Raw genomic sequence first — 72089 nt, forward strand, 5'->3', positions numbered from 1 at the left:
CTGGGTGAATTAGCATGGGATGCCCTTTGCTTGCTGTGTGATTTATCGTTGGAAGACGCATTATGCGTGATGGAATTGATGAAAACTTGCTGAATGCATTGAGACTACATGTAACTAATATGTAGAATGATTTTGTGATGCGTGTCATGAATTATATAGAATAAGTTTATACGTGTTATGAGCCTTGATGCATGATTTAAAAGGAAATGATTTCCATATGATTTAGAAATCTTTTGATGATGAGATTTGAATTATGTTAATCGCCTAACGCATTAAACTGATTTGTCTAAACTCAAATGTTTCACTATTGGAATACATATTATTTGCGTCACATGATTTGGCAAAATTATTTACGGCATTATGGCAAACTTTTTGTTAGTGGCCACTGATAACCCGTATAACATATAGAAGCTAGGCGAGAAGAGTCAAATTTTTGTTTTGAGTTTGCATTTAGTTTCTTTAGAAGGAATTTTGTACCAAGTGTTGAATGTACATTGTTACTGGACATCAATGAAGTCTTGTTATTTTAATTGAGTTCTCATTTCGCATTTAAGCTTGTTGGTTATGTTTATTCTGTTTACTAGGCGGTCACATCTCCACTTGGTCGCATAGGGTGACTTTTGGGGCAGAGCATGACAAGTAGTTCATAATAAGTGGGTGAAAGGTATGTGACAACAAATCTCATGGTCTCTGTTACACCCCTCCTTGAGTTCCTTCTCTGTAAACCTAACCTGACCCCAAAAAGAGTGCGAGTGCTAGCAAGAATTGTCATACCATGACAACACTCACTAACCATCTAACATATCTAACTCAACTAGCAATCACAACTCATATGCATGCTTACAAGAAATAAACAATAGCAGCTAAATGCTTTTGCTAACAACTTGGACAACTAGCTGCAGCCTTTAAGGTACATCTATGGAAACATAGACTTGATTATGACTCACTAATTAGGCCTAAAACTTGATAAGCAAATAATTGGTATTGATTAGCTAAAGCATAAAACAAGTAACTTTCAAGCTAAATTTTTAGCTTTAATGATGAGTTAGAACTTCAAGAGTAATTGGACACTCACGGGTCATAATGAATCTAGAAATTCGTATTCATTCACATCTTTAATGCATTTCTAGATTCATTTACATCTTTGATATGTACTATTTAATGTTATGTATTTTCATTTATTAGAGTAGTTGAAAGGGCAGAAAATTCAATGTTATGTCTTTTCGTATAACATTTTTAATTAGTATAAATAAGATTGTAGTTTCCACATTTTAAAAGACAACTTAATTTGAATGAAATTTCTCATAGAGTATTATCTCTCAAGCTTTATGCTTTTCTTTGTATTCTTGTGTTAGAATGCATGTTTAGGACTTTCAATCTAGTTTGATCAATTAGATTGTGGAGAGTTTGAAATTTTGAAGTTAGGAACAAATTCTCCTTTCTTCTTGATCTTTGATAAACCTTTCCAAGCTAAAATCTGTTTAGCTTTCTTGGGGTTGTTTAACTATTTGTCTAATCAGGGTTATCCTTATTACTATTGTAGGGGTGCACCTAGAATATGGAAAGTTCTCAAACGTGATTGAAGTAGTTACATTTATCATTGAATCAGAATTTCTAGATTCATTATGACCTTTGGGTGTCCAAATGACTCTTGAAGTTCCAACTTGTCATTAAAGGCTGAAAATTTAGCTTAAAAGTTACTTGTTCTATGCTTTAGCTAATCAATGACAATTATTTGCTTATCATGACCTCATACTAAATCATAGACATGTTGACTACGGAAATATAATGACCTCAACTCACAAGTAGTAACTAACAGTTGTAGAGCAGGCTTGGCACGATGATCACTATCTGGAAAGTGAGAAAACATTTGAAAGAATAAGTCGAAAGATTTAGTGAGCAACAATTTTATAAAACGCATTTTTTGAAACAATTATGCATAAATCCTTGGCTTATAGAAACATTCAAGCAGTTGGAAACCATTTCATAAACATGATATTTGAGCTTATAGACTTTTGGAAAACATTTCATAAACTTTACTTGATCATCAATTCATAACTCATTCTTAACATGGAACATAGGTGTTGGTACACCACGCCGTCAAAGAATTGCACCTTCATGATACGAAGAATATAAGCTCGTCAGCCTTCACATCAGTAATGAAAAACCACTATGTACACATAAGGTCATAGAGAGCAACATAGGACATACTAGCCTAGATTCATGAAAATAAATTTGAAAGCATAGCTTAAAACACATGCTTGTTTTAAATCTCTCTAAGAAAACATACTTGGAATAGTTTTAAATCATGCTTTAAACATATAGTTTTCAACTTAAACTTAAACTCATGCTTTACTAAACATTATACTTACAAAATATATAAGGTAATATCATTTTGTCACTCACAAACTCATGGATCAACTCCTTAGCTTGAAAATTTTTCGAACTCTTCTTGTCTTGAAATATCTATATTTAAGCCTTAATTAACGACTTGATCGTAGAAAATATCCAAATTTTACTCAAAATTGGTAAAAATATCACAAAACAGCTAAAAAAATGCCCATTTGGCATGGCTGACACAAAGCACGAGTGGTAGGGAGTTGTTGTGGGCACAGGGCTCTGGGAAGCCTTGTACATGCTAACCTCACACTTGGCACGTCGTGTGCCTTGTGTATTACGTGTGTCCTTGCATGTAGGGCATGTCATTTGGCCTAGGCGCATATCTCATATTGCCTAGTTGTTGGCTGGACCTATCGCTTGCATGCTTAAATGCCCAGCTAACCTCTTTTTTCCTGACTTGCATGCATAGCTCACCTCGCTCTCCTTGTCACTCGCCCAAGCCTCAACTTTGCCCAGAATTTTCTTTCTTACCTAGAACCTGAGTCCATATTTGGATGTCAATAACTCAAAATTCATAACTTAAATGAGAAAACTTCCTTCTACAAAGTTATTTAGAATTGTCTTACGTCTTACCTTCAAATTTTAGCTTACAATTCCAAGGGATTTATTTTATAGTCCTCCAAAACTCAATACTACTCCAATTCATTTAAGAAATAATCTTTAAGGATTTTCTTTAATGGTTGAAGATCTTCCTTGCATTCCCTTGGTCGAACAACCTAACCTCTCAAACTAGACTCATATAGAGAGTCTTTGCAACTAGAATTAGTCAAAATGCAAGATGAATTGTGAGAACTTCCCTCTCAAAGTGCCTTAATTATTAACTCTTGCATGGAAGCCTTAAGCCACCTCTTCCTTGCCATTTTCCTAAACTCTTGGATACCTAGATACCTGGAATTCACCTTAAAGAGCACTACCAAAATGCCTAACGCTCACTTGGTCACATGACATCCAACCTTAAAATGCATAGCCTTCGACATAGCTCACTTGGTCTACTAGAATCATGTCGCCTAGCCTTGCACACATATTGTCTTGCCTTGGTCGCTTGGGGGTAGTTCGCCTAGCACATCCTTCTCACCTAACCACACTTATCTAAACACCTTGTTAAACCTTGTCCTTAGAGGTTCCTTTTACAATTTGCCGCCTAGCAACTTCAAGCGCCTAGCAAGCCTTGACATCCATCCTTACTCTTGCCTAGCAATTACAATAGATACTTAATCTTGTCCTTTTAGAGGTTATCCTTAATACCTTTCCGCCACACAATGCTTAACCTTTGGTTGCCCAATTCCTTATTCTTAGAGGTTCACATAACCCTCTTGGATGCCCAAGAGTATGCCAAACACCTAGCCAACACTTAGCAACATTTTGAACTTTTTTAACAACCTTGGCTACAACCCTTCCTTACACAATTTCTTACCCTCTTAAGAAATTTTATCCTCAAAATTTAAACAAATCTTCCTCACACAAAAATTCACACTTTAATTCAAACACATGCAATAAAGAATACACCACTTCGAACTTATATTACTTAGAACAAAAGATTACATACTTATAACTTTTGTGAGACACATATATGAATAGAAGGGTCATTTTAGAAATAAGCGTGAGTAAAAGATTTTGGAGTTAGGTGTCCTGAGTTGAAGATTGCATTGAAGTAAGGCAATGCGAGGAAGGCAAGCTGCAAGTAAGATATAGTAGGCATTTTAATGTTCAACGCAAGATGAGACTAGGCATGAAGAGTTAGGGAAAATTCTGGGAAGTTTTCTAATTGAGCTTAATTAATGGGCTATATGTAAGAACTTATGCTAAGCACGGTCATGAGAAATATTAAACTTACACATGTGTTACTTTAAGAAGGAACTAATGAGTTTATGAGAACTTAAGGATGACTAATCCAAATTAGGATTAGTATAAATAGAGGAAGAGGTCAATAGAAAAGGAGGTTATGCTAAGTTCTTAGAGATTTTCTACAGAAAAGAAGATTCACTACATGAGAAGAAGAGATCTAACGTTAAACGTTTTGAAGAAGGGAGTTTAGTCTATAAGTGATTTTCCAAAATGTTTAAAGACTTTAGAGCTTTCTTCTAAGTTTCTTGTTGCTTTGTAATGTTGTTCATACGTTAATATTATGAAAAGAATGATTTCCAAAGAAAGCTTGTGTTATGCTTTAAGTAAAGTTTATGTTTGATGAATGTATGTTATGCTTGCAAGTAAACCATTAGTCTTAATTTAATCATGAAGCTAACTATTATGTGCACATAAAGAGTAAAGGCAGCCATGTAGAAAATGACTACATGGTAGAGTGAAGCTAGCCAATGCATAAAAGGAGCATATTGAGCTTAGCAGCCTGAACAACTGGAAATGAACCAGGAAATTCTCCAAGGGATGCTATTGATGAAAATGACATCACAATAGTCTATGTGTAGGAATGGTTCATGTTCTCGGAGGAAAGGAATGAAGGGCTAATGTGTGTTTCTGTTTTCATGAAATGAGGCGATGAAAACCATGTTTATGAAAATGATTTTATATATTGTGCCCATAAAGGTTTTCAAAAAACTACCACTCACTAAGCTTTGACTTACGTTTTAAGTTCTTCCCTCCCCTAGGACACCAGGAGTTAAGGCCAAGCTAGGCTAAGTAATGCGAGCCACCAAGCATTGAAACTGAACTAGACGTACAAAGCTTTGTATTATAATTCATGTACTTAAGAAATCATGTGAGTTGTATTGTAAAATGCATTATGTTAAGTTAATAAAAGAGAAGTTTTTTGTTATTATTTCGCTATATTGTATCATTCTTATCGCTTAGTAGTTAAAGAAGTTATGTTGAACTAGGCGATAAAGCCAAGTTTTGAGGACTTAAGTTACGCGTTCTGGAATTTCACTTTGAAGCGTTAGAGCTGCTTAAGTCGCGTCATGTGTCGCATTAAGAGGTTAGGATGCATGCGGGACGGGGCATGACAACTTTAGAACTTAAAACTTAACTTTACTTAGTCACTTCCTTACTCCTTTTTGCTTGATATCACAAGGGTCCACTTGCCTAAGCAACCTTAGGTTGATTAATTGATCGAGACACCATTCTTTGCTCTTCTTGTTGTCTTGAACTTAAAATTGGACAATCCTTCACAAAATGTCCTAGCTTCTTACATCGAAAAAAAATGTCTACCTATTTTAAGACATTGTCGTTGATGAAACTTCTGACACTCATTACAAAGCACATCATTGGATATAGATTCCTGAAAATCACTTCGTGGATTCTTCGCTCGAAACGAATTTTCTTTAGACTTGTCCTTCAAATTCTTTTCTTTGGACACACATAGAGTAAAACTACTTCTATCACGCTCTGTCCCAAATGTAACTCCATGTGACCAGATGGGGGCCTAGACATCCCTCACGTGCCTCTTTGCGAGATGACACGTCGAACACCTAGTGAGCAAAACAACTCTTTTCACTTTTCTCTTCGCAAAGTTGTTTACTTGAACCTTATAGACCTTCACAACTCTTTGCTACATAAAACAACTCTTAAACTAGCTCTGTTGCCCTAGTACTTAACACTCAGTTCTAATTGACCTTTAACTTCTAGGTGATAAGCACAAAAGATAATACAGTGGAATAAATAAATTTGTTCTCTTTATTAACTTAACATTTTACACAGAGTTCATAAATTACAAAAACATTCCTATTTTTGCAAGAATAAAAATAAAACCAAGTTTTGATCTACACACTTTCTTCCACCAAGGTGCTGCTCTTCGTGCCAAGATACTTAGGAGTATAAGACTCCTTTTCTTTCTTCTTCGCTTAATGTTGCTTCTTGAGGTGGATACCTAGAGGTGTAAATACTTCATTTCTTCTTTCACACTACAAGAAAAAATGGGTATATCGGCCAGAACTGTGTCGAGGGAGGCTACGCTGATGCAGAAACGGACGTCGGTAAGAACATCATGAGAAAAGTGTCATGAAAGGCACTCCCGACGCACGAATGAGACAGCGTCGACAAAAGGTTACTACCGACGCAATGTTTGTCGACATGGTCAACGCGTCGACATTGAAGAACTATCGACGTTTGGTAGCGACGTCGCAAATAGGTTACTGTCGACGTCGTCAAGTACGTCGACGTACATAAACCACCGACGTAGCATCGGTAGACCTTCTGACGATGATGCATCCTTAGAAGGACCATTTACGACGCATAATGTGCTCATGAAATCCTTATTATAATATATTTTAAATTTTAATTTTTCTTTTTTTTTGTAAATTGGAATCGAATTCGATTTAAATTCATTCAAATACTAAACAATAAACATAAATATAATAGAATACCCAATGAAATTTATATTAAAAATAATTAAAAAAATACACGTTCGTAGTTTAAAAATTACATACATAATGAAAACAAAAAACAAAAAATTAAACACATAATCTAAGTGTCAGCGTCCCATGAAAGTTTCCCATGCCTTCGAACCTATAATGTCACGAAATTAAGTTTAAATATCTGTCACCAATAATATGAAATTAAAAAATGTAAAAGTTGAAAAATACGTACCTCAATGAAATCAATGATCTCTCAAAGAGAGATCTTTAATCATTTCCCCATTTCTTTCATCTATTGAGTTTTTGCTTCCATCAAGAAAATACTTTCTTCGCGCTTTGTGTTACTGTCTTCTTCTACTACCTCAAAACGAGTTTTTAGCTCGTTAACCTTTCTGGCGGGCCAGCTCGTGCTTGACAGATGTAGATGAAGAACGGCCAGCAGCGTATTGGGACTTTGGCTTGAGACCCTAACCAGACCTTTTTTAGTTGCTCGGTCGTCTATCCAAAACGGTCTTGCATACCTCTTCCATAGAGAGTGGTTGAGAACCCTCTAGGTTAGGCTAGGACATGAGTTCTAGCATTTGATTCTACAAACAAAATTTTTGTTAATTAAGTAAAACGTGTAAATTAACTGTTGTGTGAAAGAAGACAAATGACAGCTTATAAACTTACATCTACATTCGCAGCCGCCTGTGAAACAAACTGACCAACCCGAGCGTGTGTTTTCCTAAATAACTTCACACTGTCGATCAAATGACCTTACTGTTCAGCAAGCTCGTGTAGTCGTTGTAGAAACGACTTGACGCAATTGTTGTGCTTATAGGGCTGCTTCGCTTTAGCACCCTTGTTCATCGACAATTGCTCCTACATGCAAACAATCAAAACGTTACATAAGAAACAAATGAAATACCATTTTATAACATTAAAAGTTATAAATGACTTGAAATTGTCAAGTGAGGTAGTGGTCGTAGAGGAAGTGTCAATCTTGCACTTGATTGCTTAATCTGAGGGGTAGGTTGGCATGAGCCTGTTTAGGATCATCGAACTTCTTGAAATGGTGGTGGTTCTATCCCTTAAACTCCTTCCATACAGTGAGCATTTGATGCTTAACAAACCGAGTAAGTGCTAGATCAGTGGAATCCAGCACGAACCATTGCTGTACACATGAATTAGGATTGAGTCTATGTATATTCGTATAGGTAACATATATGTATGGGTGATTTAAAAACTTACCTGTAAACTGCCTTTAATGACCTCATGTACTCTAGTGTCTCATCAACCCACTTAAGAAATCAAACTGGAAAAGTGTCTTGCCTTAACACGCCAATGTTATTGCTAAAGCGAACGACGTGTAGCGAGATAGGCTTATCCTTGCCTGAAGAGATAGATATAGGGATCTTCCCATTTTATTCAACATATTTATCCAACTCTAGGTTGCTAAACTATTGTCGTCTTTTGGGAGTGGGAGCAGCAGGTTTAGAGGCATTTAGAAGAATAGAATAACTTCATAAACATAACAAAAAGACTTATGCATAAATAGTTATTTATGTAACAGTGACCAACCAGATGTATCATTGACCGATGACATGCCTGGAACAGTACTGAACTCAACGGCATTAAAATCAAATAGATCATTGCTCTCATCCAAATTGACAAAGAATTGAGACATAGTACATAGGGACATATAAACCAAAATTAATTAAACATATGAGAGTACGTGAAACTGAATATGCAAAAAAAAACAAAAAACTATGAATACATGATTCGTCAGTTATTGTTCTTCATTATTGATTGATCCGCTTTGAACGGATAATTATTCATCATCATCATTTGTAAAGTCATCAACAACATGACACACAATCGATCTTTCCACCATTATATGATTAACGTCGACTCTGTATGAGGTGTCGTCCTTAATATGATAAGCAAAACGATGACCGACAACAATTTTGGGTACATTTAGTTGTTGATCCTTAACATCATCCACTTTAGGTATGTTCCATATACGTTTATTTTGAACCACCTAAACAACTTTCCAATTGGCACCATTTTTTTTATCGTCGATGTAAAAAACTTATACGTAGATTGCAAGAATGACTCGTTATTCTTGGACTAGGAGGAGGTAGTTTGGGAGGAAATGTGACCCTTGTTGAATTACTTCAACAAGTCTACATGTAAGATATCCAACGTCCAATGTTGAATATCCACAAATCCTTTCCGCACTCCGTAGCAAACTTAAATATTTTCAACCATTTTTAGTTAAAAATAATTTTCCTGATAACTAGTATTAGCTATGATAAGTTAAATGGCACATTGCAATAGTGACAACACTTGTGAAAATAACGTTACTTTAAGAAAATTAAGCCCGTAGCCAAACAATCCTAAATTTGCCATGTGACAATTAACAAACTCACCCCAATTTTAAAAAAATTTAAAAAAAAATCGTTCCCAAAATTAAATTGGAGAATACGGAAAAGAAAAAAAAAATCCCAAAGAATCTTTTACAACTAATACATTTAAATTCAGTTGATATAGTACAATAACTTATACACTAGTCGAACATTTTTCTCAAATTGCTTTTGAACAATGACCTACCATCATTATATTTTTAAAATAAAATATCCAAAAAAAAAAAGATACAATTCGAAGATTAAAAAAACCATTTAAACCTCAATATTAAACAAATGGACAACTTAAAAACAAAATCCAGAACTAAACTAAAAAACAAATTCCCTGATCTCCACTTTTGAACACAAATTAAAATAATCTACTCCCAAACACACAAACTATTTGATTCACATCTATACAACCCATAGATCACAGTAACTGAATAGAAACATAATCACTTCCACACTTCCTTTTATATGACAATCCACAATCAGGAAGCGGTGGAATTGGCCAGCAATAAAATACCAAAAATTGCCTCCAAACAATCTTCTGATGGTTTTCTTTTAGCCTCCTCATGATCATAAGATACCATTATCAGCAGTAATAGTACATTTAATAAAATCTAGCCAAAGATATGACATATAGTAAAATCCTAAGTAATCCTTAGACATTTATGAAACCACGTACGGCATAATAATTGAGGACATTGTATTCTATACTGATACTAACAGATACAAAGTGGTGGTAAACTAAAATCCAACAAAATATAATAACACACTAAATTTCTCTGCAAATCAAACGGTTTTGGTAATTCAAATTACTCACAATTCTTGAAAGAAGACGAAATTACCCCCTTTTCTTACTCGAAGAACGCCGTTCGACCTCTTTTTCTGCTGTGAGAACACAGAACTCTGAGCCAAGCATTTCGTGCACATCAATGTTTAGAGAAATACTTAGATTCACTATCTCCATGATGACTTCTACTGTCATTATGAAACCTAAGGTAGACAATACTCGAATAGCGTTTGCAGTTCTGCAGATATTCTGTCGTGTCTTTAATGGAGTATATACTTCTTGCACTTGGTTACCCAAAGTTCCTTCAAATTTCAAACCCTTTTGTTCAGGTTTATCAACGTGATCCTCTATCATCGCATCCTCTTTGGGATCAACATGCTCCCCAATCCAGATAAAACCATTGCATCCAAGTATTAGGTCAATACCATATTGATCCAAATGATGGAAGTGTTGTTTGCGTCTCTTTATTAGATATGGTGAAACTATGAGCAGCTGACCACGTTCAAGCTGGATATACATATGCACATATCTTAATCACAACAGTCATGAAGAAACAATATGAGAAGATGCCATAAAAGTTTTTAGGAATTTAATAACAATTGCATCGAAAGATATCATATTCAAATATAGCTATCCTTCAAGATCTTGAACTTATAATAGATTGGTAATCATTTGTTTTTTTTTTGTTTTTAATTTTTGAAATCCTATAAACACATATTCCATCTTTAAATTTCTAACTTTAGTATATACTTCCCACTAATGTTATAGAAAATCAAGTATATGTTTTGAAAACTAGAAAAAGTAGTTTTTAAAAACTTGTTTTTGTTTTTTAAATTTGACTTAGAATACAACTCTTTTTACTAAGATCGATGAAATTTATTGTAAAAGATTGGATGGAGATAGGCTTGCTTTTCAAAAAAGAATTAAAAAACAACAGGGTTGAAACAATTAGACATAACTTCTATCGCTCTATTTGGTATAACCATTCACGTGTTAGAAAAGATTTTTTTTTCCTTTTTTCCATTCTCTAAAATCACTTTTCTGCGACCATCTTTCGTAATTTTTTTCTGCCCACCCATCCGCTATCTCCTCCTATCCCTCTTTTCACTTTTATGGCATCCCTTCATGGCTTCCTCCCTCATTCCTGTGCACCAACTTTATAATCATCTCCATAATCCATTTTAACTGCTAGAATTCCTCAGAAGATTTGTCTATTCGACTATAAATCAGTATTCGCATGATACCAAGAATCTTTCTGTGGGGTCTCTCCTAAGAAACCAATGAAGAGATGGAATACGTACAAAATTTGATTTTAAACATATTTTGTTTACGCCAACATCCAGGAGCTTAAGAAAGACTCCTTTTTACCTTGCCATACTTCTGGCTTCTTGCTTGAAGGTGTAGCCCATCATGCTGAAGACCACGTACTTCGGCCTGAGAAAGGATGTGGTATGGTCATTGTTCCTTAAATGGAAAATTAAGCATGAACATAGTAATGTTTATATATTGATGGCCAGCCACAAATATTTTAAACCTACCATATACTCGGCTAGCTAAGAATTAACACCACCAACCCCCCCCCCCCCCCAAAAAAAAATAAATAAATAAATAATGTAAATATCTAGAAGAAAACCTTATGCGAATAACACAGGACAAACTTGGTAGAAGATACCTTGATTGGTGAAAGTAAAGGCTATCAAACTTACACAAATGACGTCATTTTCTTCAAAAATGCTCCGCATGTTCAGTTCATCAACAGCAGTTCGCCTCCTCTAGAAATAAAATAATACAATTAACCCGGGGTTACAACAAACACAACCATTCTTAGACAAAGAGAGAATCAGTTGCAGCAAATTTTTTTCAGAAAGCATAGCTAATTCACAGTCTGGTGCAGCAGTAAGCACCATTATTTCCATAACAAAAGGGAATACTCCAATACCTGAATACCATCAGGCAAGTTCATGGAAGAAAGCATCAAAACTGCATCTTGGCTATAATTTATATCCAATCTCCAACGTTTTGGAGCAACCTGAATAAGATCACATCAGATGGTATGAAAAAATGGAGTGGTGGAGGGGCATTGTAACACGTTTTTCCTATCTAAAGCGTAGTAATCAAGACACCAGAATAAGTTTTTCTTGTCTGTTTTACTCCAGAATAAGTTTTTCTTGTCTGTTTTACTCACCAATATCTTTATGTTACCTTTATGTAAAACCAAAAAGATAAATAGTAAATGTTTGGTTTTACCTCTGTAACACGTCCCACTACGATATCACCAACCTCCGGTTTATATCTAATAACCAGTACAGACAATTAGATCATAAAAGATATCATAACAATAGACCAAAAAACGAGGCTAAGAAAAACCAAATTACAAAGTTCATGGCCAACCTGGCACGCAAGGCACGTACATAGATAAGCTTATTGACTCGTTCAACCACTCCACAAATAGAGGCAACTACTTCTCCATTCAAGTCAAGAGTCCCATGTCCCCTGTATACAATTTTCAATTATAGCGCAATGCATATAATCTCCTGGCAAGTACACAATCCAAGCATCTATCATAAAAAGAGTAGTGAGGAGTGATGTACTTGAGGACACCATCCTCGTAATTGAGAGGAATAGTATCAGCAACTACAACAGAAGCATCAGAATTGCCCTTCGAAGAGAGAGATTTAAGCCTTTCTTGGGCTCTTTCAAGACGAATCTTCTGGGTATGATTCAAGGAAAGTTGTAAACCTCTCATATCTGAATTTGGAAATTTTCTACGTTAGAACATAGTGGTGTTGCATGATTCTCATGACCAATATATAGACATACTATCAAAAAATATTTGCAAAGACATGACACGTGATAAAACAAACAAACAAATAATGAGTAACATCTAGTATTTTCCAATATAGCGACTAAAATTGCAATGTGAAGCATATCAATTACAAACATTTACAACTTATACAAATCAGATGAAGAAAACTTATAAAAAACAATTTCTAAGGTGTATCCAAAAAAAAAAAAGGATGCCTTTAGCCAGAATATCAAACTTTTCTATTTTCAAAACTATTACCTGATCCTTCATCTAAAAGTATTTTGAAAAAACCCTTCATCTAAAAGTACTTTGAAAAAACAAAAAATAAGTACAAAAATACTTAATAACCAAGCCCCATATCGAGCATCCAAATATTGTCCCCTTTCCAAACATTCTTAAACGGAAAAAAAAATACGAACGTTTGCAAATCTTTCAGTTGAAATTTTGTTACACAGAGCTTCCAAAATCAAAATCTTCCGATCAAATAAGCTCTAAAAGACTAAAATCCTATAGTCAAATAAGCTTTCTAAACTAGATGTTCATACTGAAACCTTCAAATAGACTTTGAGCAAAACAAAAGCCTTATAAATGACACATGGGCCTGGGAGCTTGACACTAATGGATACTTACACAAAAATTTGGACAATCATCTCACTGCTAATAGTCTTTCAATTGCCAAAGACTTATACAAGAAGATTTGGAAATGCTTGTCCTAAAAGAATTAAGTTTCAATCGTGGGAAATAAAAAACTCCTTGTTACCTGATGAACACTGTGGATAGACTACAAAAAGGTTGCCCATAGATCAACATTTCACGCTCATGGTACTGCCTTTCCCATGAGAACATTAAATCTATTAAGCACTTGCTTTTCAATTGCCCTCTTGGCAATGGGATCTGGTCCAAATTGTTCACAGCTTTCAACTGCTCCACGGTCCCCCCTACTGGCACTCTAAGTTGGCATTATATGCTGTGTATTGATCTTCCCCTTAAGGGCACAAAAGAAAATTTATGGATTTGTTTATCGTTTGTGGTTTTATGGAAACTTTGGGACAAAGGGAATGCACGAATCTTCTATAAAAAAAAAAGTCAAGACTTCAAAAGACATCTTAAATACAGCTTTTCTTCAATGCTCTTTTTCTTTTGTGAAATTTAGTGAACTTCAAACTAATAGAGATCGATTACAAGATCTAAGGCATCAAAGATTCAACAATCATTCGTTCTTCATGTACAAGAATGGATAGGGGCAGTTCACCCTCAATTTCATGTGCCACATACTAATACAAGAGATGAAGGACCATTTGGAGTATTGAATGTCAATGTTTTCTCAGTTGAAGCGGACAATGGGGTAGACATTACGCTTCCATGAACCCAACACTTTGAAGACCTCATGATTTAGTTAATATCACATTTTTATTGTATTTTCATTTGTTTTAATTTGACAAGTTCGGATAACTACCATTAATAGACTAGTATTAAAGATGGTGGTTGGAAGATAGTTGTTGGAAGATAGAAAACTTAGCTAATGTTTTATTTTGAGTTTTGGGTATTTTCATTAATTAGGATAGAATATCTACAAAGCTATATAATGCCTTTATCCTTCCATTTGTAAGAACAAGACTTTTGCAATTTGAAATCTCATTTTGAGACTTTTCCCTTAATTTTTTTGCAATCCTTGTGATAACATGCAAGCGAGTCATTCAGTCTAACCTTGATCAAGTTTGATTGTGGAGTGACTCAATTTAGAACAAGATTTCCAAATCTTGCTTCTAGATCTTCGATCTAAGAGGTAATCTAACCCTAATTTTCTCTTAGTTGATCTAAATTAGCATAAGGAGTTGTTAGTTTCTTATTTCAAAGGTTTTTGCTACGTTAATAGCTTGGATCTTTAGACTGAGGATTAGGATTGCCTTATCATTTGGTATCAGAGATTTTGACTCTAGATCGGGTATATCTTTCCATTATTGCAATATGTTCTTCTCTTATTTTTCTTAATTTCCATTTTTTTAGTTATCTCATCACATTCTATCCACTATATAAAATCTCAAAAGAAGTGTCACTTCCGGTCCTAGTTTTACAATTTCGTCTTCTTCAATGTTGAACTTTGTTCGTGAATTCAAATGCAAAGAAGATGACTACTGAAAGCTACATTCAAAAGAGATCCTTTAGATTTGAGGACAAATCATCTTGAAGTAGAGGAGAATGATATGGACCAACAAATTAGGATTGAATCAAATGAAGAAGTTGAAGAGAAGCAATGTTTAGAAGTTGAAAAGTTATTTGGACAATCCAAAAGTCATAAAATTAAATATTTAAGAAATTATGTATTTATTTAATGTTTGTTTTCATTTATTATAGTAGTTGAAAGGAAATAAAATTAAATGTTGTGGCTTTCATTTAATATTTTAATTAATATAAATAGGGTTGTAATTTCCACAATTAAAAAGAAAAATTGGGATGAATGAAATCTGAAAATTTCTAAAATGGAAAATTTTGTTCTTATGTATTCTTGTGTGTTCTTGTGATAGAATGCACGAACATTTGGAGCATTCAAGTGAGAATTGATCTACCTTCCTTGTGGAGTGCTTTGAAGATTGGGGTTGAAGGAAGTTTCTAACTTTGTCCGATCCTTGGTTTGTTAGATCATCTAAGCAATCTGAATCTAACCTATCTTAGGGGGAAATCAAATTGGTTTTGGGACTGTTGGGGTTGTGTTCTTTGAGTCTTGTTGTTTAACATGGTTCTTAGATCCAATGACCAGGGGTTTCTTATCACAAACTCATAGTTTTTCTTTCCCTATTGCTACTTGGAGACATCTTTTGTAATCCCTACCAATGGGCTTTTGTATATCCTTGGATATTTTAGATAATTCAGTCGCAAAATGAAATTGTTTCTAATACAAAAAGATCATACAATACGTTCAACAAAACAAAACCTTCAAATGATCAATCCTTTCAATCAGGCAGAGCTACCAGTCAACGAATACTTTCATTCAATGGGGCTTTTGATCAATCCATACTTTCAGTTAATAGAATGGAAAAGATGCACAGTTGGAGTTGTCCAGACATTGTCATTGTCCGTCCATAACCCAAATCATTTCTTTTTTTTTTTTTTGAAGTGAAACACAAATCATTTCATTTATTCAGATGTGTGGATTAAGTCAACCAAAACATCCATTACAATTACTTAAGTGTGAGGTCATATGAGTGTAACACACATTAATCTTCGTTCAACACACATTACTCTTCATTTTGAATGAATGACAAACCACTATTAAGTTCCTCACAAATAAGTTTCAATCATATCCTTTATCATCAATTCCACATTGGGTACAAACGGATACAGTCCCCATAACAAAACCTGGCATATCTGGACAGCCCTATCAGATGGACCAAACTTTTTTCATATACGTTTGTAACCAAAACATATAGTTCCAAAAACTGTTTCCCTAATAGGAGGTGACACGAGTGAAATTTTCGGGCCCTAGTTTAATCCAACAAAGTTTAGAGATTGAAAATCACTCTCCTAAACACTTTAACGAGAATCCACGAGTTCTTTGAGAGAAGGAGAACGGAGTTGAGACTTCGGATCCAATGAAATTTTCGATTAGATCCATCGATAGTCAATAATTCCAAAGATGAGTCCTTGTTGACTCCGATTCTTATTAAACGTTCTGAGGTGGAGACGGGCGAATTATTTAAAGAAGATGAAGCTTCCCGTGAGCTTTTCTCCTTGCCGATGTCTATAAAGAAGCCTCGTCTACTGAAGCTAACAAATGAGGTGAACTCAGAAGGTGGCCCCGAAATTTTTACTCCTCAAGAGTGTTCGTCGAAGTCTGTAGATTGTACCAAGAGGATTCAAACATTGTTATTATGATGGAAACCAAAAGAAGTGACTTTTGTGGTAGGAGTATTGCCAGCATTTGGAAATGTAGAAGGGTGGAGTGGGTGATCGACTGAAAGTTGTTGAGGCTTTCGATCAAACCAAAGAATTATTTGGGAATACTGACAATTAGCCGATTATATTTAATCATAGTAACAAACTCAAGTAAAGAATTCAATTACTCAACAAGTTCACAAGAGATAAATATTCAAAACCTCGTAAGAGTGCAAATCAAAAGATAAATCTAAAATTCTGAGCTAGCTATGAGTACCTTAGCCTCGATACATCTTCAAAAACATAAAAAATAATAAGCAAGAGTCCTCAATCGAATAGATAAAATGTGTCCTAAAATTTTCTGTCCAGAATGTATAAAAACGTGTCAAAAGTTGTGTCCCGAGGGCCGGCTAGGGATTCAATACAAAAAGATGGGGTAGTGCCATGGCACCGTGTACTTTGTCCAACATATTTTCTTTCTACTTACAGCACTACGACGTCGTGCCTTCATGCCCAAAATGATGATTGCTCGCTCCGTTAATGCTCTAAACCTTCAATTATGCTCGATTAGTCCCAAAATGGACATGCCAAGAATGCCCTGAATTAAGCTCAATACCTACAAAATCATGGAATAGAGGCATAAAATACCAGAACAATCCTGATTTAAGCAAAATAAGATAGCATATTTTCAATGTTATCGATGGGAGGTTCTTGATGGTGAGGGTTTGTCTGATGGTATCCTGATGATGTGGAATTTAAGATCGTGTGTTGCCACTAAGGTAATTAGAGGTAGACATTCCATTACTATTGCTTTCATGGATGATGATGGTGAAGAGTTTTGGGTAACGAGAGTTTGTAGCCCCCCAAGGATCAGAGGAAGGAATTTGTTTTAGGATGAGTAGGGAGATCTTTATGGTTATTGTGGGCTGAGATGGTGCGTGGCAAGTGATTTTAATGTTGTCTGTTGCCTTTATGAGAAAACCTCCGGTGAAAGAATTACTAGATCTATTAAATGTTTTAATAAGTTTATCGATGATAGTGGTTTATTTAACCCTTCTCCTGATGTGGGCAAATTTACCTGGGCTAATAGTGGGGCAGCTACAAGAATCGATAGGGCTCTTTTGTCAAAAGCCTAGATTGAGAGGTTTGGGAACCTTTGGTAGTTCGGAGGGTTAAGAATCACCTCGGATCACTAGCTTATTATTTTGACTAATGGTATCTTAAGTGGGGTCTATTTCCTTTTCGATCTGAAAACATGTGGCTTGATCATCCTTCTTTCAAAACGACTATTCTGACTTGGTGGAATGTGCAGGCTCAAGGAAGGTGGGAGAGTTTTCAGTTTGTGGAGAAGTTGAAATCTTTAAACAGTTAGCTTAAAGTTTGGAATAGAGAGGTTTTTGGTGACATTGGATCAAAAAAGAATGAATTTAATATCCAGATTGATGAGATTGATGAGATTGATGAGATTGATGTTCTTAAGTTGGAAGGCCCCTTAATAGAGATCTCAAGGAGGAAAGGGTTGGTTTAAAAGGGACCTTGTGGAGTTGATTAGAAAGGACGATGTGAATGGGACCAAAAGTGTAAAATTAAGTGGCTAAGGAAGGGATTGTAATATTGGGTTCTTCCATAAAGTGGCAAATGGAAGAAGGAATAAGAATCATATTGGTCTCTTGCTTTTAGACAACGGGGTTTGTAAAAGAGATAGTAAGGAGAAAATCATTAAATCCTTCTCTAATCTCTATAGCCTTGAAGTGAGGAATAAGTCATTATAGCCTTGTGGAAGGTATTGACTGGAGTCCCATCTCACCTGGAAGGATGAGGAGTTGGTACTGTATACTATAAAAGAGATTAAAAAGATTGTTTTTAGTTGTGAAGGTAACAAATCTCCAAATCCATATGGGTTCTTTATGGCTTTCTTTTAGAAGAATTGGAATCTTATCAAAAGGGGTCTGGATGGAGTTTTTAAGGAGTTCTTTGAAAGAGGGATTCTGAACAGCTCAATGGTGGAAACCTTCATCTGTTTGATTCCTAAAAAGGAAAATGCAAACAGGGTAAAGTTGTTCCAGCCTATCAATCTTATTACTAGTGTCTATAATATCTTGGCTAAGGCTCTTGCTAATCATGTCACACCTCGTTGTTTTCCCCTCTAACCTAGATCGTGGCATGAAAACACTTTTGAAAACGACCTTTTCCAACTTAAACTTCTATAGGACATGTACAATAAAATTTTCCAAACATTTTAGTAACATCTCCCCTAAAACATGGGCTAGCCAAACCTGAAAATGGAAGAATTTTCACTTCTATATATAAGAGATCTTCAGACACAAAATCACATCGAGTGTGTCTCACCACACACTCATCCAAACTAGTCCAAAATCTCAATCAGAGTTTATATCCAACTAGGAATTTAGTTACAAAGGGATTACAGTCCACTAATAATCTCTCAATCACATGTCCATAGCATGAACCTTGACACCTCTAATAACCCCATAATGCAATACAAAACTTCAGTATATACATACAAAAGAAATAGGAGTCTACAATGGTGATGGGGAGCTCAACAAATGCTTAGACCTTGACCACTATCTGAATGGGGAAGAAAAACATTGAAAGCGTGGGCTAAAACTCAGTGAGTGGTAAGTTTTTAGAAGAAAAAAGCTCATAAAACAAGCTCTAAAAAATTATGTAAATATGCATCAATAATGAAATAATAATTAACACATTATCATCACATATTACTATAACTCACAAGTAATGCCAACAAACCTAGACCGTATAAGGGTCTATTATAGCAAAGCGCCTAAAGATACGGCCAAGAATAGCTCACACATGATCAAGGAATCATGTGGCCAAACTAAGCTCATGCATACTTAGTACCTGCCATAATAGCAACCTCCATCCAATCCAACCATGATAAAATACTAAATACACGGCCGAGACTAACTCACACGTGATCCATATCCACAAGGAAACACGCGGTCAAACTGAACTCACACATACTTAGCACCTACTACAATAGCAACCTCCATATCTATGCTCTTATGTGCACATAGAGCCACCCACCATGGGTTAAGCTAGGTCCAAAGCCAATATCACAATCCCCCATCCATATTCTCACCTAAGCTCAGATTCTCGGATCTCCAGTCACGGCCTCTTTCAGCCCCGAAATCCCCTGACAACCATAGGTGACACTACGGAAACACATTCACGTAGCATTTAGGGAAATCACCAACATTATTTCATAAACATCACATGTTTAATGTTTAAAACCAAATATGGTGAGAAACACATTTTCAAATCATTTCCAATCCTTAGCCATCAACACATACTTTTAGAATAACATTTCATTCAAAACATCCAAGTATAATAACAGATCAAGGAGTATTCTTTTAAACCCGTTGTCATCTAAATCATGATTAATAAGCTCAGATTCAACCATATTTCAGAAATATAAGAGTTCAAGAAAATCAGAAATCATATTTTAAAAACATTTCTAACACATAGTTCATAAAACAATTATACTGTAAATTTTCACAATCATAGTGAACTATAATAACATATGTAGATCTATAATGAAAACACTTGAAAGTAAACCACTCACCATCAATGACTCGATTCCCCAGGATTATACGCTTTCCTCACTTCAATTTGGCCTGAAGAAAATATTAAGGTTTATCAGTTATCTTCACAAAGCAAGACGACACAACAATCTCCAAAACACTTCATAAGGCCAACTCAAACTATTTTATGTTTCTAGAGTCCTTGAATTCTCAATTCACCTTAGATTAGACTAGACTTTTCAGCAACGATCCTTAGACTTAAAATCTAGATACTTAACCCAGTGAGCATCCAAGTTAGTTCAAGCTCAAAGGGTCTTTTAGGTGGATACACTTTTATCTCCATTATCGATGTTTTTTTTTATGTATATCCATCGTAGCACCAAGAGACCAACAACCTTGAGCACTCCCTAAGATTTAGATTGAACTATTCATCAAATGCTTTAATTTAGGTTAAAATTTCATTTTTGGACCCTTAAACTTCAACTTGAACTCTTGACGCCATAAGCACCCAAACTTAAGTCGTCTTTTAATTCCACACTCTTATATCCAATATTCATAACTTAGAGGTTTAGATCCATTAACAAACTCATATCAATCTAACAAGTCAAAACTTAGAACTTACCCAAACTTGTCTAAAACGACCTTAAACATGTTGGTCAATGTTTCCAAGTTCTCCAAATCTTCAATCTCTCATACAAAACAATATGGGTAATATCAAGTTCATGCTAAAATTAAATGGGTATTCACGAAACTCCAAGAAAACTTGCTAGAATTTCCCAAAATCTTACCAATGGCTTACAAATAACCTCAACTTCAATGGACAACACTCTAATGGCTTTCTAAACTCGAGTCTAGCATCCAAAATTATGGGTAAACTGATTTTGCTCCAAACACTTAATAGGTATCACTAATTTGAAGCCAAAAATAACGCATGTTCAAGACTTCCATGGAAAATCAACTATCAACGAAATGTTACCGAACACTTATCAAAGTAGCCTTATTTCTAAAGGACAACACCCTCATGACCTTCTAACTTTGAAATCTAGCTATCAACATCATGGGCTATTCAATATTAGCACTAGAACTAAACGGGTATTCATGACCCAAACCATAAAGCTTGAAATCTTACCCAAATTTGTATTGAACTCCCAAAAATTCACTCCTCGACTAGATGGTAGCTAAATCCTTTCAAGAACTCTATGGATATTGTGAAAATCAAGTCGAAACTTAATGGGTAGTCGAAACTCATCAAAAAATCCAACTTAAGTAAATCCTTACCCAAAACTCTAATTCACATCTTAAAAAATTTCTCACCTTTACTAATTACCAAAATCTTGACGAAAACATGATTGAACACGCTGGACAGCAACTAAACGGCACCACTACTCTTCAATCTAACACCAAAACGTGATAGAAACTAGTCATTCGAAGCCAAAAGCTAATGGGTAGTACAGATCTTCCAAAAGAACCCACAAAACTCACCGGACAGCCCAAACATCAACTTACAGATTCAGCGAGGTCAGGGGTGGCAGAGGGTGGCATAGCACGACGATCTGTGGGCAGTAAGCAACATGAAGCGACTCAAAGCTAGCTTGGCTCGATGACCACGGATGGAGCAACACAAAACAGCCCGAGTTCAATTGATGGCAAGGAAGATTTAAAAGTCAATGGTGGCTGACGTGGCGCACTGGTTGTCGTCCAACGTCAGAGGAGGGTTATCGGCTTGTTGGTGGCGTCAGCGCGAAGGAGAGGAAGAGAGGGAGAGATGGTGAGCGGAAGAGAAGATTAGACAGATAGAGAGGCTGCGTGCGTGAGTTTCCTTTCTCTTTTCCCTCTTTCTTTTTTTTTAAAAAAAAAACTCATTAAAAAGGAATGAAGAAGAAGAAAGATAGCAATAATAATAGTTAGAAATGAGCATAATGCTTCCAACTTATCACTACCATTTTCTTAGTTTTTCCATCTTTTCAACACTTAAATTTCCAAGTCTTGTTCCAAACTAAACTTTTTCCAATTTCCTTGCTACAACAATTCAACCATAAAGAATTGACAATTGTATTCAGAACTTGTTTTTCAAACTTAAAATATTAATAAATAAAAGAAAAATAGAATGAGAGCTTAATCATTTAAGGAAAGTGTTGTTGTCGACAATTTCTGAGGCTTAAGGTGCTCTTTTTACCGAAAGCAAATCCTGGATCAAGTTCTTATAGCTAATGAAGCTATTGAGGTGTAGAGGTCGAAAAAAAAGGAGGATGTTTTGTTAAAACTCAACTTTGAGAAAGCGTACAACCGTGTGGATTGGGATTTTCTAGGTAGAGTGATGATGAAGAAAGGTTTTGGTTATAAATGGAGAATGTGGATGTGGGGTGTGTTAGAAATATGAAGTACTCTATTCTCATCAATGGAACACCAAGAGGGTCGATTCAAGCTTTTAGGGGTTTATTGAGTTTTTTAAGATTGGTAGGAATGAAGTGCCTTGTCACACTTGCAATTTGCTAATGATACAGTATTATTTTGTTCTAGGAAAGAAAAGTCCTTCCTCATCCTCTATGATATGGTTGCTTTCTTTGAAGATTTGTTTGGGCTAAAAATCAATAGAAGCGAGTGCACTATTTTTGGTATTAATATGGATAACGTTAAGCTATAGGGGTGGGCGAAGGTGTTTGATTGTGAGGTTGGTTCCTTCCTATCTTAATTTTGGCTTCATCTAGGGGCAATCCGAGAGCTTTGTCCTTTTGGGATCCTATTTGTAAGGAAATCTAAAAGAGATTGGCGATGTAGAAGAAAGGGTTTTTCTCAAAAGCTGGTAGATTAACTCTGATTAGATCCATGCTGAGTAGAATCCCAATGTAATACTATCGCTTTTCAGAGCTCCTAATTCGGTATGTAAGAGCATTGAGAAGTACATGAGAGATTTTTCTGTGGGAGGGGATGAACGAAAGTTACAGTTCCCATTTGGTAAGTTGGGAGGTGGTGGGGCGCGTGGTGGGTCAGAATTGGCAATCTTAGAATCTGTAATAGAGCATTGTTGGCTAAGTGGCTCTGGCGCTTTTCTCTTGAACCCAATTCTTTATGGCATAGGGATTATTGTGAGTAAGCATGATTCTCATCCCTTTGCTTGGACGACGAGAGAGGTTAAAGACACACTCCGAAATCCTTGGAAGGTATCTCCTTCGAGCTCCTTACTTTCTCTCAATTTACTCGTTGCTTAGTGGGGGACTGTAAGGACACGTATTTTTTGAAGGAACAATGGGTGGGAGAGAATCCCCTTTGTTCTTTATTTCCGCATCGTTATCATTTATCATCCTCCAAAAATTGTATGATCTCAGATCTTTTAGTTGGTTTTGAGAATCTTGTATCTTTTTCTTTTAGATTTCGTCGTAATTTGACCAAAAGGAATGGACAGGGGTGGCCTCTCTTCTTTCTTTGCTTGAGGGGTACAATTCTAGAGAGGGGAGAAGGGATTTTCGTGTTTGAAACCCTAATCCTAGTCGGATTTATACATCTAAATCCTTGTTTAGTCTGTTTTTAGATCACTCTCCCCCCAAGGAGTTCAGGTTTTTTATGTGGCATAGAGGACTAAGGTTCCTAAGAAAGTTAGGTTCTTTATCGGGCAAGTCTTGCTTGGTTGGTTAATACCGTTGATAGGCTTGTTAGGAGGAGGACTTTACTTGTCAGGGTTTTTGTTGCATGCTTTGTCGAAAAGCAAAGGAAGATCTTGACCATCTATTTTGGAATCGCCATTATGCGCGGGCAGTATGGAATTCTTTCCTTCAAGAGTTCGGTGTTAGTTTTGGTGGCTCTCGGAGTGTCAGAGCGATGATCGAGGAGTTCCTTCTCCATCCACCCTTTAAAGACAAATGGGGTTTCTCATGGCTTGTCGAGGTATGTGCTCTATTTGAGACATTTGGGGTGAAAGGAACAAGTCTTTCGAGGAAGAGAGAGAGAGCATAATGAGATCTGGTCTTTGGCTAGATTTCACATGTCCCTTTGGGCTTCAATTTGGAAGCATTTTTGTAATTATTCCATTTGTAATATTTGACTTAGTTGATCCCCCTTCTTTTAGTATAAGTGTTTCGGTGGGTTGGCTTTTTTGTATGTTGCTTGTTTATTTTTATGCATATGCAACGGCTCGTGGTTATGTCATGTTTAGGCTCTACTTAAGCGACTATTGGGCGACTGAAATAGGTTATTGCTTGATTGTGTTTAGAGTCAACGCTTGTTGGGAGTCAATCCCACTCAACCGTGCCTACAACTTGATCTAGTTGGTTAACTCCATGGACTTAGTAAGGTAAAATGCAGCGCCATGCATGCATTATCTTAATTCTAAGCAACACTGATGATGCGGCTTGAAAATAGTGTTGTTGCTTTTGTTGGTGTATTGTATGTGTATATTTCATTCTTCACAATGTCTCATTGAACACAAAATGCCCCTTATGAATCTCTTCATTTTGCGTTCAAACATGATCATTGCATGCAAAATGCTTTCAATTTCTCTATTCATCACATACTTCCAAGTCCTCATCGTGTACAAGTTTTCCTATGTCTTATCCAAGTGTAAGCGAAACAATAGGTTTATCTGGGTGATCCAGAGTCGAACACAGGGAATTGATATCAAAGCTCAGTTCTAAGGTTCACTAGACATTTAGGCAGTATAAAAGAATAAATTATACAATGTGAAAGAATGTAAGTATAAACTATATCTACTTATCTACACTAGAAAATCTGTAAAGGAGAATTAAGATGGATGCGAGATGGAATTGTGAACTAACTTGCATAAAAGAATGGGGTGAAGGAAAGTATGTGCATTACCAAGCGATTAAGAAATCAAAGAAACTTGATGCAATATAACTTAGTTATCGAGCTTATTATTAAGGCGAGCACCTCTCGGTGTCTTTAAACGCCACACTTGCTCACTGCTAGGGATCAAATGACCAAGCTACATTAAGCAAGTTATATTTAGAACGCTTCACTTACAAGACTTATAGAGCTTCACGTTTAAGGGTGACAATCTCTTGACATCTAATACCCACACTTGATTTTTTCTTTATTTGCTCCTTTTCTTATGCTATAAGACTTCATTATTTTACATAAAAGGCCATAATAACTTATAATTCTATAAGTATATTTTTTCATTCTTTCTCAATAGAAGTTGTAGATTTCATCAAAAAAAAAATATACATTTTCCCTCGTATTTTGTATGTTGGAGCATTAGTCTCTTTTCATTTTCTTAATGGAAGGTGTGGTATTATTTAAAAAAAATAACAATAATAAAATTTCCATTGAATAACTCATTAAACCAAACCAGACAAACTTTTCACAAGCAATGAAGCTAAAACATAATTCCTTGCAATTCAAAATCGTTTCAAACAGCCACATACTTCCATTTCACAAAAACATACAAAACAATTTCAGTCGATCCTCAAATCACATAAGATATACCTCTCAGTGTTCTAAAACAAGCTTTCAAACTCTTTAACAAGTTAAAACAGTCAAGTTTTTATTTGGAAGGGATGCGGAAACCATTTACCTCGATCAAAAATCCTACAATTCTCAATCAAAAATTCACTTTCTTGAGCAAATGCCAACTTCCTCGAGTTCTAAACAATCAAGACATAATTTAGAAATTAGAACTCAAATCGCAAACCCTAATCGAAATTGAGAGCGTCCAAGAGGGGTGTTCTTACCCAAGAGCCACCAACCGGTCACTCCAAAAAGCTCCTAAACTACAAACAGCAAGTTAATATGAACCTCGAATGTTATGGATAAACTGATTCGAAGTTAATCAGAGTGTGAGTAACAGCCGAAAACTTACCCTCAAGTCAGAAATGCCGCGCTGCAAGACCCACACACGTCAGAAATGTTTTGAACAACCTGTTGTTCGCGCCGGAGTCTCTAACGGAGAAGAGATGATGCTGCCAAGACCTAGGCGAAGCCGTTTGAAGTGACGCTAGCGTCGCAAAGTCAAATTAATGGGTGAACTTAAACCACCGTAGACGACAGGGCTGCGTGTTTGAGGGGCTGTGGGATCCAGTTGTCCTGCCTTCCGCCTGTGGCTGTTGGAGGCTCACCGGAGAAGGAGACTGAGCAGCGGGGCAACGGCTGACAATGTGTAGGTTTTGTTTGGGAAATTGTTAGAAACAGATTATAATAGGTTTGTCTCGCAGCACTCATTTTCAAAAATAGTTGAAACATCTTTCACTTAGATTTTTTGGGTTTAGGGTCACTTCAATTCAAACAGCTTAAACTAAATTTTGGCTTTTTCATTCAAACATTATGTGAATAAAGGGCTATTTTGGGTTTTTCAATCCATCTAGCTATAACCATTTTTCAAATGTATCTTTTTACAAATATAACAAAGCGGCAAATTATTTAACATCATATACGATATTGTACATAACCATATATATAAACAATAAAGTAATAAATAGAAAAAGATGCAAAAAAAGTTTAGATATAGACGATCATGTAGAGCAGCTTCAACGATTCTATATGTAAGTATAAACGATCATTTATAGAAACTAGCTCCAATAACTCATAATTACAAAAATACCATCAAAATCAAGAGACTATAAAGAAGTTAAGGAACTTGTTCAGACTTTTAATCTTATTTACAATCCTTTATCTTCTTCACTACTTTTTCGTGTATCATCTTCCTCGTCAATCGTTTATATCCTCGTAACTACTTCAACAAAAATGTCTCGATCTTATCACAATCTATCTCGCATACAAAGAGGTCTGAATATATATTCATTTCAATCTATTTGCATCATCTATATATATATATATATCACGATCTATCTGGCATACAAATAGGTATGAATCTATATTCATTTTGATTTATGTGCATCTATCACGATCTATCTCGCACACAAAGACGCCTGAGTCTATACTCATTGTATACATTTCATTGAATAATTCATATTAATTTTTTTTTACAAAATAAATGGTGAGCAACAAGCATCATGTAACAAATCAATAAAGTCTAAAGTAAAGATGGAAGAAAGAAAAATTAAGAAAGAAAAAGAAATAAAGGTAACAAACTAGAATTTGAATATCTATCTGTATAGCATTGTATATTTGTATATCTTTTTCTGAATAGCGCTCTATATTTGTAAATTTGCTAAAACTAGTCGTTGTTTGAAACATATGTTTATTATGTATTTTAACATGTGAAACACTATCCAAATAACATTATTATGAAAGATGAACAAAAAAATCTTAAAATTACTATATATTACAGTTTAGAAACATTGAATCAGATCAAGTTAAAAATAGACCAAAGAAATCTTTCTCAAGTTTTGACAAACAGTCCTTTTGGCCAGTTCTTTAACATTAAAATGACCAAAATACCAACACAATTCCTAATTTTCTATTAAGAAAGCAATGTCATACAAAAAAACTAATATCCTTACTTTCAACTTCAATGGACATATAGCAGAATTTGGGCTCAATGAATTTTGTTTTATGACAGGACTAAAAGGTCACAAATTCCTAGAGTTAAATCTAGGAGAAAGAAAAGAAAATGGTATAAAAATGCCCTTTTTCGTCATGACGACTTTATAACAAGAAGAGATATAGAAAGAACTTTCAAAGCGCTACGCAACAAGGAAGACTCATTGAAAGAAAAACTAGTTAACCTTTATATCTTAGAAGCATTTTTTATTCCCAAAAAACAACACAACCACATAAATCTCCAACATCTAGACATATTGGATCATAAAGGAACCTTCAAAAACTATCCATGGTGAAGGTTATCATACATCCTAACATATCAATTCTTGAAAAAAGCATCATACAGTGACAAGGATGTTGTATACCTTCAAGAATTTTCCTTAGTTTTAGTTTATTGGGCTTTTGAGACAATACCAAGACTTTCCAATTTAGATGTTAGGTTTGGAAGAAAGCTTGCAATTGAAGGGCCAGCAATTGTGACATGGGAATGTTCGGAAACAAGTGATTGAAGGACTCTAAACATCAACATTTTTTAATCTAAGAATGTAAGTAAATTTAGAGAATGCTTTATATATGTCTATCTAGATAGACAATGAAATATTTCTATCAATGTCTATCTTGAATAGATGATGATCTAAATCTATCACTGTTTATCAATACATTTGCTACTTTTTCACTAATAATCTAATATTATTTTACTTGTAGTTCTCTATGACACCACTAGACTCCTCAACAGAAGAAGAGTCTCAAACAATTTTCAAATATTTCAAAGATATTGAAAAGCATGAAAGAAAAGAAAAGGAAGAGCAACAAAAAAAAGAGAGAATTGGAAAAAAAAACATAGAAACAAACGAAATGTTAAATGAAATAAGAGAAATCAGAAAAAATCAAGAAAAAATGGAAGCAGGACAAATATTATTAAGACAAGAAATAAAAGAAATAAAAAGCATGTTGATAATGGCTATGAGAAGCTTGAATGTTCCACCACCATCAGCCAAACTTCAACAACAACACAATGAGAAAGAAAGTTGATATACAAAAGTCGTAGAGAAAAATAGACCACCTACTTGTAGCCTTGACATTCTTGATGAAGATGAAGAAGTTAATACAATGGTGAAATATGTAACAACACATTGCTCTACAGTTAGTACCTTATTCATTATATACTCATTTGTTTTGTTTAATGGTGCTTAATTTCCAAATAAAAAACAGTTGTGTTGTTTCTTTCTTTATACAGGAAACTGTCGTTTTGGAAACAATAGTAACTACAGATTTAGAAACACCCCAAACACAAATATTGATGCAGGTTTAATTCTTTTCCAAACAATAAATATAATTTATATCGTATAGGCAAATATAGGAATCTATCTATGTCTAGATGTGATAGTAAGAGATAGTTTTCTTCATGATGTCTTTTGAACATTCTTACTTATTGCACTTGCATATAGATGAAGAAGAAGAAGAAAACAACGAAATATTTAATTTAGAAACACAAAAAACACAAGTAACACAGATTTTAATTTGTTTATTATACAACTAGTTAAACGATCATTTATTTATTTCCTACCATCATTTATATATTTTACACAATCGTTTATATTTATCCCACGATCGTTTATATATTTCACACGGTCGTTTATATATTTCACGATTGTATATTTATGTTATATGATCGTTTATATATTTCACACGATCGTGTATACATGTTTAAATGATCTTTATATTGCACAGTGGTCTACATTTTCTTGAACAAGTACTTTGACAGTACATTCTCTTTTTACATTCAGACAATTGAAGTTGAAGATGAAGAAAAAAAAAGAAGAAACTGAAAATATGAGGTAGGAAGACACATCAAAACGAAGCCAGATTGAATTGGAAAATATTGTAATCGTTGAAGAAAAAAATAGAAAAACAAGATGACAAAAATGATGACAAACAAGGGGAAGAAAATAAAAAAGATACAACAAAAGGGAAAGAAAAGCTAATTGAAGATGATGATGTTGATAGTAAGGAAATTGTAGAAGAAATTGACACTAATAGCAGTAAAGAACATGAAGCACAAGAACCGGAAACCGAAGGAAACAAAAGAAAAATTAAAGAAAAACAATAGTGGTGAACAAAAAAAGACAAAAGTTTCAAAAATGATATGAAGACAACCAATCTCAACACAAGAAGAAAATGGCAAGAAAAATGAAAGAAGAATGCCAACTCAAGAATACATTGATTCCGCTCCATCCTTTGACCTAAAAATTTCTCAATATTTTAGAGATGATTTATAGTGGTTATAAAGATTCAAATCTTTAAATTTACCTTTTGAAAATTTCTTTATTTTATACTCAAGTAATTTGTATTCCATTTTACTCTTTATATCCTACATTAACCTTTAAAACGTATAACAAGGTCAATTACATTTATTACCACGATCGTTTAAATTCAACAACACTATCGTTTAAACGTATAACTACACAGTCATTTAAATAATATCCTTCATGATCATTTAAATTCAACAACATTATCGTTTAAACGTATAACTACAAGGTCGTTTAAATAATATCCTTCATGATTGTTTAAATTCAACAACACTATTGTTTAAACGTATAACTACACACTTGTTTAAATAATATCCTTCACGATCGTTTACATATAAAATATATAACAGCATCGTTCACGTATAACATATAATTAATGAATATACAACAATACTTTTGGTTAGAAACTAGTGATCGTTTACGTCTACCGTGTAATTAATGAATGGAATTTCATTTATAAAATTAGGGAATTAAAGCCACGTGACCACCATGTGTAAAATTTAGAGTTTGTGGGTGAAAATGGTCAATACTCGTGTTATGAATAATCAAAATCGTAAATCATTTAGCATATATTACCATCATGGAAATCGTATAACAGGATCGTTTAGATAAACTAGCACGATCGTGGCGTGGCGACAATGTATAGAGTTTTAGGGTTTGTGGGTAAAAATGGTCAAAACGTATTTTGTCAATAATCACTTCGCATTTATTAACCTGTCAGCGATTCCAACGCGAAAAAAAAAAGCTTCATTTTCCAGCCCTTCATCTTCATCTTCCTTTAAAACCCTTCTCACCAACTGTAGATCTTAAGTTTCTTAACTTTTCGATTCAAAATTTTTATCTCAAACTTTTCCTGTCAAACTATTCCTCATTCATTAAAAACCATTAGTTGCTGCTATTTGCAAAAAAAAAATGATGAGATTAAGGAGAAAAAGGAAACGGTGTGTAAGGTGCTTCAGAAAATGAAGGTAAAAGACTATGGTATGCTCTTAACTGCTTCCTAGATTTTCAAACCTCTTCCAGCCAAAACTAGAAGATGAGCGAATTCAGAAAGGAAGATATCTTCTGTGTTTGGTGCACGACTCCACCCGGACAAGCTCAAGATGAAAATCCAGCCCTAGATACCCTCAAGCAGGAACAAGAGTTAGAGAGTGAGATTCAACAACTCAAGAAGATAAAATAATTAGTAGGAAAAGGAGAATCAGTCTCAAAATGTAACATTAATTATTTTGCCGCTTTTTTATATTTTTGAAAAGACCCTGATTTAACCCCTAAATTTGTAATTTATAATTAGTTTTAAAAACTCCAAAATTAAGAATGATATTAGTTTAAATTATAAACTTAAAACTCTCAAAACTCTCAAATGAAAGTTACGAGAAAGACTTGTAATTTTTTATTAATTAAATCTTCAAACTTAGTTAAATGAATAAATAAATTGAAAATTGTCTCATTTAAATTGTAATCATCAATTTTGTCAGATAAACATTTGAGAGAAGCTATACATTAAGAATTTGCATTGACAATTTTTAAATATAACCCTAATTAATGAAGGTTATATATTGGTTATCGATTTAGTTTATAAATTTAATTGAAAAAATCAAATGCTTTGAATGGTATTTTCTTAACTAAAATTTGTAGAAGGCAAACTTAGATACGTAACAAAATATCAAATACCAATTATTTACGACTCGTGTAATAAAACCCATAAAATTAGCCATTTTTTAAATATTTCAGGTTTGTCCTTCCATCCTTTTCTCTTTCTCGCGATGAAATCGTCTTCTTTCTCCTGCGATTTCTTTCATCTTCTTCCTCCTACGATTTCTTTCATCGTCTTTCTTCTTTTCCTCTTTTTTTTTGCGATTTTTTTCTATAAGCTTTCTTATTTTTCAATTCTTTTTTTACGTCATTAAATCTTTCTATCGTCTTTCTTCTTTTTCTCTTTTTTTTTTTCCGCTACGATTTCTTTCCATCGTCTTTCTTCTTTTATTCTTCCCATCGTCTTTCTTCTTTTTCTTTTTTTTTTCGTTGTGATTTCTTTCAATCGTCTTTCTTCTTTTCGTTGTTTGAATTTGGATGACCAAATCCAAATGATCGTGTAAAAAAAAAATTATCGATAAACAAATCTAAATGATCATATACCAAAAGAATTAAAAAAAATCATTTAACCAAATATAAACGATCGTGTAGACAAATTTAAATGATCGTATAAAAAGAATAAATGATCGTGTAGCAAAAGAATTTAAAAAAATCGTTTAGCCAAATCTAAATGATCGAGTAGACAAATCTAAACGATCGTATAAAAAAATAAACGATCTTGTAGCAAAAGAATTTAAAAAAATCGTTTAGTCAAATCTAAACAATTGTGTACCAAGTTTTGAAAAAAAATTGTTTAGATTTGGGTCCCAAAATCTAAACAATCAATCTAAACGATTGTGTAACCAAATTAAACGATTGTGTAACAAAATTAAATGATAGAACTGAAAAAATAAATTGTAGCCATATCTAAACGATCGTGTACCAAACAATAGTTCAATCCAAATCTAAACGGTCGTGTAAGTAAATTTAAACTTAACCAAATTAAACGATCGTGTAACAAAATTAAACGATAGAATTGAAAAATAAATTATAGCCATATCTAAACGATTGTGTACCAAACAATAGTCAAATCTAAACGATCACAAATATATTACGCACGCGTTGTTGATAGCGTAGTTGATGGGTCATTTTTAATATTTTACATGGTGGGCCTCTGGGCTTTTTTCATTTTCGAAATTATTCTATACAGTGTAAATATTTTACCGTTTTTTATATTTTTTAAAAGACCCCTTTGTAAATTGAGAAAATTGATACTTTTCACAAATATAAATTGATATAATAAAAAATAGGGTCTTTTCAAAAATATAAAAAAGCGGTAAAGTATTTACACTGTATAGAACAATTCCGAAAATAGAAAAAGCCTAGAGGCCCACCGTGTAAAATACAAAAAATGTCCCGTTAACTACGCCGTTAACAACGCGCACGTAATATATTTGTGATCGTTTAGATTTGGCTATTATTTGGTACACGATCGTTTAGATATGACTACAATTTATTTTTCAATTCTATCGTTTAATTTTGTTACACGATCGTTTAATTTGGTTACCTTTAAATTTGGTTACATGATTATTTAGATTTCGATTTGGCTATTGTTTAGTATACGATCGTTTAGATATGACTACAATTTATTTTTTCAATTCTATCGTTTAATTTTGTTACAGATCGTTTAATTTGGTTACGTTTAAATTTGGTTATACGATCGTTTAGATTTGGGTCCCGATTTTTTTTTTTCAAATCTTGGTACACGATCGTTTAGATTTGGCTAAACGATTTTTTAAAATTCTTTTGCTACACGATCTTTTATTTTCTTTATACAATCATTTAGATTTGTCTACACGATCGTTTAGATTTGGTTACACGATCGTTTAGATTTGGCTAAACAATTTTTTAAAATTCTTTTACTATACGATCGTTTAGATTTGTCTACACGATAGTTTAGATTTGACTAAATGATTTTTTTAATCCTTTTGGTACATGATCGTTTATATTTGTCTATTTATTTTTTTTACAGGATCGTTTACATTTGGCTACTTCAATCTGAATGATTTTTTTTCAAGACTTTTTATACACGATGTTTTAGATTTGCTATTTTTTTTGTACACGATCGTTTAGATTTGGTCATCCAAATTCAAACGACGTAAAAAAAGAAGAGAGAAAAAAAAGAAAGATAATGGAAATAAATCACAGCAAAAAAAAAAGGAAAAAAAGAAAGATGACGGAAAGATTAAACGACGTACAAAAATTAAAAAAAGAAAAAGATGAAGAAAATATTAAACGATGTAAAAGAGAATAAAAAAAAGAAAAGACATCGAAAGAAATCGCAAAATCAGAAAAGAAGAAAGACGATGAAAAGAAATTGAGAAAATATTACATTTTATATTTTTTAAAAGACCCCTTTGTAAATTGAGAAAATTGATACTTTTCACAAATATAAATTGATATAATAAAAAATAGGGTCTTTTCAAAAATATAAAAAAGCGGTAAAGTATTTACACTGTATAGAACAATTCCGAAAATAGAAAAAGCCTAGAGGCCCACCGTGTAAAATACAAAAAATGCCCAGTTAACTACGCCGTTAACAACGCGCGCGTAATATATTTGCGATCGTTTAAATTTGGCTATTATTTGGTACACGATCGTTTAGATATGACTACAATTTAAATTTGGTTACATGATTATTTAGATTTGGATTTGGCTATTGTTTGGTATACGATCGTTTAGATATGACTACAATTTAAATTTGGTTACATGATTATTTAGATTTGGATTTGGCTATTGTTTGGTATACGATCGTTTAGATACGACTACAATTTATTTTTTTCAATTCTATCGTTTAATTTTGTTACAGATCGTTTAGATTTAATCGTTTAGATTTGGGTTCCGATTTTTTTTCAAATCTTGGTACACGATCGTTTAGATTTAGCTAAACGATTTTTTAAAATTCTTTTGCTACACGATTGTTTATTTTCTTTATACAATCATTTAGATTTGGTTACACGATCGTTTAGATTTGTCTACATGATCGTTTAGATTTGTCTACACGATCGTTTGATTTGTCTACACGATCGTTTAGATTTGACTAAATGATTTTTTAAATCTTTTTGGTACATGATCGTTTATATTTGTCTATTTATTTTTTTTACAGGATCGTTTACATTTGGTTACTTCAATCTGAATGATTTTTTTTCAAGACTTTTTATACACGATGTTTTAGATGATTTTTTTCAAGACTTTTTATACACGATGTTTTAGATTTGCTATTTTTTTTGTACACGATCGTTTAGATTTGGTCATCCAAATTCAAACGACGTAAAAAAAGAAAAGAAAAACAAAAGAAAGATAATGGAAAGAAATTACAGCGAAAAAAGGAAAAGAAAAAAGACGACGGAAAGATTAAACGACGTAAAAAAATCAAAAAAGAAAAAGATGAAGAAAATATTAAACAATGTAAAAGAGAATAAAAAAAGAAAAGACATCGAAAGAAATCGAAAAATCAGAATAGAAGAAAGATGATAAAAAGAAATTGCAGCGAAAAAAAAAGAAAAAAAAAAAAAAACGATGGAAAGATTTAACGACGTAAAAAAAGAATTGAAAAATAAGAAAGATTATGAACAGAAATCGCAGAAAAAAAAAGAGAAGAAAAGAAGAAAGGCGATTGAAACATTTAACGACGTAAAAAAAGAGTTGAAAAATAAGAATGATTATGAAAAGAAATCGCAGAAAAGAAGAGAGAAGAAAAAAAGAATGACGATCAAAGAAATCGCAAAAGGAAGAAGATGATTTCATCGCGAGGAAAAGAAAAAAATGGAAGGACAAATCTGAAATACTTAAAAAAAATGACTAACACGGGGTGTAAATACATTTTGTGAGTAAGTTTCCCATAAAAATTTTTAATATAAATTATATAGTGTTTCTTAGATTTTTTAGAATCATCAACCATTTTTATCCTACCGTTTTTTTTAATCATCTTATCTTCTTAAAAGAAGAAAATTATTTTATCAATAATATTATCGACAAAACGAATTTTCCTAAATGGTCCAATATATAATTTTTTAAAATAATTTTTATTAATGAAGGGTGGATGTTAAAATATTCCTAAAATCATGAAGAGTATTGAATTCTTTTTATTCTTATTTTTTCCTTAATTTCTTCCTTGATGGTGCTCTGTCAATTTATTTTTTAGTTAATTGCACATTTTTTCTTTCCTAATTGTAAAAGAAATCCTTTCTTGATTCGTTTTTTTCTTTATTTCTGCACATTTTTCGAACTTATTAATATTCAGTTAGTTATTTCCTTATTGCAGTGTTAATGCTCTCTAATTCTTTTTAGTGGAATGAAGATTATATCCATATTAGTTGGTCAAATTGTATACGAACATTTTGGTCAATAATAAACTGTAAGCATAAATGCCTTTTTTTTTTTTCTCTTAAAATTTCTCTTTCCTAACTTTTTTTAATTAACTAATAGATATTAACGTTAAACACTAAAGTACAACTTTTAGTTAAAAATATGGAAGTTAAAGATACTAAAAATGAGTATTTAGCAGAAAAATTAAGATTAGAAATATAAATTATGAAACTTAAGGAAACAGATTGAAACACAATTTAAATTTCTATGTCCTGAACCTTTCAACCAAAAAATTATTTTCTTTCTATATCTTAAAGTTGCTTTTGTTTAAGAGTAGGGCAGTTTTTATGTTTTACAAAGGTCACTGTCGACTTTCGGACAAACATAACATTAATTTTAAACCATTAATTGTTCAAATGGCTCTTAAATAATCTCGAGAGAAATTACATTATTTAAATAATAAATATCGATGGCTTAAATATAAATTTAAATATTAAAATAAAGAAACAACGGTAAATGATAAATTGCTGAAAATATTTATATAAAAATTTTAGATTGATCAACATTGATAGATAATGCACTAATAGATTTAGATAAATATCTATAAATGTTTATCATCAATGAAATTTGAAAATTTATTATACTTTATAAATATTTTAGCGATCACCTTTTTAATTGAATATAGATATAAATTATATATTAGACCTTATACTTAGTGATCGTTAGAGTTTTTTAAAAAATATAACAATCTTGTAAAATATTTACATTTTATAGAACAATTTCAAAAAACGAAAGAAGTCAATAGGCCATAATAAAAAATACCTTAGTCAATATGCAATTAATAGATCACACGCACACATGAGTAAACTTCTTCTAAACGATTGTGTACTATAATCTAATCAAATTATCTATGATCGCTTAGATCATAATACACGATCGTGTAGTTATTTTTAGCGATGGAAAAAAGACTTCAATTGTAAATGATCGTATTGACCATGCTAAACGATTATGTTAATTATGGTAAGCAATCGTTTATATCATATCTACACGATCATGTAGTTAATTCTTTTTAAATGATGGAAAAATGGGCTTCAGATCTAAATGATTGTGTTGACGATGCTAAATGATCGTGTTGACTATGACAAGTGATCATTTAAATTATATCAACACGATCATGTAGTTCTTTTTAAGCAATGAGAAAAATGTTTCAATTTTAAACGATTGTGGTAATATAGTAAACAACCGTATTAAAATGGTAAACAATCGTTTAGATCATGTCAAAATAATATTTAAACGATTTTGATATTCTAAAAAATGAAGTAGTTTTAAAGAATCTTGCTGAAAGCGGTGAAGATAGAATAGTAAATTTAAAGAGAAGAAAGAAAATCTAAAAAAGGAGATGAAGAAATCTAGGAAGAGAATATGAATAAATCGCAAAAAAGAAAAAAGAAAAATAAAGAAAGCAATATTCAAGAATAAATTTAAAAAATTATAAAAATATTTTATGGATTTCTTACACTTTTACCTAGTCATAAGTATTGTTGTATTTTTTGTTATATATATAGAAATTAATATGATAATTTTTTGGTTTGAAGTGAGTTTTAGTTGATAGTAGTGGTGCGAACCTGATGTTTGGGTTTCGATCTCCTGTGCGACAATGTTTGGCTGTTCTACTTTATACAGATACATATATCTATATTTCCGTCAAGTATTGCCTTTAAAATAATTCAATTATATAAATATTTCTTTTTTTTTTTAAAAAGTCGTGGTTTTTTTGTGATCCGTATGCGCCCGTGGGTTCTTTTTTTCCCTTCTATCGAACCGCTCTCCTTCTCCACTTAAATTCTGTGATTCTGCTCCTCCTTTTGCTCTCATCAAATTCTCCGATCCAAAGATTCTTAGAGAAACAAAAATGGCAAGAAAATTTTTCGTCGGCGGCAACTGGAAATGCGTATGCTTCTTGCTTCTTATTTCAAACTATTTCCCCTTTTCTTTTATAATCTTTATTTTCTCTCCATCTTTTCGATGTTCGGCTTTTCATTCGATTCGATCCTTATCGTTCGTGCTATAAGGTGCTAAATCTGTTGATCCTATGTGATTTCTACCTATTTTGTTGAAATGGTATTGGGTTTTGATCACGAACTGAGGAACTTCCACTTTTTCGGTGTTTTGACTTTTCAGATCTTGTGACTTTTCCGATCTGAGTGTGTTTTATGTGATTTTCGATTGTCTTTGATGTGTTTAAGTGTTAATAATATGTGAAACTTTGGAAATGGAGGTTTGGGAGTTCTGGATTACTCTTGATTGAACTAAAACTAATCATCGTATTCATCGAATGAATATTGTACAGAATGGAACAAACGAGGAGGTGAAGAAAATTGTCAGCACGTTGAATGAAGCTGAAATTCCTTCGGAAGATGCTGTCGGTATGTATGGAAATCCCGTTTGGTTTTCATCTGTATTAGTGTTTTTATGGCTTACATTATCTGGAAGTTTTTGAAGTGATTGATCAGGTTTTACATGTTACTCTCCTTTGCAGAAGTTGTTGTGAGTCCTCCTTTTGTGTTTCTTTCGCTGGTGAAGAGTTTGTTGAGGTCTGATATTCAAGTTGCAGCACAGAACTGTTGGGTTCGCAAAGGTGGTGCGTTTACTGGAGAAGTTAGGTATGTTTTTTAGTTAGGAAGGATTCTAATGGCTTGGCTACTTGATGATATCTCTGTTCATTTTTCATAACTTTTGTTGTTTGCCCAATTTTCAAAATCAGTTACAACTTAAATCAACAAAATTGACAGGGTGCAATCTTTTGTCTTGATTTTAACTGAAGGCTTGCTTCCATGATTTTCAATGGCTATCATAAAAATTACTGAATCTTGTTTGAAGAATGATGAAATTTGAAGCTGAATCGATAATCCTCCGATTGGTAACATATTTCTTAAGTAAAATAGCTGTTTCTTTGCGAACTTCAAAAAAACATTTTTTAGTTTTTAAAACTTTGACTTGGTTTTTTAAAACATTGGTAAAAAGTAGATAGCAAAGCAAGGAATTTAGATTTCTTTAGAGGCGGAGATGGTTTTGATAGGCTTAATTTTATAAAATTTAAAACTATAAACCAAATGGTTACTAGAACAGGGCTAAATGTTGTCTGACTTCAGCTTTGCTCGCTTTTCTAGGCCTTTTTCTTTTTTATAGGTAAAAAAATATTTCTCTTAACTCTCAAGAATTAAGGGTGCATCGGCAATTGATTGAAGTTTATATCTTTTTTGCCTGTAGTGCTGAGATGCTTGTCAATTTGGGAATTCCTTGGGTTATTCTTGGGCATTCTGAAAGAAGACTTATTTTGAACGAGTCCAATGAGGTAACCCCTGCTACACAAACTATTGGCCACACCCCCATCTTTATATTGTTAACTTGTCAAGGAAAAATAATTATTCACCGTCAACAAATGTCACTGATGCAAAGTCCATTTCCTCATCCTGTTTATATACAGTTTGTAGGAGATAAAGTTGCATATGCACTTTCTCAAGGCATTAAAGTCATTGCTTGTGTTGGAGAAACTCTTGAGCAGCGTGAATCAGGATCAACAATTGAAGTTGTTGCTGCACAAACTAAAGCAATTGCAGGTACTTCTAAGTTCTACTTTCTTAGCTCTGACATTTAAAGTAAATGTTTGGAACTGTCAGGATCGTTGAGCTCTTGATCTTATGCTCTTCTCATGCTGAGAAGCTTTTAATATTATACTCCCTTGTTTCATTTCAACATGGATAACCCTTTCTGTTACATGGCAGATAAAATCTCTAATTGGGACAATGTTGTCTTGGCTTATGAGCCAGTATGGGCTATTGGAACAGGGAAAGTTGCAACCCCTGCTCAGGCTCAAGAAGTAAGATTTGTTCTTATATATTTTTGCATTTCACGTGAATTCAGGATAATGGACAATAACATTGTGGTTTTTTCTAAAGGTCCATGCTGAACTGAGGAAATGGTTTCAGACCAATGTTAGTGCTGAAGTTGCTGGATCTGTTAGAATTATATATGGAGGTAACCTCTTTGCTTGTTTGAAAAAAAATTGACATGTTTGCTTGTGCATTCTTTTCCTATATTTTGTCGAGGTGGTGAAAACTGTAAATCCAAGCATACTGATCAGGAAGCCTTTGTAATGGGGAGCCTGAACCCACATAAGCATGATGTAACCGAAGGCCATTCGTGGGAGGGGAGTACTTTTCAGGAAACAACCAAATACAAACATAAATTTCGTTAACATGTATGCAATATTTTAAAAAGCTTACCCAGTTCTCTTGAATAAACTGGTCTAAGTCCATGCCCGAGAACTCTTTCTTTATTCATCGAGTCCAGCGCCTATCTCACTCGCCACGAGTACCCTGAAGGCCACAGTATGCCTTGTGCATGACAACTAAACCCTAAGCCCTAGGTGCAAGTCTGGAGATTCACCTTTGCACCAAATTAGGCGCACACCTTATGTGAGAAGCCCCAAGGCCAAAAGGCATGGGCCTTGGGACTTTTTATTTACTTTTGAAAATAATATTAATTAGGATTTTTTTTATTAGCCAAAAAGAACAATTTACAGCCTAAATACAAAATTTCTTGTTCTTGGGGTTATTTAACTGTGGGACTGACTTGTTTAAGTTCTTAATTTGTCTTTTAGGTTCCGTAAACGGTGCAAACTGCAAAGAACTGGCAGCACAACCTGACTTGGATGGATTTTTGGTTGGAGGAGCGTCGCTTAAGGTTAACTCTTCTTATAAGTTTGCATCATTTATTTTTGTTCACTTGTTCGGTCGCTGACTTGTCTCTATTTTTTCTACGAACTAGCCCGAGTTTGTTGACATTATTAAGTCTGCTACGGTGAAGAAATCTTCATGAATGGCCTGAGGACGAGATGGTTTAATCTTCCTTTAGGTACGCGGGATATGTTGCGGAAACTGTTGTTTGCTTGAGGAATAAAGGTTGAGACCCAATGCTTGTATAATCATGATTTTGTATTCTCTCCTTTTTGATGCATTTTGACATAAATTTGGCACTGTTGAGGCAATACAATGTTTATGATTGGATTGAGGTCATCTCAATTCTGATACAGACAAAATGTTGTGAGTTCTAATTATAGTATGGTTGTTCAGATTTCAAAATTTTCGATCTATTTCTTTCTATGTCCTTGTGTGTGTTGTTTTGAGCAATATCAAATGAGTGCAAATGATAAAGTGGAGAGGCGGAATAGAGAATAGCTGGTGACAGTATATATATATGGATAGACGCGGCTTGAGGAAAAATATGCCCACAAATAAAAGACAATAACAATACTCCTCCAGTAATGCCTAACCAAGCTTGACTCTGAAGGGACATGTTAGTTACTTTGGATTTGAAAATCTCAAATTATATACTGACTTTTGTTTTGGAAGTTTAGTTAAAGAATCTTAAAAAGACAGGTTCAACCTTCTAGTCTGCTAGTCTGGGAGAATTATTGGAACTTGGAACTGTGAATCTTTTTATTGAATAAGAATTATTCAATAGCATCTTTTGAAGTATTCAAAATAATGAGAATATATTCTAATAGTCTTAAATTGTAAGGCATTGTTAAGGAATCCATGTTGCTATTCGAAGTATTCAAAATAATGAGAATGTATTCTAATAGTCTTAAATTGTAAGGCATTGTTAAGGAATCCATGTACACTTAGAAATACACTGTACCCAAAATATACCATACTTAAAGACACAATTCCACACTATAAGGTAACTATGATTACATATCACACAGAAAGTATCTTGTTCTTAAATGATAATATAAGTCAATTATGAAAAAATAAAGTATTTAATTGCAAAATAAAGAGAATTGAATTCAATACCAATAAACTGCAATAGGATATCTGATATACTTATATGACTTCCAGATATAGGGATTTGTTAGTGGTGTTAACTTGAATTGCTTAGAAAACTTTTGATTTCAAAGATTTCAATTATTTTGAAGCTTCTGATTTTGAACCTTTGCATACTATATTTCGAATCATTCATGTTATTGTGTTTAACTTTGGAACAATATATATGTTTGCACATATTACCTTCATAGACAAATTAATATCATAAAATTCTGAATGATACCATATCTTAATGACCAACTTTTTTTTATCTTTTTGCAGTTTGTCATTTATAACATCATTCATACCCGATGATATATACTGTATTTGAGATATCCTAGTTTTATTATTGGTTATTATAAAGGGTGTGTTTGGATTGGTTTTTAAAGTGTTTAATTTTTAAAATAATTCATTTTAAGATAAATTGAGGTGTTTGACATTTATTTGAAATAATTTTTGGAAAAATGAGATTATGAAATAAATCATTTTAGAGAAAACACATACAACCAAATTTTAGAATAAATTTTTATTTTATGTTTAATGAGAAATCTCCCAAATATTTATTTTTCTTCCTTTATTTTCTCTATTCCTTTTTACTATCTATTTTTTACTCTGTTCTTTTTATTATTTTTTCTATTTTTAAATACTTTGAATATTTTTTTTCAATGTATATGAACACACATTTAAATATACAGATTAGCAAATGTTTCTCTCTCAGTCAAATCTATTTCGACTTAACGTCTATGAAAGAAATTTTCAGGACGTCAATGAAAAACATAATCATTTGGTTCGTGAAATAAATATGAATGAAGAACGTGATCGAATTGCACATCTTTTTGTCTAATTGATATTATATTGTCTCGAAAAAAAATTATTTATCTTATTTATATTTTGTCCATGGAAATCAATTTTTTTTTATGATTATATATTTACATTTCAAGATATCTGTGCTTTTAAAATTAATTTTTTTCAAAACAAATTAATACAAAAAATGAAATTAATGTTTAGTTTCAAGAAACTAAAAAATTAATAATTTCAAGATAACGTACAACTAATTTTAAAATATATTTATGAAAAAAGATTCAAAATGTGTGTATTTTTTGTGAAATTTGTTCATAAATATAAACTAAAACAAACACAATTTTGAATATAAACATTTATAAAGAGGTCAAATCAAACATGTGAGTATTTAGATTTTAAACTCATTTTAAAAAAATAATTTTTCAAAAATGTATTCTTAAAAAAACAACTTTTTTCATAGCCAATCCAAACGGACCCAAAGTTTGATTAGGTAAACAACTTTGATTATGATTCAATGAAAAAGCTATTTAGGAAATCATTCTTATTATTCATTTTGTAACAAATAGATTCTAACATTTTTAATTTTTGATCGGAAAACCAACACATGAATTATAGATTTGTGTACACATAAAGGTATATAAATATATCATCAAATACACATTAAAATTTGAATATGTGATCAGATAGAAAATGAATAATTTCTCACATTGTTTAATAGCATACAATAAAGTGTAATTCTATGAGCAACGTATGCTAAATAGCAAATCATGTGGAACTAATTCGAAGATAATAGTACTTGTCATCTAGTATGTACAAATACATTCTAATTCTATAAAATAATCAATGTAGTCAAACTTGATTAACAGTGAAATAATTTAGTTCTTTAAATTGCGAAAAAAAATAGATTATAACAATAAACAATGAAGAGAATTTATTTACGAAAAAAAATCTCAAAATAGTTTAACCAACGAACAAACAACAACGTTGTAAAGGTTCTTTGCAAGACCTATAATTATGACCCCTTCCATCTCACCTACTACACCAACATGTTGCTTTCTTATCCAAATAAGAAGTATTTTCTTTTTTCTTAGGCCTCCCAGTAGGACGTTTGACTTTAAAAGGAAAAACTATCAAAGTCAATTTGATGCATATTTGAAAATTGCTTAACATTGTCAATTGGACACGTTTCCTTCTTAATAGAGCCAAATTTAAAACATGATAGAATTGATGAGTGTACATATAAATATGAAGCTTCCTTGAGGACAATGCAATGCATGGGAGCATGGGATCAAATAAAGGTCTCACAGTCGATAAGAGTAAGTATAGTCTAGATTTTGACAAGAAACTATTTTGTCTTATGATGCATTTCAAACGCATGCTGATTTATGGGATAAATCTGGCAACAAATAATTATGAATGTAAGTTACGAGTTATACTCTTAAAAATGATGAATACACTTTTTGAAATAAAATAAGCATTACATTCATTGCTCGACTCTCCTTTACCGCTTCTCGAATCATATCCTCGGCATATATGGAAAGATGTGTACCTTGAAAACTCCAATGAATACAACGTTCATAAAGTCATTTTTAAATCAAACCACGAATAGATTCTAGTAGACCAATAACAGGTAATCTCGTGCTTCTTTCAACCATGAATTCAAACATTCAGATGTATTATTGATTGTCATTAATGAATATCTTAGCCCACCTCGATTTGCCAATCTCCTCTAACTCCTGCCTAATAGATGGAGAAATGTCGTCTTACTTTCTCATGTGATATTCAAACTTAAATGTGGTATATGCTGTAGCACAACTATGAAAAAAAATTCTCAATTGGACAATGACTTTGGTTCTTTTTTAGATTCTTATACAAATGAAATACACATAAGCCATGCTTTGCTGAATGATAAAAGAAACTAAAACCATTAGTTATACTTTTATGAGCATTAGACATAGTAACAAGATTATTAGGTTCTCCAAATATCGCCTTAAGATTGCGAAAAAACCAAGACCATAACAAATTAAACTGTTCTCTGAATCAATGATAGCAAAAGCTAAAGAGACAATCTTTGAATTATCATCAAGTGTGCAAGTAGTAAATAAAGTACTTAAGTATTTGTTCTTCATAGACACACTATCAACTGATAGTATAGGTAAACAGTAATTCCAAGCATTTAAAGAAGTAGCAAGAGCCACAAAATAATACTTAAACCTGTCTTTTTTTCATCAACTTCTTTTGATGCATATGTTACTAACATGAATAAAGTTAAAAGTAAATGTCTTATCAATTTAAAATGTATCATAGATAAATTACACTGTATTTGGCTAACTGAGGTACCTAGAATTTTTTTTTTCAATTAGTGCACGTGAGACTACTAACAAAAGAACATAGAATGACTTGGGAGTACGCCTAATAAAATTCAAAGTAATCTCACGACCTCTCAACGCCTTGTCGTAACTTACATAACGTCGAACCTATGATCATCCTTGACAATGTCAACAACACATTTGTGGGTATTTGTGAATTTACGGATCACCACACACCACTTTTCTTATAGATTGATGCACGTAAATACCAACCACAAGACAAATCCTTACAACGAATATTAAACAAAGTACGATTTGACCGAACTGTAGTAAGTTCAAAACTATTATTGAGAGCAAGCAAACAAATAGCTTTTTCTACAACAAATTTGCTCCTAAAAAGTGCACCTTTTTTAGTGAGGATATCATCATGTGAGGAATCAAATGCTTCAAAATCAATTATTTTGGAATCCAGATCTAACTGTTGGACACAATGTTCAATTTTTGTTTATTTACAATTCAAATACATTGTATTTCTCGAAGTGCCAGACATCACATTATCGATGACAACACATAAATCATTTTGAGGGAATTTTGATAAAATCAACATAGGCCACGAGATATTTTTATCTTCAATGATTCAAATAAGATTAGAACTATTGCAGCCAAACCAATAAACTGTCAAATGAGACACAACAAGATTGGAAGAAGGAAGAAACTTTCTCTAAATATAATCAACAAATTGTTTGAATGAAGAATCGGATGGAATAAAAACCTCAACAACACGACAATCGTGATATTGTAAATTTTCATTCAATTTACCATAAAACGTCAACCTTATTTGTTGTGCAATAGCAAACAAGAAAAAAAATTGAAAAAGTAGATAGTACCAGTTTGTAAGAATGGAGAAAAATGGAGAAGAATACACTAATTCTGCTAATAGTTTGAACTTTAGTTAAAAAAGATGTTTTCCAAAATAATCAAAATTTTTTAGATTAATGGAAAAAATTCTTTTGATCTTTTAGATAAGCTAAAGTGAATCTAATAAAACCGTTTTACAAAAATAAAAACAAGACCAAATATTTACTATTCTTTAAAGTTGATTAATGGAATATTTTGATACTTTCGAATAAAAGGGTTTTACAAAAATAAAAACAGGACCAAATATTTACTACTTTTTAAAGTTGATTAATGGAATATTTTGATACTTTCAAATAAAACGGTTTTACAAAAATAAAAACAGGACCAAATATTTACTATTTTTTAAAGTTGATTAATGAAATATTTTGATATTTTTGAAAAATAATTAAATAAAGATTTATTATAATAAATCTAATTCAAGTTTAAAATAATAAAAAGGAATAAGGTAAACAAACATACTTTTTGAAAACATATTAGAAATACATATTTCACAAATCTAGATTTTTCTAAATTTCTAATCGTGTAAACCAATTTTACCATTTCATCCAATTCCCCAAAACAAAACAGAAAAAGAAAGAAGTATCCTCACTAAACTAAACTTATTAGTGTGTATTTACAACAAAATTTTAAAAAAAAGAAGAGGTGTAATCACTAAACTAAGCTCAGTAGTGTGAATTTAAAAACCCCAAAATTGAAAAGTGAAAAAAAAAACTTATGAAAAATCACTAAATTGCATGAAACTCAAGAGCACAAGGAGACATGGTTTGTGTTTGTCCACCATCTGCGGGGATCAGTAGCATCAATATGCTTACAAAAACATTTTAAAAGAAAAAATAAATAAGTTGTATTAAATAATCATTGAGGACCCATCTGGTTTAAAACATATCTCCAAGAATGTTCGAGAGATAATAAAACGTATAAGGAAAAAAAGAAAAAGAAAGAATGTGGGAACAATGTCACAATGCTACAAACAAAATTCATAATTAAAAAAAAGAGAGAGCCAATTAACAAAGTTTCAAAAAGAATTAAGAAGAAAGGAGAGAGCTAAACGTAAGCAGCTCATTTGGTTTCTTTTGTTTTTAAGGATAAAAAGTCGAGTTTAAATCTCCTTTTCCAAGTTCTTAAATAAGACTTTTTCAAAAACGAAAAAAAAAAAAAAAAAACGGAGAAAAGAAACATAAGAGGAATCAACTCATAAGAATGACATAATTTATTATTTTTTAAATAAAATTTATGCTAAAAATAGTGTAATTTTTTTATTTAAGATATATATACATATTTTTAGTTTAATGTGGAAGTTCAAAAAATATAATAAACCATTTTATTTAATAATTTAGATAATTTTAATTTAACGTTGAATTTAAAAAAAAAAATGACAAACCATTTTATTTAATAATTTAGATAGGAAATTACATCAAATAATCTTACAACAAAATACTAAAAGAGACGAAAGGGAAAAACATCAGCTTTATCCCCTTTTATATTGATAAAATCTACCTTTTATTTTCTTCATCTCATAAGAAAGCAAATCTAGATACATGCGAGGGTTAGCGGAAAAATTAATAGATGATCACACTACTTTTGTTTTCAAATGTGTTTGAATTTGTTCACTTGTTTTCAAATGTGTTTGAATTTGTTCACTTAAAAGACTAATTTTTTGTGGCCTATAAATAACCACAAAGTCTTGCCATTTCAAAGTTGTTTTGAGAGAGAAAAAAGAAAGAAACTTTACTTTTCAAGGATTAAAGTGAAAACTTCTAAGTTTGAAAGTATAATTAAAACCAACCAATATTCATTTTATAATTTAATCAAGATGGATAATTCTTGTATTGTAAGTTGCATATGGAAAAAACTAGTCTAGAATTAAAGAAATTTTTCTAAGAGATTGCTAAAAGTTGATGTTTCATAGGATAAAATTCTCAATTTTCTTTTATCCATGTTTGCTGCAAAATGGAAATCAAACACTACTTGTATGAGATATTTGGTAATCTATGGTCGTTTAACAAGAAGAGAAGTTCAAATTATGGATAATTATAATTCATAACAATGAAGAGAAGGTAAGGAGGAATCAAATAACTCAAAAGTGATTGTTTTTCACACACACACAAAAAGAAGAGTATTCCAATACAAATGTGTAAATAATTGCATGAGATTAAAAATTCTCAAGATCCATTACCCTCCCCCTGTTTAGGGAAGTCAAAAAAGAAAACAATCTATGCTTGTTTCTATTTTCTCTTTACATTTTCACCTACTTGGACCTTAGCAATAACTCTCTGATGTTGGACATATGTACACAGATTTGAAGATTGCCACTATACAATATCAACAAGATCTAACCAAAAAATTCCTTAAAACTTATTACTTCATCTAAAAGTTCATCAAGAATCATATCTTCCAGATCAAGGGATATGAATTCTGTTTCAGGTTGGAGGTTCATCCAATCATCACCTTTATTTACATCTCGCCCCACCACATCGTCTAAACATTGGTCTAGTTCTGGTCCCAAGCGCAGGTACCAGGCAACTTTTTCTTGAACCTCTTCGAGAAGATATTGCCCAAGTGGCATTGGACGGATTTGGTGCATCGAGGAGAAAGTTTTCAGGACACCAGTGAATGAGTTTTCATACATATTATGTAATGTCTCATAAACTAAATCAAGCAGAAGTTGATGATCAGAATCCTTGTCAACCTTCCCCCAATAGCATTCAAGTTTTTTGTAAAAGTAAGCCTCCTCTTCCTCAAATGTTAAAGAATTAAGAGGTTGCTCTATTGTGTGATCACCATCGATAATGCTGGAGAGCTGAAGAATATACCTCATATAGTTGAAGTCGGCATAATCAGAATGCAGATGGAGATAGAAAGATTTCTTTTCAGCATCATCAATTATCTCACTGACAGTGGTTTCATAAGCTGGCAAAGCTTCTGTTCTGGCCTCATTAGGTTGGTCATCAGAAAGTTCAAGCTCATAAATACTGCACCAAGGATCTAGTATTTCACCTGACACATTTGAACCAAAAACATGAGTTTCATTTTTTATTTATTGTTGCGTTAATTTCGGAAAATTTGATAAATGAAGATAGATGTTTGACAGAAATAGAATAATCTTGCTAAATAGGTAAAATGCCTAGGAGTTTAATTCATCGGAGGAAGTTGTAAAAACAGAGTAAAATATTGATGTATTAAGACGAGCTATAAGTATATGTTTAATGTAAACTACAGGAGCATTATTCAGACAAAAGACTATGAATAGCTTCCCATACTTACCTACTGAGTCTGAGAGGTACGAAGTTTCATCATCTTGAAAAAAAGTTTCAAGTTCTAAGACTTGATTGATGTGTGAAAGATCACTAACATGATCAACGATCTCCCTGACATCTTCAACTATGCATTCACTACCTGATACTTGATCATGTTTACCATTTGATATATCTGGATGAGCTATTTTCTGTTCGTGCTCATATACCCAGGCAGTTCCCTCATCATTTATGACCTCGTTTAAACTACTTGAATAATCAACAGGCACATTGTCATCCCCTTCTTCTATAATAATTGATGAATCGCTATCCAATGGTTTAGATACATGTGCGGTTAATAGATGGGCAGGATTCTCATCTGTTTGAATATTATTATATGTACTCGAGTGCTCCAAACCCCTCTTTGGTTTTTTTGTGCGAGAAACAGCATGAGGAGGGTCAGTAAATAATGTACAGAAGAGATCAATACCAGAAAAAGAAAGATTCCTTCCAAAGTTTTTTTTAGGCCCCTCTATATTTGGTATCTTTTCCCCACTAATCAGCCTAAAGCTTTGTGAGTGATAACACTTTGCATCTCTGTTTTTATTGAAACCGTCCTCAGATAGTTTAGAATATATTTCCAGAGAAGCACTTAATGAAGCAGTTCCTGTCTTGATTTGAACGTTGTTACTGAGATTATCATTCCCAGAATTATCAGTCTCACTGTATCCTCCTATAATTCCTGAGCCATCAGAACGTTGAGAATATCTTTCCAGAGAAGCATTTGGTGAAGCAATAGCTGTCTTGGTCTGAACTCCATTACTGAGATTATCATTCTCACCAGTCTCACTGTATCCTCTAGTGCCCGAGACATTTTCACTAGTGGGAGTTCCTATACTTTCTCGAGCCTCTTCTCCGTGAAGGGGAAGTTCATGTCCAGAGGAATGCACGGTTGGTATTCCTTTAGATGTTTTCTGGTGATTTCCCCTCTTCCTCTCCTTGAGTGAGCACCTTATTTTCTGCTTAATAAAATTGAAACGCTTGACAACCAACTGATTCCACCCTCCACGCCTAAGCCCACGATTCAAGCCTGAAGAAGAAGGGGTTGTTTGTTGTTTTATGTTATGTGAAGTACTATCAGAATCATGAGGTGACATATCTTCATGAAAATTCTTGGGAGATTCAGATTCAACCAGCTCTGATGGGTGGGGAGAATTAGATTTTTGTTTTGGATAGGACTCACTCTGCTTGTGTAGGAGTGAGCTAAGTTTTTTGTATCCTTTTTGTGCTGAACCAGGAGCAGGAAAGAACCCTGATTTTGCTAGACTTGCCGAGGACTTCTTATTTTGTGAGGTTTGGAGAGTGTTTTTACTACGTGCACCCTGTAACAATTCAGCAAAAAGTTTTCTATTTGCCTTAAATATCTCTTGTATATGAGCGTCTGCCTTAAATGAGCGACAGGAAACATTTCTCTTGATCTTGTTAGCTTCTAAGTTTTTCTTTACTCCATTAGATTTTTTTGTAAAAGAAGGCAAACGAATATCAAATTTTCTCTGGATAATGTAGTCCTCGTTATCCATGGCACTCAGAGAAATACTCCTCATTCCAGATGCAGCTAATTTCACAGGAGTTTTCTGTCGAGAAGTGATTCTGTTGTCTCCATTTTCATCACTATATCCTGGAGAATAATATGAAGACTCTATATGATGTATAGACTGTGTTCGAATCAACCTTCGCTTTGAACTGGAATTCAATTTCCAAAACTTTTGGCTTTCTTCCTCTGACATCTCTTGAGCTATCACTTCATTTAGATGGGCTTCTCCAGGTTTTCTGCCAATAGGACAACTCTCTGCAGTACACTGTTAAACATGATAAATTCAAAGTTAACTAATCATATCACAAAATAAGATCTACTAATATATGATAAAACCACCATGACCTTACCATTAGAGGGTTGTTTCCATCATTACTTTGTCCTGACACTTTGGCAACGTGGTGGTTGTTTCGAGTTGATTTTGGACCTCCCTTGTCTGCAGATGAGGTTTAAACTAAATTATTTGGAAAAGGAAATTGAAATCAGGTCACTAAATTCACAGAAAAACTGAAATAGAATGCTGTTGGCCCAGTGACCATTGCTATATTTAGAAGAAAACCAGCTTGAAACTATTTTCCCAATTTAACTTTCTCCTCAATCCAATTAATCCCCTCTCAACAATTAATAGTTCCACAACATTTGAACTTTTCTAACCAGAAAGTTAGAACTACGAATAACTTCCCCCACCCCCTCCGCACCACTTTACTTGTTTACTCAAATAGGATTTATTCTATAGGCTACACAATAACAACAACAACAACAAAATAATAAAAGAAATAAAATGAAACTGAGACTTGTAACTCCAGTGAATGAAGATATCAGATAACGAAAAAACATAGGAAGTTATGCCTAACATAAACTTCGGAGACAGAACAAAATTTAGAAACAATAAATTAGAGTTTTTCGGCAGGTGTCCAAACTTACTTCTTGAATGCTTTTTGTAAGGAAGCATCTTTTTAACGTTATGCCAACGATGGTGGTCAACAGTGTGGAATATGGTCCAGAAGCAGCCTGGAACGTTCTTGTTAAACTGCAGATTGGAGCCCTGGCGCTGGATGCGCTTTTCCATTTTAAACATGATGAGAACTGAGAACCAAGGTCTCTCCACACACTTAGATGGAAATTAAGCTTAGCCTGTTTTCTTCGCCATCATCCTTTGGGGTCTATGTGCAAAAACGAAACTACCACTTCAAAATCTACTGAATATTTTATCTTACATGAACTAAACTAAACATGACGTGGAAAGTTCCCCAACCAAAATTTCTCAGTTCAGAAATTTACACAAGATTAGAACACCAAATAACAAGACTTAAATGGAAAAATCTTAACAGCATAGCTCTTTTCTCAAATCTCAAACATGGCAAGCAGACATGAATTGTATCAAAGTGTCAGGTCCACTCGAGTACTCAAACAATCACAGTGGAGGGAGGTACAAATCGAACAGTTCTGTTGAAATTGAACTGAGAAAGAAAAGGGTCTATATGTCAACAGTGGTGTCCTTCAAAAACCAGCGAGACAGTTCAACCTTAAATACCAATAAGAAGAAAGGAAAAAGGTGGGCCTTTCTTTCAGAAGCTAACAAAGTTTCACAGGTTATGGCAGGCTGAGAAGGAGGTGGCTCCAAGAGATGAGACAGAATACAACAAGTTTCATTTAAATATAGGAGAAAAGAAGAAATTCATTGGTTTTTCCTTTATGAAAAACAGAAGGTTTACTCCAAGTTATGATTATGTAAAAAAAAAAAAAAAAAAAAAAAGAACCAAAGGGTAGATAGGTAGGAGGAGGAGGAGAAAAGTAAAACCATTGAAATATGGTAAAGAACTTGAAATGACTGTGAGCTATGACTAAAGAAAATCATTATTGTTTTATTCTTTTTTTTTATTACCAAAACATTTTTGACATGTGCTCATAAGATACAGCAGAAACAAGGAAAATATCAAAGAATCAATAAAATAATATCATCTCAGAACACAGGGGAAGTAATGATATCTAACCATGGAGTCCCACAGCACCCAAGATTGGTGAATCCTGGTCCAATTGGTCCTGGAAATGATCTCCTCGCATGGTCCAAATTCCATAACCTCGATCTCAGAGCCCAATCTTCATAATCACACATACACACGGGTTAGTTGACAGGTTCAATAGTTTACAGAGAGATCAAAGGGTTGATGGCAAAATTATTGAAATTCCAAAGACTGTTAGGTTACATTAAGATATAACCAATTCCATCCACAAGTCATGGTTTCTGTTCCCTCAAAGCTATTGGAATACATAAATTTAATAGGGTTCATGGAATGGTAAGGCTTGATCCTTTGTATATCAACCAAATAAAGAGCAGAAACATATTATTGAGGATTTACAACTAATAATCGACAGTTATAAGGAACAAATTTGATGCAACCTTCTAAAATACTAGGCTGTTCCACTTTCTAGAAATCATAATCAAATCGGGGTTAGGAAAAAAGAAAAAAAAACAGGAAAACATCTTCTTCTTCTTCTTCTTCTTCCCTGACCCACTTGAAAAATTAGGTCTAGAAATATTGAGGGGCTAGACTGACCTGAGAACTTCCAAATTCCTCGGTAAGTCGTCGAAACTGGAAATGGGTTCCAAATACAATTGTTTTCCGGTTGACCCACCTGAAATTTTTGTGTATTTTTCTTGGGGTTGGCTGCGATTTGTTTGTTTCTTGGCAACCAAACAAGTGTATGCTTCTCCATTGTTTTTGGATCGACAAAAGGAAAACTTTAAGTTCTTCTCACAATTCTTCTTCCTACGGCCTCAATTGACTAGCTACATTCTCGAAAATGTTCAAGGCGAATTAATATAGCAAAAGATATTATGCCCATCTCACTCACTCCCTTAATTTGCCAAAGTCCCAAATTTAAACTTCCAGTCCAGATTTGTTAATAACAAAAAGTCGAAACTACCCCTCATTTTCTAAAACATTTGCACGCAATCCTCCCCAAATTTCTTCTTTCTTCAACTCCTTTCTGTCCTGTTTCAACCCCAAATTTCTTACTTGTCGTTGCGATGTTCCTCTTCTTCATTAGTAGCGCAGCAACATGAGGTATCTCTCTTCATCTCTTCTCCTCTTTCTTCTACATCTTGTTTTATTCCATAAAAGAACCACATATTCTTTAATCTGTTCATAAATCTTGTTCAAAAATTGAAGATTCTTGGGAAATTGCAAAAAATAGGTTAAAAAATTAGAGTTAAATGACTTTTGGGATAACTTTTCAAAATGAAGAGTTTTAGGACAACTTAGGTGTGAATAGACAAAAATGTCTTTCATTAAATTTCTCTTTTCCTTTCCCTCTTTCACGTTCGCTTTCCCTTCTCTCGACGATCGATTTCCCTTCTCTTTTGCGTAGAGTTCCTTTTCCCTTCTCTTTTCTTTCGCGTAGAACACCTGAAGCTACTTCGGCCATTCGTCGCTTGCCCTTCGTCGGTCGTCCAATGCATTTCGTCGCTCCTCTTCGAACCATTCAATCAACTTGGAGCGTTTTCTCTTATTTTGGTGAGTTTCATCTCTAACTCATTTTCAATTTATTTGCTGTAAATGTTTGGTTGGGGTATTTGTTGCTAGTTTATCCGTAATTGTCTGGTTTTTGGAATGGACTTATTTGCTGTAAATTAGTTTAGTCAAAGTTTGGGTTAGGTTCTTAGAAAGTTCAATAGGTAGTGAAAAATGAATTGAACTAGAGGATTTAATTGAATCAAATAGAGGAGGAGTAAGCAATAGGAACATAAGGAATAGAGGTTTTTTTTTTCTCGCACGTATCTCGCACGTTCCAAACTTTCACTATTTATTTCAAAATGAAATTAGTACACCTCCTAATCCATTTAGAGTGATTCTTTGCATGTTTAGTAAGTCTCTTAGACCCTCATGCTTTATCTCGCACGCATCTCGCACGTTCTAAACTTTCACTATTTATTTCAAAATGAAATTGGTACAGCTCCTAATCCATTTAGAGCGATTCTTTGCATGTTTAGTAAGTCTCTTAGGCCCTCATGCTTTATCTCGCACGTTCCAAATTTTTACTATTTATTTCAAAATCAAATTGGTACACCTCCTAATCCATTTAGAGCTATTATTTGCATGTATAGTAAGTCTCTTAGGCCATCATGCTTTATCTCGCACGTATCCGCACGCATCTCGCACGTTCCAAACTTTCACTATTTATTTCAAAATCAAATTGGTACACCTCCTAATCCATTTATAGCTATTCTTTGCATGTTTAGTAAGTCTCTTAGGCCTTCATGCTTTATCTCGCACGTATCTCGCACACATCTCGCAGTTATTTTTGTTATTTCTTTGCATCTCGTAAATATCTCGCACGCATCTTGTAGGTTCTTAAGTTCAAATCACTTTTTGCAGGAACTAAAAAACTTAAGGTAGTTTAAGGATGACACACGTTCGGATTTTAGTGCGTTACCGTGGTGCATGGGATGAGAAACGAAGAAAATATGAAGGAGGATTGTTAAAAGGCATCGTTATCAGTAAAGAAATAACACACAAAGATTTACAAGATGAATTATATGACCTTGTAGAAGTTGACCCTACAAAGTTCGACATAAAGATAAGATGTATATATATGAGATGAAAGGAGAAAAGGAAGCTCCTCCATTTGAGTTAAGTAATGAACGTGTCACACCCCCTCCCGGACTACCTGCTACCTTAGACCGAAAGATGGCGTGAAGCGACGAACAACGTTATTCTGTACCTGTATCTGTCGACTCTTCTTAAAAATTTCATGTGATGAACTTGCCAATCTAGTATATAAACTATTGTACATGCCACAAAACACATCGGATCCTAGGCTAGTCAAACACAGCTAGTCAAACACATACATGAAGTGTACCTCAAAATTTACCAATTTCACGAGTAAACCTAAAGACACCTTAATCAAAATATAACCAAAAAAATTTACACAACTACAGCTCCTAAAGCTTATACAAACTGTGGAGTATCTATAACATACAAGGGTGTGAATACATCACAACACAACAGACTTTATGCCCAACTCAAAACACGTACTGGCAATCGATAATGAAGCTTCCGCAGACTAAGGCAGTCTATCAGGCACCGGGAAGTCGATCTCTACCTGGAAAATGGGTAAAACATTTTGGAAAGGGTGAGCTATGGAGCTCAGTGAGTGACTCAGTTTAAAACTATGAATTTAAAGATAAGAGCACGTGAAAACTTTACACATATAAATCTGTTTATACAAGTCGTAAATGTAAATGTGTAATAGTAAGAATAGCTTCCTTAAATACTCAGCATGTTCATCATTGAAATCTAGCAAGGCATATCAAGTATATCGAAGCATTTTAACTAACATGACGAATCTACGTTGTGTAGGGTACACCTAGTACAACAACGTTTACAAGCACTACGATGTAGTGGGGCCCGCCCAGCACTCCCATCGTCTTTGTCGTAGTGGGGCCCGCCCAGCACTCACGACAGCATCGTTGTTACGGAGTACACTCAACGTCAACAACGAAATCTAACCAGTGTGCACATGGTAATCTCTAGCCTCAGGCTCAAGATCTCAGTCATGTAGTTAATGAAAATTTCATAAATCATCATAAAATATTAAAACATGCCTGCTTATAAATTTTACACAAAACTCGAACTTTACTCAGCTGTTTCGTGGAAAATTGTAGTTCTTAAAACAAAACTTCATACTAATTCATGCTTTGCTTAAAATATTGTGGTTTAAATACTTTCCAAACATTTAATATCTACGTGCTAGCATAAATTTCTTTAAGAAATCTAGTCTCCAAATGTATACTTGAAAATAGTCATGAAATTCAAATACCTTTCATGGCTTCGTAAATAAACATTTATCGCATTCAATCATAATAACAATTATGGAAAATATTTCAAAGTTGGATTTATCACTCACAGTCTTGGGCTAGATCCTTGGTCTATAAGCTCGGTTTAATTCTTCTCGGCCTGCCAACAACCCAACCGAGTATTAAAACCTTAAACATTCTGGTTTCCTAAAGATATACATAACATGTCGCACCAGAGATGACGCTCACGAAAACAAAGCTTAAGAAATAAAATCCTATCTCAACAATTCTCTAAAATTTCCAGATTTCTAACATAAAATTCAAAGAACTATAACTTTTTCAATACTTAACAAAAATGAGTGTTCTTTATATCAAACTCTTCATTTTGAGATCCTCTAAAACTTACCTGAAGACATATAAATCTGATTCCCCGTGCATAAACACATATAACCCTCAAAACAGAACCACTTCCAGAATCGCGCGCACACGACCTCTTTAACTTGTTCCTACAATTTAACCAATGTTTAGTCGTTTTTGGTTTACAATTTCTTCGTGAAAGTTGTAGTAAATTGAATAAGCTTTCCAACCATACCAAATAGAAATTCTAACTCCACCGATACACTCTGAAATACAAGAAAAACCAGAGACCTCCTGATTTCGAGTGAAAACCAACTGCCCTGTTTTCTTCATCAAAAAGCACCAAATGAAAATCCGAATTTGCTCCAACGTTCTTCATAAAGTTTGTTTAAAAGTGAGTTAACTTTCAGTAAATGTAAATCTCACCTCTTAATTCCTTTTGAAGAGTTCAAACCGAATTAAAAACCAGTGATGTGCAGAATGAACTAAAATTCAGCCATTGATACACTTTGCTTGAGTTCTCCTCCTCTTCTTCAACCTAAAAATTCTAGTAAAATTTCTCTTCTTCTTCCAAACTCTCTCTTAGAAGTTCTCTGCAAATTGAAGAAGGAATAAGAACAAAAAAAATAAAATGGAACTTGGATGTCTTCAAAAATATTGGCGGTGAAGGGAAGAGAAGAAGAAGAAGAAAAGAGAAAATGAAATTTTCTTCTCCTTTTCTTCTTTTTGTCCTTTCTTTTCTTTCTTTTCTTTAATTAATTTAATAAAACTATTTAATATATAAATATTAATATTTATATTTACACTTAATTTCCATTTTTTTTCTTTTTTTTTTTCCACATTTAAAGAAATTAAACCAAGAAAATATCGATGCAGTGATGCACGTGCTTTAGACTGGCAGACTTTTAGAGGCATATTCGAAGATAAGTATTATCCCAGCACATACTGCGAAGCCAAGAGGGATGAATTTCTGGGGTTGAAACAAGGATCACTTTCAGTGGCTGAGTATGAGAGGAAGTATACCGAGCTTTCACGGTATGCTGACGTTATTATAGCTTCTGAGAGTGACAGGTGCCGAAGGTTTGAAAGAGGGTTGCGTTTTGAAATACGTACCCTAGTTACAGCCATTGCTAAGTGGACGAATTTCTCTCAGTTAGTGGAGACTGCCCTTCGTGGGGAGCAGAGTATAACAGAAGAGAAATCGGCAGTGGAGCTTAGTCGTTGGACTTCAACAGCTAGTGGATTTAGAGGCCGTGAGCAGCGGAGGTTCACGCCTGGGATAAATATTTCAAGCCGTCAAGATTTTAAGAATCGCTCTGGAGGCCAAGCATCGAGGAACGTGAGTTATGGTAGTGTTTTTTAGAGACAGAGCCAGAGAATACCTAGTCAACCCATTAGATCAACAGTAAGATCGCAACCAGGTCAGGAGTCCATTGCTAGTACCGTCAGGCGAATACCATGCACGAGTTGTGGCAGAACGTGATTTGAAGTTTTATATTCTTAGTGAAAATCCATTGGAGGTCCCCCTATACCTATCATTTGATCCTACAAGCAATCGAAGCAAGAAAATCTTAAACAAAGATTACAATTCAGTATCTGGGAGCAACCAAGTTCAAAATTTAAACCCTCATCCTCCTTTTGGAATGGATACATTACATGACAATGAAGTTGATATTGGTGAAGTTCAGGTTGGCTTGTGTGATAACATGATAGGGACCAATTCAGCTATATGGGAATCATATGAGTCATATCATTCAAAAGATGATACGTTTACATAGGAGTCAGTTGAGATGAACAATGAATTGTTTGACATCCCACAACAAAAAGATGCTCCTACAAAAGATTGCAAAGGAAAAGGTAAAGTTGACTACAACTCCTTTAATCGAAAGTTGAAGACAAAAGGAAGTGGTTGGTCCGAAGAAAGCTCTACAAGTGAGGAGTTGGATGTATGACAAATATTTTTTTGCAAGAGAAATTTGTTAATGAGATTAAGTGTGTTGGCAATGAATTTTTCTTTTTCAGTTTGAAGTAAAAAAGTCTACAAAAGAGGTTCTTTTTGTTAGATGCATTGACAACAAGTGTGGTTGGAGATTGCGAGCGGTTAGACTGAAGGATTCAAATATATTCAAGATTAAAAAGTATGTCAAATTCAAGCAAAATCTTGGTTGCTGAATCGTGACCATAGGCAAGCAAAATCTTGGTTGTTGGAGAATTAATAAAGTCCAAATTCAAGGGAGCCGGTCGCCTATACAAACCACGTGATATCATAGAAGACATGAGGCAAGACTATGGCATAAATATGAGTTATGAAAAAGCATGGCGTGCCAGAGAAAATGCTTATGAATGAGTGCGAGGGTCTCTTGAAGAGTCATATAATCTTTTGTGTAGATATGGTGAAACACTCAAATTTACAAATCCAGGTACAATATTTCACATGGAACTCGAAGATGATCGTTTCGTTAAATATCTTTTTATGGCTATTGGTCCATGTGTCAGAGGATTCTTAAATTGCATTAGACCATTCATAGTCATGGATGGAACATTTCTTAAGAACAAATATCGAGGTCAGTTGATAGTGGCCGTTTGTTTAGATGGTAACAATCAGATTTATCCTTTAGCCTTTGAAGTAGTTGATAGAGAAACAGATGACTCAATACAGTGGTTCTTAGAAAAATTGAAAGGTGCAATAGGGGAGGTGCCTAATCTAAGCTTCGTGACAGATCGGAAAACATGCTTCTCCAAGGATATTTCATCAGTTTTCCCCTCTGCATTCCACAACCTTTGTGTCCCACATTTGACTCAAAATTTGCATGAAAAATATAAGAATGACACGGTCGCTACTTTGTTTTACAATGCATCGAGAACATATCATGAATCAACATTTCTAGAAGCGTGGAGACATCTTCTTGCATTTCATAATGGTTCGGGAAATATTTAAATGATGCTGGAATAGAACGGTGATCTCGTGTTCACTATCCAGAAAGACGATATAACATGATGACAACAAATATAGCAGAGTCCATGAATTCTATACTGAAAGAACCTAGAGATTTGCCTATTGCTTCATTCCATGAACATGTTCGAGCTTTGCTACAACGTTGGTTTTGGGAGCGTCGAGAAGAAGACATTAAAGTGACGTCTACATTGGCCAAATGGGCAGAGTTAGTTATTCAAAAGAAACAAGAACGAGCTTTGACAATGAAGGTCAACCCAATTGACTGTTACCAATTTCATGTCAAAGATTTAGATAAGGAGGAGGTCGTAAATCTACATATTGACTGCATTCCACGGCATTTGTGTCCAACACTTGCACGCTTCCTATGGGCGGGCCAAACGTGTGGTCGTTGAGTGGGAAATGGTTCTATCTCTGTTACGTCTAAATCAAAATGAGTATGAAGTTTTTTCCCACTGTCCTCAATTTCAACCTCATCGTCAACAACATCTATTGGCTCCTTTAAACCAATCTCAACCTTCTTCTCCAACACGTCGATTGGCTTCTGTAACTCAATATTAAACCTCAACCAAGGAGGTGTACCGACGGTGTGAACATCTTCGTCGCCCTATGGAAGCTCATAATGCATTAGTGTGGATAATGATAGAAATTAAACATCAATATTAGCAAGAACATGGAACCAAACCTTCTTTTTAAGTTCAATGTGTTTCGCCCCATTACTTGTGTCATCCTCCTTTGACATCCTCAACCAATTAGGGGTACCGCCTGTGTCAACATCTTTGGTCTTAGCATTATCCACTTCTTTACTTTCTAGTGTATGATCTACTAAGCCTTCAAACCCCTTGCAGTCTCCTTCGTCACCCTATGGAACCTCAAAGTGAATTAGTGTGGATAACAATAGAAAGTAAACATCAAGATTAGCGAAAACATGCAACTTAACGTATGAGTAATTACCAAATATGAAACAACTAACGTCAATACAATTAACAGTTTGATTCCTAACCTTTCTTTGAAGTCCAATGTGCTTCAATATGGTTGACATCATGCCCTTCAATTCGTCAATATCTAATTTTATACTAGTAAGTTGCCTTTCAATAACCGCTACTCGATCTTGGAGATTCTGAATAGCTTTTTTCATCTTAGATTTCGACTTCTGTTTCTTACTCTTTTTGAAGTCACCTTCATCAATTAACAACTTCTCTTCCTCTTTTTGAACCACCATTCTTTGACTGAACAATGATAGATGAGCGGAGGATTTCGAAAAATTCACCTGAAGTAATTTTCAACTGCTCCTCTTCAGGTGTCATCTCAATGACCGCCTTAATTATCAACTACAAAAAGAAAAAGGCAAATGTATTTAGGACAAAGAAATAAGCACAAAATCATGCGATCCTTAAGTTAGTTACTATTGCTTGCTACTTACCATTGACGAGTCAAATACCTGGCTTATAGTTTGGGACTTTGGTGATTGTTGGCACACCTACCTCAGCATTCGTGGTATGGCATCATCGTTTACTTTATCTACACCACATCCAATGATGGTTGGTATAGACTCATATGCCCAAACCTATTCCACATTTGACAAACAAGTTTAGGAAGTGGCACAAGATATATATAGATATATAAAAAAGTGGTTTCACAATCGTTTAAATATAACTAAACGATCGTTTAAAAACAACTAAACGATCGTTTAAAAACAACTAAGCGATCATTTAACAACAACTAAACGATCGTTTAACAACAACTAAACGATCGTTGTCGTTTAAAATAACTCAACGATCGTTTAAAATAACTAAACGATCATTTAATTTTAAATGTATGCATAAGTTTTGAAGTAAGAAGTAAGAAGTCACATACCTGTAATGCATGCGGAAATCCATTGATAGTAAATCTTTTTATCTTAGTTGATTTCTTCTTTCCCTTGGCATATTGCTTGTCCAAGACTCTTTTCAAGGCACTTAGCGTGCATCTAAAAACAATCCCACATCAATCATAATTATTAAATGTATTTCAATCATCAGCAATCTTGAAAAAACCAATGTCGACTTTGGTTCGCCTATCTTTTCCTAACAAAGATAGCTCTATAAAGTAGACTAAAGCTAATTTCACAATATCATCGTCATCATCCTCGTATTCCAAAAATATATCCTCCAAGTCGCTTACATAAATACACTCATTGTCTTTGAAAAACTTCTCCAATAATCTACTATTCCCAACCAACTGAATAGACTCCTCTTTAGGACCCCATAGACCGGTTATGATGTTAAACTCTCTCCTACCAAAAGTACAAACAACGCCCTCTAGTAAGAAACTTATATAATCCTTTCCTTCATCTTCCACCTCCCTTAACAATAAGTAGTGGATGAGTGACCCATTAAAGACAATATTTAGGTCCAAAAAGTGCCCAAACTTTGTTTTCCTAAATAAGCCTAATTGATTGGGTTTGAGTTTGGCCTTAATATTATGTGTTGTCTTTTCTAAATGAGACAAACAACTTACTAGGGCATAAAAATGATGAGAAGGATTAATCTTGTACAAGGGTCCGTCGGTCGATGTCGATGTCATAATTGAAGTCTGAACAAAAAGGGAACAAATTCAGAGTTAAAGAAGGGATCCAAAGAAAAAGGAGCAAAATGCCAACTATATTTAACTTCAATTCATTTCACTACCCGTTTAACTTTCTAAGAACCTAAACCAAACTTTGACTAAACTAATTTCCAGCAAATAAGTGGATTCCAGAAAAGCCTAAACCAGACGAATGAAACTCACAACAAATACCTAAACCAAACATTTACAACAAATATATTGAAAATGGGTTAGAGATAAAACTCACTGAAATAAGAGAAAACGCTCAAAGTTGATTGAATGGTTCGAAAAGGAGAAGCGACGAAATGCACTAGAGGACCGACGAACAGTCGGAGTATCTTCGAAGAGCAGAGCGGGAAATTTCAAAAGCCAACAAAAGGAGATTTTTTTTTTACTTCAGGTGTTTTACACGAAAGAGAAGGGAAAGCGGACGTAAGAAGAGGGAAAGGAAAAGAGAGAGAGAAATTTAATGAAGGGCATTTTTGTCCATTCACATCTAAATTGTCCTAAAAGTCTTCATTTTGAAAAGTTATCTCAAAAGTCATTTAACCCTCCTTTTTTAACCTATTTTTGGGAATTTCCCTAGATTCTTTATGAAAATAATAGATTTTTTAAACTGTACATTAACCATAGATTTTTATATTGTTATATTATTCTTATTTCTCATTTTCTATTGAACCCACAATCCAGTTTAATGTACAGACCACGGTCAACTAAAAAACAAAAGAAAAGAAAAAAGAGATCGAGGAAAAGTCTACCAGAAAACAAGAGAAAAAAGACAAAAAAAATGAGGTAACCTTATGGTAATATTTACTACACTCATTTATTACAACTAATAAACTATCAATATACTTTTACAGGACACTCTAACCCAAGGAATCAAAGTCCATTACTATTCAAAGATTGAAATTATAGACAATTTACTAAAAACACTCCGTATAGAATAACATGACATGTTTAGGAGTGGACAATTTGGCTATTTTCTAAATTTTGGAGTAAGCATTTTTCAAGGACACCTTCTTGTTCATCTAATAAGTAGGCTATCGAAGAAAATGGGAAGGATGAATGATTGATGTTCTTTTTAGAAGGGTACTGAGTACGCCTCACCTTAATTAAGAGATTTATGTCTTGTAACTGGCCTTGAATGTCGCCCATTTATTATACAACCAAAAATTAAGGATCCACTTGCACTCATAGCAAAATATAAAATGAAAATTGAGTTCACGATTTAACACTTTAAAATTTTGAAGAAATGACAAATTAAAAGTCCAATCCAATTGAAATTGTCGAATGACCAAGATACCCTCGTAAATATCATCGAGTTAAACAAACACCACGAACTAAGTTCACTTTCACGATGTTTAAAGGTCTTCGATCGAGAGTAAGTTTGAAGGAAAATTATTTTGGTGTAGGATGAAAGAGAAGTAATACTTAACCTGAAAAAAGAAAGACGTGCACTACAAGAAAGAACATATCTACCAACGCTTAACAAAGTCGTCGGCATAAAATTGATCGGGAGATAGGGTTTATGTCGACGACTCATATAGATGTTGGGATATAATGCACAGTCGCCAATGACATACTTGAGGTGTCAGGAGATTGAACATTTTGTCGATGCCTTTGAGGTAAGCGGTTAAAAAATAGTGTGCTAAATACCGATGCCTTTTTATAGGTGTCGGTAGAGAGTGGATCCGTCGATGCATTAAGTAAGCGTTGACAGTTCCACTGTTTAAAAAACCCCAACCTTTCTAAATTTTGCATCTACACTTGAAAAGGGAAATTTTCTTGCTCAAGACTCGTTTCTGTGGGAAACCTTCGCCGCTGCAACCGTCGGTCGTGCCACCACTATTGCTGCCCACTTCTACCGTCGGTCATCCCACGACCATTCGCCACTCGCTTCTCCAGTCGATCATCTCACCTCCATTCATCGACCTTAAGGTAAAACTATATCCTTAATTTGTACTTGAAATGTTTGTTTATTAATTTAAGGGTTGAACACTTAATTTGTATTTGATTTTATGTTTATTTATTTGAGGGTTGAATTGGTTTGAGCGGTCATTCTGGCTTAAAGTAGAACCATTTTGTTTTGTACATGTGTTTTTTAGGCAACTTTGATGTACTTGGCTTGTTTATGCTTTTGATTTACATTATACTTTTTCTTAATATGCTTTTGATTTTAAATTGAATTTGATTATGTATTTTATTTCAAATTCAAAGATGTCTTTTGCATGTGTTTTTTATGCATTAACGGTGCCATTGACATGTTTGAAGGTTTATAAGGGTTTTTTGAAGTGTAAAAATGGATTTATTATGAACAAAATCAACCAACATCCTAAACTCACATGAAAAAAGTTCTTTAGACAACTCTAAGAAATATACTACATGTCTATTTTGTAAGATAGTTTTATACATATCTATCGCTTAAAGGTTTTTCGTTTTGTAAATTGTTTTTCAATTGGGTTTATCTTACTTTGGCTGAAGTAGATAAGATTGATGGGTGAGGTTTTATAATACTAAGTTTGATGTAATTGTTATTCGTTAAACGTTGGAGTTCATAATGAGCAAATCGGTAAATGGTTGACTATATATTAATAGGTAGAAGCCCTAAATTAACCATAACTTTTTTGTTCAAATAATACATGTTATAGATTTATCCCCAATTACCAAGTTGGTTCGAAAAAAATATTATAAGTAAGGATGAATAAAGAATGTATCAATGTAATGTCCATTTTAATTTTAATTATCTTAAGTTTACTTTTAACCATGTTGAAATTATTTTGGGTGTTATTTGAGTTAATTGTTGGAATTGTTTGATTTTGTGGGATGTAAGATTAATTAAATATTTTGGGAAAATATTTAGTTAGTTTAGAGATTTGAAACTTTTTGTGTTACAAAAGATTTGTTTTAAGTGGGATGTGATTGGTTGATTTTATATTTGGTGAAGTTGAGGAAATTATGATTAATTATATATATGTGTATATATAATTAATTAAATTGTGAGAATGTTAAAAATAATTATATTATTGGGGATAATATAATTATTTTAGAAAAAATATATTGTTTTGGGAGGAAAAAAGATAAAAAGAAGATTTGATGGAAAGAGCTAATGAGGAGAGAGGGTATTTGAGTTTTAAAAAAGAGATTTGATTTGTTTTAAATGAAAAGAGAGAAGGTGTGGGTTTTGTTTGGAAAAGGTTGAAGAAAAAGGGAAAAGTAAAAAATAAAATAATAATAATAATAACAACTTTTATTTAAATAAGCCTTCGAGAAGCGTGAATGGTCATTAATTCATCTTCTTCCTCACACCCACAAAACCCTAGCCACCCAAGTTTAGTTTCGCCGCCGCCGCTTAGCCTGCCGCCTACCGTGCCTTGTTGTTGAAGCCAATCGCGTGCCTTCAGCCATCGGAGCCATCCTTTCTTTCCTTCGTCGACCGTCGCAAGCCACAAATACCGAGTTGCTTCTCCTTTTGCAAGCCGATCACCGTGCCATGTTGTTTTGTCGTCGTCTTCCTCTGTCAACGCCGTCGATCGCGTCTCCTCTACAGTCGTCGATTGCCAGCCAAAGTCTCCAGCGGAGCCGAGCTTCTAATGAGCAAGGCTCACCTTTAAGTACCCGAGCTAAGTTCCTTTTTGTCTAAGTCGTGTACGTGTCTAAGTTGAGTTGTTCTCTTCTACCCGAGCTATACGTATAAGCCGTAAATTGAGGCGCCACTTGTACTTGAGTTGCGTGCCTTAACCCTCTTGAGTCATCTCCTTCTTGTTAGCCAAGCCACTAGTGAGCCAAGTTGAGCAACTTTCCTATCTTTTGGTAAGTTTTAGTGAGTCTTTGATTGAGTTTTAGGTATGCCCATCAAATATTAATTTTAGATTCTAAATAATATAATTTTGGATTAAATTGGATTATTTTTCATGATGGATAGGTTAGATCAAATTGGAAGGTCGTGCTATAGATTTTCCTAAACCAAGATAAATTGGATTCGACCTCAACTTTGGGTAAGTTGAATTAAATGGTTTTGGATCTTTAAGCAATTGTTAAGTTATTGAATTTAGTATATTTTTGCCTTACTGTTTAGGATTTATTCTTGGGAAACTTGACTATTGCAGTTATGACTATTTTTGGATTAAGTTAATCTCCAAGTAAGAGATTCTCCTATTAGACCCTCGTACTGAAGTAGTTTGCATGTGATTTCTATTATGCATTGATGTAGTTAAAATGCATAATGTATTGATGATGATTGATAGTATGACTGAGTTATGTTAATGATAATGACTGATAGTTATGAGTGAGTTATGTTGATGATGACGACTGATGAATGTTAATGTTAATACATGAAATATTAATCTCATGATTTAGAAAGTTATGGTTAATACTCATGCCATGTTTATGATGTTATGATGTGCTACATGCTATGGATAGAGTATTTTATTAACTTTGTCTATTAGAGTCATACCCACATGGATGTCCCTAGAGATCACTACCTTTTTATGACTGCGTGATCCGACGAGATCACCAGTCTTATGAGATGTTATGTATATGAGTGGTCTGACGGAGTCACTTCCAACCTGATTGTCCTAAGTGTTCCTTCAGTTCACTTAAGACCAGTTTGTCCTAAGTGTTCTTTCAAGATCATCGAGGACCAGTTTTGTCCTAGGTATTCCTTTGGATTCACCGAAGACCAGAGATGTTCCTACGGGATCATTAGGTTCCGTGTGTTCGGGAACGCACCAGTTTAGGGGTACTTCTTTACAGGACTCTAATGGAAAGTTAATAGACACCTAGCGGGACTAGTAGTATGTCTCTTACTAAGTATATGCTTATACTCAGTAACTTTTTCTATGTTTAATCTTTCAAGTAGAGGTTGAGGTAAGGGCAGAGGAAAGTTGGCGAATGACAATAAGTGACCATGATGTGCCATAGGGAAACTTTTTGCTTCTGCTTTTTACTTTACAGTTATGTTTTCAGTATTTTTGTATTTTTTTTTGACTATTTTCTTTAAAAGTAGATAGGACCCAAATTAGGAGTTTATTTTAGATTTATTTCTACATTATTTATTTATTTATGATTTTAATGCATGTTTGAGGTTTTCAGTAAAAGAGTTTTATTTTTACTTTACGTTATGATTTTAATGCATGTTTGAGTTCTTATTTTTCTTTAAGTAGTAATGATCTCTGCTTAGTATAAAGAGTTGGATCGTTACAGTTGGTATCAGAGCCTAAGTTTTTAGGTTATGCAAACTGACTTTGTTTTTGTTTTTACTCCTATGGCTAATACGATCATTTGTCGCTCGTCAGGTATGTTTTATGACTTATGATTATGCATATGTTTATGACATTGCCTGAATTAAACTAGATAAAGTATGAATATTATGATTGTATTATGAAAGACTTTTTCTGGTGGAACTTAGGAAAAATGCCGCCACATAGAGGTACTTGTACATGTGGCAGGGGAGATGGAGGAGCTGGACGTACCCAACCTGGAGAACAACCTGCGGTGCAAGTTGTCAACCTTACTGCACTTGTCACTCAGGCAGACCTCGTTACAATGGAGCAGAGGTACCAAGATATGCTACGAGATGCATTGGCATCGTTTCATGCTGCCTAACTGATCCCGCCAGCCCTTGCTCAGACTCTAGTGGAACTCCAGAACGTGCCAAACCAACTGTCAGCAAAGGCTAAGATTTTGAGAGATTTCAGGAAGTATAACCCTAAGACATTTGACGGGTCCTTAGAAGATCCCACCGTGGCTCAGATATGGTTGACTTCTGTAGAAACCATCTTTCGATATATGAAGTGTCCAAACAACCAGAAAGTTCAGCGTGCAGTATTCTTTTTGACGGATAGAGGCACCGTCTGGTGGAAGACTATAGAGAGGATGCTGGGTGGTGATGTCAACTAGATAACTTGGGAGTAGTTCAAGGAGAGTTTCTATGCAAAATTATTCTCTACCAGCCTGAGATATGCTAAGCTGCAAGAGTTCCTAAACCTGGAGCAAGGTGATATGACTGTAGAGCAATACGATACAGAGTTTGATATGTTGTCCCACTTTGTTCTTGAGGTAGTAGCAAATGAGGCTACCAGGACCGACAAATTTGTTAGCGGTCTTAGATTAGACCTTCAAGGTTTCATTTGAGCCTTCAAGCTAACCACCCACGCTGATGCACTGTGCCTGACAGTGGATATGAGTTTACATGAGAGAGTAGATCCGTTCAAGGCTGTAGGAAAAGGGTCAACCGCAGGTCAGAAGAGGAAGGCTGAGTTGCAGCCTACTATAGTGCCATAGAAGAATCTAAGATCAGTGGTGTTTTTCAGCGGCATCGTCAGGAGATTATGCAGCAGGGAAGGCCTTGAAAGACTGCCTGCCTGTCGTAGCTGTGGGAGATCTCATGGAGGATGTTACTTAGAAGGAAGTGGAGTTTGTTATAAGCGCAAGTAACCAGGGCATATAACTGACTTTTGTCCTCATAAACTATTTGTGGCTACCTCGAACCAAATTTCCATTTCCCAGCAGGAAAGAGTATTTGCCACTACTCGTCAGGAGGTTGAGCAAGTTGATACTGTGGTGACAGGTACACTCCAAATCTTGGGGCACTTTGCATTTGTGTTATTTGACTCTAGGTCTTCTTATTCTTTTACATCCTCAGTTTTTGTTCAGCATATGTGTTTAGAGATAGAACCATTGAGTAACATATTATTTTTTCCTACTCCATTTAGAAAAGTTATGTTTTCCAAATAAAAGATAAGATGATGTCAAATATAGATAACAAACCATGTGTTAGATGAAACTTTGCTAGTTTTAGACATACAAGATTTTGATGTAATTCTAGGCATGGATTGGTTATCTACTAACCATGCAAGTATAGACTATTCCCTTAAGGAGGTAGTTTTTAACCCTCATTCAACGGTTAGTTTCAAGTATATGGGGGCAGGGACTATGGTCCTACCCAAAGCCATATTAGCTATGAAAGCCAGTAAGCTACTCAACCAGGGTACTTGGAGTATCTTGGCTAGCGCAATAGACACCAAAGAGCCTAAAGTTTCCTTGTCCTTTGAACCGGTGGTAAGAGAATACCCTGATGTTTTTTCTGATGAGCTCTAGGACTTCCACCTTCCAGGAAGACTCCTATATCTAGAGCTCCTTATAGAATGGTCCCAACTGAGCTGAAAGAGCTCAAGGTTCAATTGCAGGAGTTGCTAGAAAAGGGTTTTATTTGACCTAGTGTGCCACCTTGAGGAGCACCAATACTGTTTGTGAAGAAAAAAGATGGGTCAATGTGCCTTTGCATTGATTACAGAGAGCTGAATAAGGTGACAGTCAAGAATCGTTATCCGTTACCCAAAATTGATGGCTTGTTTGGTCAGTTACAAGGAGCCATTGTATTCTCTAAGATTGACCTATGTTTAGGCTATCAATAGTTGAGGATTAGAGACAGTGATATTCCTAAGACTGTTTTTCATTCTAGATATGGGCATTACAAGTTCATTGTAATGTCTTTTGGCTTGACAAATGCTCTTGTTGTATCTATGGATCTGATGAACAAGGTGTTTAAGGATTTCCTAGACACTTTTGTTATAGTTTTTATTGATGATATCTTAGTTTACTCTAAGACAGAAGTTGGGCATGAAGAGCATTTGCATCAGGTTTTAGAGACTCTTCGAGCCAATAAGCTATATGCTAAGTTTTCCAAGTGTGAGTTCTGGCTGAAAAAGGTGTTTTTTCTTAGCCATGTAGTATCAAGTTAGGGAGTTTCTGTAGACCGAACAAAGATTGAAGCTGTTACCAGTTGGCCTCGACCTTCTACAGTTAGTAAAGTTCGTAGTTTTTTGGATTTAATAGGTTATTACACAAGGTTCATGGAAGATTTCTCGCGTATAGCTAGTCCTTTGAATCAGTTGACCAGGACAGGGACTCATTTTGTTTGGAGCCCAGCATGTGAGTGTAGTTTCCAAGATCTTAAGTAGAAACTTGTTACTGCACCAGTCCTTACAGTGCCAGATGGATCTGGAAGCTTTGTGATTTATAGTGATCCCTCGAAGAAAAGATTGGGTTGTGTTTTGATGTTGCAGGGTAAGGTGGTTGCTTTTGCCTCTCGTCAAGAGTCATAAGCAGAACTACCCTACCTATGATTTAGAGCTAGAACAGTGGTTTTTGCACTGAAGATATGGAGACACTATTTGTATGGTGAAAAGATACAAATCTTTATGACCATAAGAGCCTGAAATACTTCTTCACTTAGAAGGAGTTAAACATGAGACAAAGAAGATGGCTTGAGTTAGTAAAAAACTATGATTGTGAGATTTTGTACCAATTAGGTAAGGCGAATATGGTAGCTGATGCGCTTAGTAGAAAGGTATCACATTCAGCAGCACTTATTACTAAGCAATTTCCGTTGCACAAAGACTTTGAGAGAGCTGAGATTGCAGTTTCAGTAGGAGAAGTCACCTTACAGTTAGCTCAGTTGTCAGTGCAACCGACGTTGAGACAGAGGATTATTGTTGCTCAGTTAAATGATCCATATTTGGTTGAAAAGCGTCGTCTAGTAGAAGTAGGGCAAGATGAAGAGTTCTCCATATCGTCTGATGATGGCCTTATGTTTAAGAAGCGGTTGTGCGTGCCAGCAGACAGTGGAGTTAAGACAGAGCTTTTGACTGAGGCTCATAGTTCTCTATTTTCTATACATCCTAGAAGTACAAAGATGTACTAAAACTTGAAGCAGGTTTACTGGTGGTGAAATATAAAGAAAAAAGTGGTAGATGTCGTTAGTAGATGTTTGGTGTGCCATTAGGTGAAGGCACCAAAACAGAAGCCAACAGGTTTGTTACAACCATTGAGTGTGCTAGAGTGGAAGTGAGAGAATGTGCCTATGGACTTCATCACAGGACTGCTAAAGATCCTAAAGGATTATACAGTGATTTGGGTTGTGGTTGATAGACTTATGAAGTCAGTCCATTTCATTCCAGAGAAATCCACTTATTGCCAGTAAGTGAAAATAGTTATATATGACTGAGATAGTGAGACTACATGGAGTGCCTGTATCGATTGTTTCTAACAAAGATGCTCATTTCACTTCAAGGTTCTGGAAAGGACTTCAGTTTGCCTTGGGCATGATATTAGATTTCAGCACAAGTTTTTACCCTCAGACCGATGGTCAAACAGAGCGTTTGAATCAAATCTTGAAGGATATGTTGTGAGCTTGTGTGCTGGAGTTTTCAGGGAGTTGGGACTCTCATTTGTACTTAATGGAGTTCGTCTATAATAATAACCATTGGGCTACCATTGACATGGCACCATTTGAAGCTCTGTATGGTAAGTGTTGTAAATCTCGTGTGTTGAAGTGAGGTTGGTGAGCAGAGAATGTTAGGGCCTGAGCTGGTTCAGACCATCAATGTAGCCATATAGAAGATTAGAGCTCGTATATTGACAGCGTAGAGCAAACAGAAGAGTTATGCTGATGAACGACGTAAGGATCTTGAGTTTGATGTGAGACATGGTTGTTCTGAAAGTAGCACTTATGAAGGGTGTTTTGAGATTTTAGAAGAAGAGAAAGTTAAGTCCACATTTTGTAGCGCCATTGGAGATACTTGAGCGGATTGACCCCGTAGTTTATCGTTTGGCGTTGCCTCCATCGTTTTCTTCTGTTCATGATGTGTTCCATGTCTCTATGTTGAGGAAGTATGTAGCAGACCTGACACATATAGTTGACTTTGAACAATTGCAAATTAATGAGAATTTGAGCTATGAGGAGCAACCCATTGGGATTTTGGCAAGAAAGGTCAAGATTCTCCGTAATAGAGGAATTACACTGGTTAAAGTTCTTTGGCGAAATCACGAGGTTGAA

At 34.1% G+C, this 72089-nt stretch overlaps 3 protein-coding genes and 2 long non-coding RNA genes across 20 annotated transcripts; 2 read left to right on the top strand and 3 right to left on the bottom strand.

The window, feature by feature from the left end:
* Positions 1 to 9737: 9737 nt before the first annotated feature.
* On the bottom strand, positions 9738 to 26297 carry LOC103486036 (exosome complex component RRP4 homolog). 13 transcript variants are annotated; one of them, XM_051089350.1, is made up of 13 exons: positions 25942 to 26297; positions 25814 to 25847; positions 25657 to 25726; positions 20171 to 20222; positions 17057 to 17185; positions 13457 to 13681; positions 12482 to 12638; positions 12282 to 12383; positions 12138 to 12183; positions 11830 to 11919; positions 11597 to 11662; positions 11259 to 11324; positions 9738 to 10397 (listed from the first exon to the last, which is right to left on the bottom strand). In XM_051089350.1, the coding sequence occupies exons 6-13, from the start codon at positions 13494 to 13496 to the stop codon at positions 9942 to 9944; spliced, it is 1023 nt and encodes a 340-aa protein (XP_050945307.1). In that variant the 5' UTR covers positions 13497 to 13681; positions 17057 to 17185; positions 20171 to 20222; positions 25657 to 25726; positions 25814 to 25847; positions 25942 to 26297; the 3' UTR covers positions 9738 to 9941. The 13 variants fall into 13 exon arrangements, with proteins under 13 accessions (XP_050945307.1, XP_050945308.1, XP_008442058.2 ...); XM_051089351.1 differs by lacking the exon at positions 25657 to 25726 and having other exon boundaries at positions 25814 to 25852; XM_008443836.3 differs by lacking the exon at positions 17057 to 17185 and having other exon boundaries at positions 25814 to 25852.
* Positions 26298 to 37436: 11139 nt separating this feature from the next.
* Positions 37437 to 40977, top strand: LOC103486035 (triosephosphate isomerase, cytosolic). 2 transcript variants are annotated; one of them, XM_008443835.3, is made up of 9 exons: positions 37437 to 37784; positions 38184 to 38259; positions 38373 to 38496; positions 39104 to 39188; positions 39321 to 39453; positions 39619 to 39713; positions 39793 to 39871; positions 40497 to 40579; positions 40664 to 40977. In XM_008443835.3, the coding sequence occupies exons 1-9, from the start codon at positions 37746 to 37748 to the stop codon at positions 40712 to 40714; spliced, it is 765 nt and encodes a 254-aa protein (XP_008442057.1). In that variant the 5' UTR covers positions 37437 to 37745; the 3' UTR covers positions 40715 to 40977. The 2 variants fall into 2 exon arrangements, with proteins under 2 accessions (XP_008442057.1, XP_050945316.1); XM_051089359.1 differs by having other exon boundaries at positions 37609 to 37784; positions 40497 to 40977.
* A 6824-nt stretch (positions 40978 to 47801) lies between these two features.
* On the bottom strand, positions 47802 to 53394 carry LOC103486033 (uncharacterized). Of its 2 annotated transcripts, none has more exons than XM_008443831.3 (6): positions 53114 to 53394; positions 52550 to 52655; positions 51480 to 51718; positions 50906 to 50991; positions 48993 to 50820; positions 47802 to 48725 (listed from the first exon to the last, which is right to left on the bottom strand). In XM_008443831.3, the coding sequence occupies exons 3-6, from the start codon at positions 51631 to 51633 to the stop codon at positions 48061 to 48063; spliced, it is 2733 nt and encodes a 910-aa protein (XP_008442053.2). In that variant the 5' UTR covers positions 51634 to 51718; positions 52550 to 52655; positions 53114 to 53394; the 3' UTR covers positions 47802 to 48060. The 2 variants fall into 2 exon arrangements, with proteins under 2 accessions (XP_008442053.2, XP_050945317.1); XM_051089360.1 differs by lacking the exon at positions 53114 to 53394 and adding an exon at positions 52957 to 53014.
* Positions 53395 to 53483: 89 nt separating this feature from the next.
* LOC127150753 (uncharacterized) lies at positions 53484 to 55329 on the top strand. Its single transcript, XR_007823310.1, has 3 exons — positions 53484 to 53623; positions 53928 to 54073; positions 54935 to 55329. It is a non-coding gene; the product is annotated as an uncharacterized LOC127150753 (long non-coding RNA).
* Positions 55330 to 55404: 75 nt separating this feature from the next.
* On the bottom strand, positions 55405 to 56913 carry LOC127150752 (uncharacterized). 2 transcript variants are annotated; one of them, XR_007823309.1, is made up of 3 exons: positions 56762 to 56913; positions 56466 to 56515; positions 55405 to 55661 (listed from the first exon to the last, which is right to left on the bottom strand). It is a non-coding gene; the product is annotated as an uncharacterized LOC127150752 (long non-coding RNA). The 2 variants fall into 2 exon arrangements; XR_007823308.1 differs by having other exon boundaries at positions 56466 to 56913.
* Between the last annotated feature and the right edge of the window lie 15176 nt (positions 56914 to 72089).

This window comes from Cucumis melo, chromosome 8 (assembly GCF_025177605.1).
Source record: "Cucumis melo cultivar AY chromosome 8, USDA_Cmelo_AY_1.0, whole genome shotgun sequence".
In the NCBI taxonomy this organism is placed as follows: domain Eukaryota; kingdom Viridiplantae; phylum Streptophyta; class Magnoliopsida; order Cucurbitales; family Cucurbitaceae; genus Cucumis; species Cucumis melo.

Bases quoted from the DNA above. Each gene is read 5' to 3' on its own strand.
- LOC103486033 (XM_008443831.3), bottom strand. From the start codon at position 51,633: ATGTTTAAAATGGAAAAGCGCATCCAGCGCCAGGGCTCCAATCTGCAG. The intron at 50,992-51,479 runs GTAAGTTTGGAC...CCTCATCTGCAG, and splicing joins TTACAAAAAGCATTCAAGAA to ACAAGGGAGGTCCAAAATCA. The intron at 50,821-50,905 runs GTAAGGTCATGG...CATGTTTAACAG, and splicing joins ATGGAAACAACCCTCTAATG to TGTACTGCAGAGAGTTGTCC.
- LOC103486036 (XM_008443838.3), bottom strand. From the start codon at position 13,496: ATGGGCAACCTTTTTGTAGTCTATCCACAGTGTTCATCAG. The intron at 12,184-12,281 runs GTTGGCCATGAA...ACTGGTTATTAG, and splicing joins GTACGTGCCTTGCGTGCCAG to ATATAAACCGGAGGTTGGTG. The intron at 11,663-11,829 runs GTATTGGAGTAT...TTTTATTTCTAG, and splicing joins ACTTGCCTGATGGTATTCAG to AGGAGGCGAACTGCTGTTGA.
- LOC103486035 (XM_051089359.1), top strand. From the start codon at position 37,746: ATGGCAAGAAAATTTTTCGTCGGCGGCAACTGGAAATGC. The intron at 37,785-38,183 runs GTATGCTTCTTG...AATATTGTACAG, and splicing joins TCGGCGGCAACTGGAAATGC to AATGGAACAAACGAGGAGGT. The intron at 38,260-38,372 runs GTATGTATGGAA...TCTCCTTTGCAG, and splicing joins TCCTTCGGAAGATGCTGTCG to AAGTTGTTGTGAGTCCTCCT.